This window comes from Solanum lycopersicum, chromosome 4 (genome assembly GCF_036512215.1).
Source record: "Solanum lycopersicum chromosome 4, SLM_r2.1".
NCBI lineage: Eukaryota > Viridiplantae > Streptophyta > Magnoliopsida > Solanales > Solanaceae > Solanum > Solanum lycopersicum.
This window is the reverse complement of record NC_090803.1, coordinates 37,100,254-37,172,342: the sequence shown is the minus strand read 5'-3', so window position 1 is coordinate 37,172,342 and position 72,089 is coordinate 37,100,254.

Sequence of the window (72,089 nt, the reverse complement as noted above, 5' to 3'; positions counted from 1 at the left end):
CTCTAGGTTTTAGGGAAATTAAATTTTATTAAATAATGTTTTAAAGGGTTTTATGGAAGGAAATTATCAATAAATTAAGAATGTCATCTGTTATGGATGATTTCCACATGAATTTGAAGATGAAATAATTCTCCTTGAACTCTAATCTTGATTTTATTCTTACTTTTCAATGTAGACCTAGAGAGACAAATACTTGAGATGGAAGTTGGTTTTTCGATTAAGTCGTGTAACTTAGGTGGTGTTAGAGAGGTTGTTAGTATTTTAAAAGATCATAAATATTCCTAATTTATCAATAAAAAAAGGCAATAATAGTAGTTAATTAATTAGGAAATTATAAATTTAGACCTCCAAATGGCCCAATATTGTAGAGGTTCAGGTCTGACGTGGATGGGGTCACACCCCATGCTTGTAACTCATAGATTATTTTAGAGAATGGTAGGAGTATGGGAAACAAATATTCTACCCACGTCTTCGTTCTGCAGGGCGTGGGCATACCCACGGTTCATGGGTGCGCATCTGTTGGTCCTTGAGGAATCGTCTCTTAACATTAATAGCCAAAAACATTTTTAATAAGTACCTAGAAAATTTTGTGATTCTTGTTATTACTAATTTTTACAATGTGTTACAGAATAATGGAACATAGAAACGAATAGCACAATATCCTTCTTCATCCTATTCTACAAATAAGGGTGTCGAACTAGTCGGCATGTTTTTTATAAAATTTAAAACTTGATGTTTCACTGACTTTTTTCTAATGAATCGGTTCAATATTTGTTATTTTGGAGATATTATCAGCACTAATGTTCCAAGAAGGAAACCACCAACCTGAAAGAGAGAATCAGGAGTTGTTTATTTAAGAGGCTACTGCGAAACTACCAAAACGGCAAAAACATCATTCCATAGGGGAAAAGGCATAATAATGGAAAAGTCTTATTAAGGAAGGTTTAGTTTAGTGTATCCCGACAAAATAGGCATCTACGACACCAACCTCAATCCATAAGAAAATTATCATGAGGATAAATTGGGTTATAGATCGCCAGCCTATGTGTCAAATGAAGAGAAACACAAAAATCTTCTTGAGAAGACGTGATAAGCTTTGATCTAAAGGAATGCATAATTTTGCTACACTTTGGTGACTACTCGATCTCCTTAACCCGTCAACTCATACTGTTGAGAAGACACAAAATGTTATCCCAATACAGACATATCTACCTCGCTCTATCAAAATATTTAATATTTATGGGTTGCGTAAAATATTGAATAGAAGTTGTTACGAAGTGATTGAGTGGTGTAAAGGTGTCCATAATTATGTGACACTATTAGTTTCCAAAAATTTAAGCTTTTCACACAGTGGTGAGGCTCATGCAAACCTTCTTATGCCTAAGATTTCAAGAAAAAGTATGCGACGCTAGTCCCAAAGGGGAATGAAAACAAGATCATTTTAATTGGTTGAGCATTTGTTATGGTAAGTTAGCAGGTTAGGTAAAATAGTTCTGATATTTTTGAAGCTTTGGAGTAAACTCTCAATAATACATTCATTACAAGAAAAACTTTTTATTAAGCCAAAGGTTTACGGATGAGTTTTTGATCATGTCTCTAAGGATATATATGCATTGGAACAAGATAATATTCCGGCCCTTCTTGTATTCTATTGTCAAGATAATTCATCCGGTCCCTAAATAACATATTAACTATCCCTAAATTCTTATTAAAATACTTAGGATTCCAATTCTAACAAAAATATTAAACTGAAGTATTTTAAAAAACTTTTAATTTTTCCACAAAATTTTGGCGCCAGTTTTTTTAGCAAAAAAAAAAACCTCCTTCGATTTCTACAAATTGAACGTAAAACGTAAAAGACAAAAAAAAAATCTTTGTCTTTTGGTCATAGCTTCCATATAGCTAGTTTATGTTTTAATCAACAATCAATCGTTGTTTTTCCCTCAACTACAACGTCCGACGCCCAATCTTAACATCAATATTTTTTCCTTCGCAACTCAATCTTCTTCGTTGAATAGTTTCTCTAATAAAGTGCTCGGTGAAACAAATTGTATGGGTTTGGTTCTTCTTCTAATCAAGTTTCTATTATTCTCAATTTCATAAAAAATGTACATAAATTTTTTATTGTTTTATTTAAGGTTTTTTGCTTCTTGTTCTGCTTCTTATCTAACATTAGATAGGTAAAAAGTTTATCTGATATGTTTTCTAATGTATAGTCAGTGAAAGAATATTGGGTTGAGTTTTATATAGAAGTGACTCAATTTTGTTAACCCTTTTATGTTCCTGAAGAGTGAATATTCTATTTTTAAAATCTAATTATTTTGATAAGAATATATACTATGTACATGTAACTTTTATTTACAAGTGATATTTTGATTGTCTCTTCTATTATGTTTTATTTCTATTTGATGTCTTAAGTATCTGCTCATATGCTTTCTTGTTCATGTTTGATTGTAATTTTACAAAGGCATAAACATTTATGTGGTTTCTCCTAGGTGTATTTATCATTAGTTTAGATTCACTTTTTTGCCAAGAAGTTCCACCAATCATGTTTCAAATTTCGTTTTCTTATTTCATTAAACTAGTTTAAATATATAGCCATTTGTTCAATTTTCTACTCAAGTTGATTGAGGTTCGTCTAGATTACATTACAATGGAGTTAAAAATTACTTTACATACAAGTTTTATTTTTACTCAGACGTCTACTTGTTAAACTACTATTGGAATCTCAATTTAGTACTTGCCTAAGTTTTGTTTTTCTTTTGTCTGTTATAACTTAGTATCTCATGATTTACCTTTAACACAATTTTCTGGCTCATAAGCACACTTTACGTTGTTAATGAAATAATTCATGGTTGTATTTTGCTTATCAAATCTAATAATTTTTAGCTAATTTACTGTTCTGTAGTTTTCAATTTGACATCATGATTTTCCTAGTATAGTGCTCTGTGACTGCACATGTTAGCTTTTTGTTGTCATTTCAAAGGTTATAGACCACATGTGATGGATTAATATGTTTGTTTCATGTTTCAACACTCTCGATTACATATTTCTCCCTTTTAAGTTTTTTTTATCTCACTTCTTTGGGGAAACACTGAATTTAGTTTCAAATAGTTTTTTGTGTGAGTGATAATGTTTGCATAAATATTTCAATGAATCTAAGTGTATGAATTTTGTATGACATGACTCTAGTTTCTAGCATGTGGTTACTAATTTGCATCATGTGTTACAGTAAATAGAAATTTGTGCATGATTCATGTTACATGTTGATATTTTGCGAGATAAATAAAAACTTGATGTGTTACATACATATTTTAAAGTAAGATATACTTAGAGAATTTTAATGCTTCTGTTAAGTAGAGGAAGTGGGACTCTCCTTGTTAAACTATTGTTGGAATCTCTCTTTAGTACTTCTCTATGTTTTGTTTCATTGGTATCTTTTACAGCTTAGTATCTAATTATTTATCTTTAACATGACTTTTTGGTACATATGTGGTTTTTACTTGGTTAATGACATAAATCATAATTCCATTTTATTGATCAAACCTAATGTTTTTAGTAATCAAATGTTTTGTAGTTTTTAATTTTACAACATCCTGATTTGCCATGTTTAGTTCTCTGTTGCTTCACATGTGAACTCCTAATAGTTATTCTGAAGGTTTTAAACAACATTGATGGGTTGAGTTGTATGTTTCATGTCGCAACACTCTACACCTTTTGTTTCTTTATGTTTTTTAGTCACTTTTCTTTGGGGAAACACTAAATTTATGTTCAAATAGTTATTTGGATGAGGGATAATGTTGCCGTGTATATTTCAATGAATCTAACAGTGTATTTGTTGTTTGACGGGACTATAGTTTCTAACTTGTGGGTACTAATATACGGCATGAGCTACTTTAAATAGAAATTTGTCCATGATTCATGTTACATATTTATATTTTTGCAAGAGATATAAAAACTAGGCATGTTACATGTAAATTTTAAAATAAGTCAATGTCCTTGTGTATAGAATCCAACATGTAATTCCTCCCTTCTTTCCCCTGTTTCACCTAGTAACTACTTCTAATAACTCACACGTCATATTAACTAAATAAACCTTAGTGGCCTCAGACTAGAAAATAATCCACTGTTGCAACTATTTGAAAGGTCTCATACACTCCACCTAGGTATGTAATTATTAAGGACAACATTGCTAGACAATGATCACTCACCCCCTTTGCTAACAAATTTTTCATATCCGGGTTTACCTCCTAGACGTAACAGGAGTCGTTGTCCTCTTTGAGGACTAAGACTAGCCTCATAGTCTCATGTCATTACATTTATAGGTTGAAAATGTTGAAAAATTTAAAACATTCATTACATCTACTTGGAGGTTTACATAGACCTCTACATACAAATAATATTTACGTATCAAGTATACGTAGATCCTTCGTATAAGAAGATTACATAGACTTCTACTTTTATTTCACATACATATATATAAGATAGAAAGATAGTCAAAAAGATTGTCTCATCTCATACCATGTCAATGGTCATCACAATTTTGGCATAGTCCAACACCAATGTAAAGAAGCCACATGTAGGCTTATTAATGTTGTGCAGGATGAAAATTGAATGGACATAAAATTCATAGAAAAATAAATAAACATCGTAGGAAAGATATTGTCATCGCCCTCTATTGAAGATCTACCCACATGGATGATAGAGAATATCCAAGCCTTCTTCAAGTCATCCCGAAGGAGCCCTCAATGACCGAAACCTAAAATTTTTGGTAAAAGGAAAGAAAATTGGGTTAGTACTCCACATGTACAATGTATGAGACCATATGCACATATAACATTAAAACATGCTATAAATGGAATTTTATTCAAAACAAGTAAATTTACAAGTTTAAAAGTCTCATGCATAACCAAGAAAGCCATATCAATCAACTAAACATGATTACTAACTCAAATAAGTAATATGTATCCGAACATACTTGAATAGTTTCACAAGCATGGTTAACAGTCAATTACATCATAATAAGCAAGACAACTACTCATGAATCCTTATCAAGTCAACAAGTGCAATGAACGAGCAAAACTCCATAATTTTACTCAATAAAGTAACTTCAACAAGAAACCATAACAAATGTCCAACTTCACAGAACATAACCTTAAAGGATACCTAACATCATACTTGAACATGACAATGCAATTACATGTTCAAGAGGATAATCATCATCATATAGTATCATTTATATTGTAGCATCTACATATTATAATCATACACATAGTAGTCATATACATATATATATATATACACACACACACACACACATAATATCAACTTCCTAAATTTTCCATCAAGGTCAGCTAGTGCATGACAAAGGTAGAGTCCCATACCCCTACCTAGTCTAAGTTAAACCACTCAAGTAACCTTATTTACTTTATAATTCATTACCTTATTTTAATTTGGGGAACACTTTCCTTAGCAGATATAGATGACAAAATTGAGAGTGATATCCTGTGTTGTAAAATGTTACACCGATGGAAGGTGGTGTACTAGCAAAAGTAAAACTAACATAAACGTAGCTTTCTAGGTAAATCCACTAGCTAGTCTTTATATGGGGGCAACATAGTTAATGAATAAAGTTATAGTGTATTCCCTCTTTATACTACTTGGTATTTGGGTCCTAATCTCATTTGAATCCATTGGATGAGTATTCCTCTTTGAAAAATTAACATCTCATATAGAACTATAGGGTGAATCTTCCTCTTTGGGAATTCATCACCTACCATTGTCATGTTCAATCGGTGCTAACTTAGGTCATAGGGTCTACCCCTCACATAATCATCATAATCAATATCTCAATGAGTATTGCATGAGTATAGTCCTTTTATCATAATTCATATAAGTGAGGTTAACACATTAACATTTCATAGCATAACACGACACATTGATAGTATCACCATCCTTATATCACATACACCTTAATCAACCTTACAACGTAATCAACACATTTCAATTCACCTCATACCACCTTATCATCTTAATATAAGGCATACTAAAGTATAACATCATGACTTAACCACAATTAATCACAATTAGAAGTAATGATAGATATTCCAAGGCTCACCAAGTCTCCTTCATGGTTCATCATGTAGGACTTACCATAAAACGTCAATTTAAGCCAATTTACATTTTTAACATCATAATTCAAAAATCAACATGATAACAATATAGTCACTACACCATAATTCAATACCAAATCAATGCTTAAAACAAGATTACATTAGGCCAATTTCCACAACCTAGATCACTTCTTAAGATTAGCATGAAAGACCAAAATTCATTCTAATTTGTTAATAATTAGTGTAATATCATCAACTTATAGTGATTTAACCCATAATAAAGACAACTGAATAAATCACTACTTAATTTACATCATGATAAAATGTTTTCAAAAATCACCCTCTTTATTTTAAAATGATGTGTAGTGTCATTAGTGGATGAATGTTCCTAAGGGCGGGATAATGTATCATTCTGGAAAATTACATTTCTAGTAAATAGCCCAATAGGTATTCAAGAATTGTTAGTTATAAAAAATGTCTAAGGGATATTAGCCAATTTCTATATATAACCCAAATAAACAAAATATTGGGCATATTAGAAAATATTGGCTTAAAGGTTGTTAGCCTAAGTATTAATGATCTTGTTTAAGAAATGTACCTAAAATGAATACCCAAATCTAATAAAAATGAAGTCAAAACAAAACATATGAAGTAACAGACATCCAAGTGTCAAGCCTAGCACCATTCCAGATGACAATTTAAAATTATCATGTACATTAAATAGTGCCCATTGGGACAATAAGTAAACATTACCAAATGATCCATCAAGAATAGTTAGTTAGGAAAGTACAACCAACCCATGTGCAAGCACATGGCCAACACATGTGGGAATCGGCAAAAGGAGGTGACCACCGTAACCGAATTCGGTTAGGATACTTAAGGGGCATCATGTGCTGACGGGTCCCTCTATGTGGGACCTAACTACCTATCCTACTATAGTCTATAACTAGTTGTCCTACCTATATAAAAACCCTAATACTTACCGAAATTTACTCACTAGTGAAACCAACAACCTAGGAGCAAACTTTGTTGACACTAACCTAGTTATATTTAAAGAGACAACCTAGTATCTAACCTAGGATGGTACAAATTGTTAGTTACGGTTCTAACAACATAGGGATACTTTATTAATTACCATAGGTTCGTTAATTAAATAATTTATAAGGTTATTTAATTAACTTAAAACGGAAAAACCTAAGTCAAAAAGTGTCACGACCCAAATCCGGGCCGCGACTGGCACCCACACTTACCCTCCTGTGTGAGCGTACCAACCCATCTAACCTTAACATTTCAATGTAATAACAACAAAAGTAATGCGGAAGACTTAAACTCATTAATAAAAATCAATAATAACCTTCTATAACTCAAAAACTTATCATTATCCCTAGAATTTGGAAGTCATCACCACAAAAACATCTACAATCAAATGACTAAACTAAGAGTATTCTAAAAGCTAAAAATACATAAGAAGCTAGTCCGTGCCGGATGTTCAAGGCATCAAGACTTGACGGAGGAGATCCAGTCCAAGCTAGAAGTGTTAGCTCACCCTGAAGATCCGGTGTGACGAAGACTGGCTTGAGTTACTGTTGAGTCGAAGATGACGGCACGTTTGCTGCACTCCACAAATAACAAGAAGAAAACATAAAAGTAGGGGTCAGTACAATCCACGGGTACTGAGTAGATATCATCGGTCAACTCAAAATAGGGAACAGTATATATCAAGTATTATCATAAATCAACTATAAAACTCAACATGTAACAACAACAAGTACTATAATCATCAATAAGTACCATCAAATTCAAACACGAGGACTCAAGCCCCAATACCATACTCATTTGGGAATCATGTTCGTTAGATTGAGTATATTAACATCTTTCAAGATTCATTATCTTTCCTCCTCTTGTGTCGGTTCGTAACACTCCGATCCCCTAATTCTATGTGTCGGAACGTGACACTCCGATCCCCTACATGTGTCGAAACGTGACACTCTGATCCCCTACATGTGTCGGAACGTGACACTCCGATCCCCTGCATGTGGCGGAACGTGACACTCCGATCCCCTACATGTGTCGGAACGTGACACTCCGATCCACTAGTATCATTCTGTAAATCATCAAGCCTTCTCTATACCAAGGCATCCTCAATCCCATTACTTTAATTCATCAAGCCTTCTTCTTTACCAAGGCATCATCATTAGTAATGTATATTAAAGTTTCTTTTCAAGATTTGGGATTCAATATTTTTGATCATGCTTATCTTATCACAATCACATAATCATATTCATGAAAACATACAATTAAGCATATAGTAGGGTTTACAATACTACCAATATATATCATTCTCTATTAAGAGTTTACTATGAAAGCATGAAAACCATAACCTACCTCCACCGAAGAATTGCGATCAACAAGCTATCTTCTCAAAATCCTTGTTATCCTCTTCGTTTCTCTCTCTCTCTACTCGTTCTCTTTCTTTTTCTGTCTCTCTTCATTCTTTCTATTTTTCTTATTCAAACCCTCTTTCTTTTACCCTAATTAGTATATAATTAAGAATAAAAGATGGAAATAATACCCCACTAATTAACTTAGGGTTACCTATTTTAACCCCCAAGAATTTGAGTTATTAATATAAACTCACGAAGTCTATACTTAAGGAAAGAATAGTCCAAAAACGTCCCTTAAAACTTCACCAGAAATCCGACTCTGCCTGGGATTTGCGCAACCTGTGACGGACCGTCGTGCCTGCGACGGTCCGTCCTGCAGGTCGTCGCAGAGTTTAGAGACCTTAATTTCCACCAAGGGTCTGTGACGGTCCGTCCTGCTATTCCGTCACAAAGTTCAGAGAGTTGATTTTTAGTACCCAATTTAAGATTTTCTAAGTGTTTTGGGACGAGACACCCTCGACGGTCCGTCGTGCCCATGACGTTCCGTCGTGGGGTCCGTCGCTTCTGCCAGTTTTTCCAGAATTGAAGTCTGTTGCTCAAAACGACTAAACGGGTCGTTACAAAAAGAAATTTCCAAATTTCGGTTAAGGCAAGAAAAAGAGAACCTAGTACCTATCTAGAGATGGTCCAAAGGGTTAGTTATGGTTATAATGACTTGAGGGTACTTTATTAATTATTGTAGTTCAGTTAATTAATTCAATAAGCCATTGAATTAATTTATTTAAAGGGGTAAAATCTAAATTCTTACACTAACCTAGTACAACTCAAGAAACACTAGTACTTAACCTAGAATGGTCCAAATAGTTTAGTTATTGTTCCAATGACATAGGTGTATTAGCATATTCCTATATACAACCCAAATAAATAAAATATTGGGCATATTAGAAAATATTGTCATAAAGGGTGTTAGCCAATTTTTCTAAGTATTAATGAGCTTGTTTAAGAAATGTACCTAAAATAAATACACTAAGCTCATAAAAATGATGTCTCAACAAAACATAGGAAGTACTAGTCATCCAAGTGTCAAGCCTAGCACCATTCCACATGACCATTTAAAATTATCATATAAACTAAAGAAATGCCCAAGGACTTAGTGAGGGTCCTTGGGACAATAAGAAAACATTACCAAATGAGCCATCAAGAATAATTAGAGAGGAATGTACAACCAACCCATGTTCAAGAACATGGGTACCACATGTGGGAATCGGCCAAAGGAGGGGACCATCATAAGCGAATTCGGTTAGGGTAGTTAAGGGGCAGCATGTGCGGACGGATACCTCCATGTTGTAAATACCTACCTATCCTACTATAGTCTATAAATAGTTGTAAAACCTATCTGAATACCCTAATAATAACCGAAATTACCCACTAGTGCAGCCGACAACCTAGGAGTAAACTGTGCTGACACTAACCTATTACTAATTAAAGAGACAACCTTGTACCTAACCTTGGATGGTCCAATGGGTTAATTATGGTCATAACAAATTAGGGATACTTTGGTAATTAACCTAGGTTACTTAATAAATTAATTTATAAGCTTATTTAATTAATTATAAAGGGCAAAACCCAAGTGACAAAGTAATTTCCAGATTTCGGTTAGGGCAAGAAAAAGAAAACCTAGTACCTAACCTAGGATGCTCCGAAGGATTATTTATGGTTATAATAACTTAAGGGTACTTTATTAATTACTCTAGGTCACTTAATTAATTAAATAATCCATTTAATTAATTTAATTAAAGGGTTAAAATTGATATTCTTACACTAACCAAGTATAACACAAGAAACGCTAGTACTTAACATAAGATGGTCCAAAAGAGTTAATTATGGTTCCAATGACTTAGGGGTACTTTAGTAATTAACGTACGTCCCTTAATTATTTACAATATTAATTTAGTTAATTAATTTAAAGGTTCAAAATAAAATTCGTAGGAATAATTTCAGATTTGACTAAAGTGTTGTGTTTTCCTAGTTCTAGTCAACCTTGATGCGGCTGTTTAGTAATTAATTTATTTAAATTATTAAGCCTGAGTTGAATCAGTATTTATCAGTTCATACACCTAAAATTCACGATAAACAATTAGAGAATAGGATGCTAAAGAGAACGAAAAAAAATTGCAAAAAGTTCATCGACTTCTATGGCGATTTTATGGTCTCTAAAAGTTTTTGTTCAAGGTGGTCTTTGTAGATTAATTTATACATAAGGTATGGCTTTCTCTCCTGGAATTATTTATCCAATAGTACTTTCCTTTGAACACACTCATGAAATCTCGAAAACTAGGGTTGTTTCCCAAAGTTCTGGTCGAACTTTCCTTCACCTAGTATCCTTGTTAGGATTTATATGTTGTTGGTATGAGGTGTTGGCTGATATTAAAGTGTAGGTTATTGATTGCTAAATGTTGAATGAACTATGAATTGAAATTGTATGACTAAGGGTGTCCTACATGAACGAAAGAACGGTATATTGTTAAGTTATGTCCAAAAATATTTAAGTGTTGATGTGTGACGTCTTGATGCATACCTACTTGCACTGTGACTTTATGAAGATGTTATATTCATCAAATATTTATATGATGTTGTCCAATATGTGTAAAAATTTGATTTTTAAATTCATGAATAAAGATTGTCTTAAATGATCTCCAAGAAATCACATTTGAATGAACTACCTATCTTATGCCAATAAAATGGCTAACAAAACAGTGTCTAACAATGATTAATAGAATTGGCTATAATGTTGTTTTCAAATAACTAAAAGATTGGATAATGTATAATGTATAAAACCTTAGCATGATGAACATGAAAATTGGCTTATGCCAACAAAGATGGTTATGTAATATTCTCGAAAATTGTTTAGGCCAATACTAATCATATGCAATGTTGTGTTGCAAAAATAATCAAATGACAACTCAAGAACTTCTAAACTAATTCATTGAATCCTTAACCAAGGGAATGTCATTCATTGGGACAACTCCCAACATGCTCTTAAAGATTGAACTATGAACATATGCAACTCATTGAATGAAATTCTCATCGTCCATAAACGATGATATGAAGCTACTCAAAAAATTAAAAGAGTTACGTGAGTAATATCATAACTAAAGATGTCTAAATTAAGAAACTTACAAAAAATGAGGTGTTAAATGAAGTGAGATAACTTCACTAACACCTAAGCTACTATGTTAAACATACTAATGAATGAAGGTTTTAGAACCTGAGAGAGCAGTCTCATTAACGTAAGATGTTATGTAAGGACAATACAAATTTCATCAATGTAATGAAAAGTATGACCAGTAATAAATAGAGTAAGTAAATATCAATCTAGATGCAATATTCCATAATGTTTGAGTAAACTCTAAAAGATAAGAATAGAATGAAAGTGAGCAAAGCACCGAGACTAGTTATGGGCATGTGCTTGCACGTTTAATTCTCATGAGACAAGTCTACCACCGAGGATGATAAGTAGTCTCCATGAGTCCCTAGTCTTCGAACTATGTCTAGACAACATCGGAACTAGCATGTGGTTTCTACCTAAGAGAGCTAGGTACGTTTCGATCTTACCTTGGCAAATGAGATCACCTATTTTCGGTGTGGGGAAGACACATGATTTATTGGTTAGCTGACATGATATATGTCGCTTAATGGTCAAAACATGTACTTGGTTCACTATAGCTGTGATCCACTCCTTTTCGGTGTGGAATTAACACTTGATTTGCATTTTCCTTAACGAGGAGCAACCCTTTTCGGTAGGGGGCAGACATTGTATTTCATGAGTAGCTCACACGATGTAGATTCATTTTAACCGGTGAATCACCTCTTTTTTGGGGTTAGGATTACACTGCATTTCATGTTAGCTCACATGATCTTACTTTTAAAGATGTGTCTAAGAAAGCAAGAAATAAAGATGCTGGAACGTATGTTCAAAGTGAGCTTTGAATGTAAGAGCTTATGAATGTCAATTGCCAATATGATTAACAATGAACTTTCAGCAAATAATGGGCAAAGGAAAAAAAATTGTCTTATAATGACTTCTTATACGATATCAATAAAAGGGAGTAAAAAGATAATAACAACTGAAGACATCATAACTTCATTAACACGAAATGGTGAAATAAGTGGCATAAAATAGAGACTGGCTTATGAAGCATTAATGAATACTTGATTTAATGAATGACTTGTTGTAAGGACATTAAAATCATGTCCAATGAAGTTTACAATAATAAAAGGGCATAGCCAATAATGAATCCTCATGTTATGAAAATGATAAACCCAAATAAATTGGCTTATAATGACTTTATATTATTGGCAAAGGATCTTAGCCAAATATGATTGGATTTTAATTTCTTATATTATGTCAATAATACCATAGTAGGAATAGTCACTTGTCAAGACCCAAATTCTAGAATCTGAATCGCAACCAACGGCGTTGACCTTTAAAGGTCGCAAATAAGGATCATCTTACAGTCATATTGTTATTTTTAGCGGAAAATTTAGAACAATTTAACTGATGAAGTATACATAGATATCATATAGTTCTTTCATGAATTAAATCATATACTAAGCTCAACAAAAATATATTAACCATCTATCACAAGAATCGATTTGAAATAGAATAAGACTATATCATAAATACATTTGTCAAACATGTCCTTATTACAAAAGCTTCGAAATTAAAGTACTAAAGAAATGCTAGGGACAACATCAATATATTTTTCTAAAAATAAGTCTAGACTAAAATTAAATCATCCTCAAAATTAAGAGGACCTACCAAATGGTCTGGAGAAACACTGATGTCCAAACTGTTGCAAGACTTGTTAATCTGTCCCATAACCTACATCTATAAAAAAGTAAATAGCAGGGTTTAGAGCACCACTTCCACTAATTATGGGTGTAGGCATACATACACATAATGCTATGCATGATCAAATAAAGCTCTTCCTAAACAACATGCTATTTCTGAAAAGCCTAGTCACTAGATTTTAAAAAAATGTTAGTTGTGAATTGTGGTATGAATATGATGTATTTTAATGCATTCAAAGAACACAACTCATTTTATATATGATTATATGAAATCAGTATCATCCACCTAATTTTACAACAAATCGGGTGAATATTTGAGATTTTTGATCCTCTTAGGCCGAGAGCTCCTCTTTGTACACTTACATAATTTTTCAGTCTTTTTCTTCTTCTTGTTTTGTAGTCAATAAATATTTTGGTCCTATGTTGTACTTAGAAATGCAATGATTCATTGTAGTGCCATAACCACAATGAATTGATGTAAGTAATCCAAGGACTAAGGAATGATTTCCCTACCTTATAATGAGTCATTCTTTGCACTATATATTCATTACCTTAAATATGATTTTCTCTATTGATCATGCCATTTATTTCATTACTTTGATGTTTTATATATTAGACATTTCATATACATGAGACTTTGGAATCTTTGATGTAGAATAATATATCTCAAGAAAGGGAACAACAAATGGGACCTCAACTCGAGGGCCTTCTTTAGCAAATATGGAGTCTTCTTAATTCGTTCACTCATACTTCACATTATTGATTTAGTTAATTCGTAGGCTGTTGTAAACGCCTACTTTAACTATGATGATGTTTATGACTCTCATCGGGATCATGAACAACAATGACCAAGAATGACCTAATGTCATTACTTGAATCTTATTTCACATCCCGATTGTCTTGGACAAACACTATCGGTATCGTTCATTTTATTATCTTTCATACTTTGTGTATGTCCTCATTCTTTATTTGTGAACTTTAAACTTAACCGACATAGATCATGTGAGCATCATGAAATCAAGTGTCTGCCCTACACCTTAAAGTTGTGAAATCACTAGCCGAAGTGAACCAAACATGCTAGCATATATAGGGAGTCAAACCCTGCAAGATACCTTGTAACGACCTGTTTAGTCGTTTTGAGCAACAAACTTCAATTCTGGAAAAACAGGCTGAGGCGACGGACCAAACGACAATCCGTCATGGGCACGACGGACCGTCACAGGGTCTCGTTTTAAAACACTTAGAAAATCTGAAATTGGGTACTGAAAATCGACTCTCTGAACTTCGTGACGAAATGGCAGGACGGACCGTCACAGGCGTGACGGACCGTCATAGATTGTTCAGTGGAAATTGACTCTCTGACTCTTGCGACGACCTGCAGGACAGACCGTCGCAGGCACGACGGCCCGTCACAGGTTGCGCAAATCCCAGGCAGAATCGGATTTCCTTACACGTTTTAAGTGACGTTTTTGGACTACTCCTTCCTCAATTATAGATTTTGTGGGTTTATATTAATAACTCAAATTCTTGGGGGTTAAAAGAGGTAACCCTAAGTTAATTAGTGGGGTATTATTGCCATCTTTTACACTTAATTATATGTTAACTAGGGTAAAAGAAAGAGGGTTTGAATAAAGAAAATAGAGAGAACAAGGAGAGAGAGAAATTGATCGATCAAGAGGCAGAGGGAATATCAAAGCTTGGGAAATTTCTTGTTGATTCCAATTCTTCGGTGGAAGTAGGTTATGGTTTTCATGCTTCATAAGTAAACTCTTATGTATTGGTAGTATTGTAAACCCTACTATATGCTTGATGGTATGTTTGCATGAATATGATTATGTGATTGCGATAAGATAAGCATGATGAAAATATTGAATCCCAAATCTTGAAAAGAAACTTTAATATACATTATTAATGATGATGCCTTGGTATAGAAGAAGGCTTGATGAATTAAAGTAATGCGATTGATGATGCCTTGGAATAGAGAAGGCTTGATGATTTACAGAATGATATTAGTGGATCGGAGTGTCACGTTTCGACACATAGTATAAGTGGATTGGAGTGTCACGTTCCGACACATAGTATTAGTGGATCGGAGTGTCACGTTCCGACACATAGAATTAGGGGGATCGGAGTGTCACGTACCGACACATGTAGGGGATCGGAGTGTCACGTTCCGACATATGTAGGGGATCAGAGTGTCACGTTCCGACACATGTAGGGGATCGGATTGTGACGTACCGACACATGTAGGGGATCGGAGTGTCACGTTCCGACACATGTAGGGGATCAAAGTGTCACGTTCCGACACATAGAATTAGCGGATCTGAGTGTCACGTTCCGACACATAGAATTAGGGGATCGGAGTGTCACGTACCGACACATAGTAGTAGGGGATCGGAGTGTCACGTACCGACACAAGAAGAGGAAAGATAATGAATCTTGAAAGATGATAATATACTCAACTTAATATACTTAATTCCAAAATGAGTATGGTGTTCAGGCTTGAGCCCTCATGGATGTAATTGATGGTACTTATTGATGATTATAATACTTGTTGTTGCTACATTTTGAGTTTTATAGTTGATTTACGATAATATTGATATATACTGTTCCCTATTTTGAGTTGGCCGATGATATCTACTCAGTACCCGTGTTTTGTACTGACCCCTACTTTTATGTTTTTCTTCTTGTTATTTGTGGAGTGCATCAAACGTGCCGTCATCTTCGACTCAACAGTAACTCAAGCCAGTCTTCGTCACACCGGATCTTCAGGGTGAGATAACGCTTCTTGCTTGGACTGGATCTTCTCCTTCATGTCTTGATGCCTTGAACTTCCGACATGGACTAGCTTCTTATGTATTTTTAGCTTTTTAGATACTCTTAGTTAGTAATTTAAAGGTAGATGTTATTGTGATGATGACTTCCAGATTCTGGGGATAATAATAAGTTTTTGAGTTATAGAAGTTGATTATTTATGAGTTTAAGTCTTCCGCATTACTTTCTGTTTATATTATATTGAAATGTTAAGGTTTAGATTGGTTGGTTCGCTCACATAGGAGGGTAAGTGTGGGTGCCAGACGCAACCCCGTTTGGGTCGTGACAAAACTTGGTATTAGAGCATTAGGTTCGTTGGTCTCATCACACAAGAACAGGTCTAGTAGAGTCTTAAGGAATGGTAGGGGGACGCCTTTACTTTTCCTTGAGAGGCTATAAGGCTTTAGGAAAATTTCACTCTTTCATTCATTCTTTCGTGCTACTACTTGAGTCCAATTGGTATCTAGGTGATAGGAATTGGTATCTTACCATCTTCACTCTCTTTCGCGGATGGTTAGAACTAGAGCAACGACTACGCCAACACCAACACCAGCACCGACGAGATAGGGTGCGTCTGAGCCAGCCACTGGGGCTGTAGCTCAAGGAAGAACAACGGCAAGGGGCCGTGGTAGAGGTCGTGGGAGGACGTCCTCTAGAGGAAGAGGACGAGCACCGAGCCCATCTGGTACTAGGGCGGTGACTCCTCCACCGACTGAGGAAGTGATAAGAGAGGGGGAGGATAGGGTGAATAAACAAGTGACAAATGAGGAAATGCCACCCCAACGTACCCCAGAGATGATCAATCACGTTCTGGCTTATCTTAGCGTGTTATCTGATCAGGGCCAGACACCCCCAGTGTTTTCTGCACCAGCACCTCAGGCTCCGGAGGTACAACATGCGGCTACTATGGCTCCCCGCATGGATGTTCCATTGGAAATAGGCACGTTTCCACGTCTGACTACTGGGCCTATAATGACAAGTGATTAGCATGAACTTTTCAGTAAGTTCTTGAAATTGAAACCTCCAGTCTTCAAGGGTGCTGAATCGGAGGATGCTTATGATTTTCTGGTTGACTATCACGAGCTACTACACAAGATGGGTATAGTAGAACGGTTTGGTGTGGAGTTTGTGACTTATCAGTTTCAAGGGAACACCAAAATGTGGTGGCGATCCCATGTTGAGTGTCAACCGACAGAGGCACCACCTATGACTTGGGCCTCATTCTCTAGCTTGTTTATGGAGAAGTATATCCCCCGGACTTTGAGGGATAGGAAAAGGGATGAGTTCTTGAGCCTAGAGCAAGGTAGGATGTCGGTTAATGCTTATGAGGCTAAGTTCCGTGCACTATCCAGATATGCCACTCAACTCTTTTTCAGTCCTTAAGAGCGGATTCACCGGTTTGTGAAGGGGTTGAGGTCAGAATTGCGGATTTCGGCCTTACAGATAGCGGCAACGGCAAAATCCTTCCAAGAAGTGGTAGACTTTGTGATAGAAGTGGAAGGAGTAAAGGCAGACGACTTCACCACAACATCGACATGAAAAAGGTATATAGGTCTTGTGTGGTAAAAATTGTGGGGAGCAACACTTATGTTGATTTGGTTATCTTGGCAATGGATGATTTTGATGTGATTCTGGGCATGACTTGGCTTTCTCCGCAATTAGCAATCTTGGATTGTAATGCTAAAATGATGACGTTAGCCAAGCCTGGGATAGACCCATTAGTGTGGGAGGGTGACTACACTTCCAATCCGGTCCGCATCGTCTCCTTTCTTCGTGCTAAGAAAATGATTAGTAAAGGTTGTTTAGCATTCTTGGCACATCTCAAGGATGACACTACCCAAGTACCTTCGATTGAGTCGGTTTCAGTAGTTCATGAGTTTCTGGATGTGTTCCCTGCAGATCTTCCTGGTATGCCACCGGATAGGGATATTGACTTCTGTATTGATCTTGAACCCGGTACTCGCCCCATTTCTATGCCCCCTTATAGAATGGCTCCCGCGGAGTTAAGAGAGTTAAGGGCACAACTTCAAGAGTTATTGAACAAAGGCTGCATTAGACAAAGTGCATCCCCTTGGGGTGCTCCGGTTTTGTTTATAAAGAAGAAGGATGGGAGTTTTCGAATGTGTATAGACTACAGACAACTAAACAAGGTAACCATAAAGAACAAGTATCCTCTTCCCCACATTGATGACTTGTTCGATCAGTTACAAGGTGTTTGTGTCTTCTCTAAGATTGACTTGAGATCCGGTTATCATCAATTGAAAATACGGGCAACGGATGTGCCAAAGACTGCTTTTCGAACGAGGTATGGGCATTACGAATTTGTAGTGATGTCCTTTGGTCTTACGAATGTCCCTGCTGCGTTCATGAGCTTGATGAACGGGATTTTTAAGCCCTATTTGGACCTCTTCGTGATCGTAGTTATTGATGATATATTGGTATACTCAAAGATTAAGAAGGAACATGAAGAGCATTTGAGAATGGTATTGGAAATGTTAAGGGAGAAAAAGCTTTATGCCAAGTTCTCTAAGTATGAGTTTTTCCTAGATGCAGTGTCCTTCTTGGGACACGTGGTTTCTAAGGATGGAGTGATGGTGGATCCTTCTAAGATTGAGACAGTGAAGAATTGGGTAAGACCTACTAATGTGTCAGAAATAAGGAGCTTTGTTGGGTTAGCTAGCTACTACCGCCGATTCGTCAAGGGATTCTCTTCTATCGCTTCCAAATTGACGAACTTGACTAAGCAAAATGTCCCATTTGTATGGTCGGATGAATGTGAGGAAAGCTTTCAGAAGCTCAAGACTTTGTTGACTACCGCACCTATCCTTACCTTGCCAGTAGAGGGTAAGAACTTCATTGTTTATTGTGATGCATCCTATTCTGGTTTGGGTGCAGTACTAATGCAAGAGAAGAGTGTGATTGCTTATGCTTCAAGACAATTAAAAGTGCATGAGCGTAACTATCCCACTCATGATTTGGAATTGGCCGCGGTAGTGTTTGCATTAAAATAATGGAGACACTATTTATATGGGGTTAAGTGTGAGGTCTAAACGGATCATCGTAGCCTTCAGTATGTCTTTACTCAGAAAGATTTGAACTTAAGACAGAGGAGATGGATGGAACTACTGAAGGACTACGACATCACTATTTTGGATCATCCGGGGAAGGCGAATGTTGTAGCGGATGCTTTAAGTAGAAAGGCGGGAAGCATGGGAAGTCTAGCTCACTTGCAAGCTTCTAGACGCCCTCTGGCTAGAGAGGTTCAAACTCTAGCTAATGACTTGATGAGATTAGAAGTAAATGAGAGGGGAGGATTGTTGGCTTCTATGGAGGCAAGATCTTCCTTTCTTGACAAGATTAAGGGAAGACAGTCTGATGATGAGAAACTGCGCAGAATTCAAGACAAAGTATTGCGAGGAGAGGCTAAGGAAGCACAAATCAATGAGGAAGGTATTTTGAGAATCAAGGGAAGGGTATGTGTACCCCGCGTCGATGATTTGATCAACACTATTCTGACAGAGGATCATAGTTCAAGGTATTCTATACATCCGGGTGCAACCAAGATGTATCGTGACCTAAAGCAACACTTTTGGTGGAGTAGAATGAAGCGTGATATTGTTGACTTTATTGCCAAGTGTCCAAACTGTCAACAAGTAAAGTGTGAACACCAAAGGCCCGGAGGAACACTTCAGAGAATTCCCATTCCGGAATGGAAGTGGGAAAGAATTGCAATGGATTTTGTGGTTGGTCTTCCGAAGACAATGGGTAAGTATGACTCCATTTGGGTGATTGTTTATAGGTTAACTAAATCTGCTCATTTCATTCCGGTCAAGGTGACTTACAATGCAGAAAAGTTAGCCAAACTTTACATCTCGGAAGTGGTGCGATTGCATGGGGTTCAACTATCCATCATATCAGATAGAGGTACGCAGTTTACTTCTAAGTTTTGGAAAACATTGCATGCAGAATTGGGTACTAGGTTGGACCTTAGTACTGCGTTCCATCCCCAGACCGATGGTTAGTCTGAGCGAACGATTCAAGTGTTGGAGGATATGCTTCGTGCGTGTGTGATAGAATTTGGTGGCCATTGGGATAGCTTCTTACCCTTAGCGGAGTTTTCATACAATAATAGCTATCACTCAAGCATTGATATGGATCCATTTGAAGCATTGTATGGTAGGAGATGTAGGTCTCCCATTGGTTGGTTTGATGCGTTCGAGGTCAGACCTTGGGGTACTGATCTCTTGAGGGATTCGATGGAAAAAGTGAAGTCTATTCAAGAAAAGCTTCTAGCGGCGCAAAGTAGACAAAAATAATGTGCAGATCGAAAGGTTAGAGACTTAGAGTTCATGGAGGGTGAACAAGTCTTGTTGAATGTTTCACCCATGAAAGGGGTGATGCGGTTTGGTAAAAGGGGTAAACTATGTTTAAGGTACATTGGACCATTTGAAGTACTTAAGCGAGTAGGGAAGGTGGCTAATGAGTTAGCCTTGCCTCCAGGGCTGTCCGGAGTACACCCGGTATTCCATGTGTCGATGTTGAAAAGATTCCATGGGGATGGGAACTACATTATCCGTTGGAATTCAGTTTTGCTTGACGAGAACTTGTCTTTTGAGGAGGAGCCTGTTGCTATTTTAGATAGAGAAGTTCGCAAGTTGAGGTCAAGAGAGATTGCGTCCATCAAGGTGCAATGGAAGAATCGACCCGTTGAAGAAGCCACTTGGGAGAAGGAGGCGGATATGCGAGAAAAATACCCACATCTGTTTACAGATTCAGGTACTCCTTTTCGCCCTTGTTTTCCTTCTTGTAATCGTTCGGGGACGAACGATGGGTAAATTGGTATCTATTGTAACGACCTGTTTAGTCGTTTTGAGCAACAAACTTTAATTCTGGAAAAACAGGCTGAGGCGACGGACCAAACGACGATCTGTCATGGGCACGACGAACCGTCACAGGGTTTCGTTTTAAAACACTTAGAAAATCTGAAATTCGGTACTGAAAATCGACTCTCTGAACTTCGTGACGGAATGGCAGGACGGACCGTCACAGGCGTGACGGACCGTCAAAGATTGTTCAGTGGAAATTGACTCTCTGACTCTTGCGTCGACCTGTAGGACGGAGCGTCGCAGGCACGACGGCCCATCACAGGTTGCGTAAATCCCAGGCAGAATCGGATTTCCTTACACGTTTTAAGGGACGTTTTTTGACTACTCCTTCCTTAATTATAGATTTTGTGGGTTTATATTAATAACTCAAATTCTTGGAGGTTAAAAAAGGTAACCCTAAGTTAATTAGTGGGGTATTATTGCCATCTTTTACACTTAATTATATGTTAACTAGGGTAAAAGAAAGAGGGTTTGAATAAAGAAAATAGAGAGAACAAGGAGAGAGAGAAATTGATCGATCAAGAGGCAGAGGGAATATCAAAGCTTGGGAAATTGATTGTTGATTCCAATTCTTTGGTGGAAGTAGGTTATGGTTTTCATGCTTCATAAGTAAACTCTTAATAGTGAATGATATGTATTGGTAGTATTGTAAACCCTACTATATGCTTAATGGTATGTTTGCATGAATATGATTATGTGATTGCGATAAGATAAGCATGATGAAAATATTGAATCCCAAATCTTGAAAAGAAACTTTAATATAAATTATTAATGATGATGCCTTGGTATAGAAGAAGGCTTGATGAATTAAAGTAATGGGATTGATGATGCCTTGGAATAGAGAAGGCTTGATGATTTACAGAATGATATTAGTGGATCGGAGTGTCACGTTTCGACACATAGTATTAGTGGATCGGAGTGTCACGTTCCGACACATAGTATTAGTGGATCGGAGTGTCACGTTCCGACACATAGAATTAGGGGATCGGAGTGTCACGTACCGACACATGTAGGGGATCGGAGTGTCACGTTCCGACACATGTAGGTGATCAGAGTGTCACGTTCCGACACATGTAGGGGATCGGAGTGTCACGTACCGACACATGTAGGGGATCGGAGTTTCACGTTCCGACACATGTAGGGGATCGGAGTATCACGTTCCGACACATAGAATTAGGGGATCGGAGTGTCACGTTCCGACACATAGAATTAGGGGATCGGAGTGTCACGTTCCGACACATAGTATTAGTGGATCGGAGTGTCACGTTCCGACACATAGAATTAGGGGATCGGAGTGTCACGTACCGACACATGTAGGGGATCGGAGTGTCACGTTCCGACACATGTAGGTGATTAGAGTGTCACGTTCCGATACATGTAGGGGATCGGAGTGTCACGTTCCGACACATGTAGGGGATCGGAGTGTCACGTACCGACACATGTAGGGGATCGAAGTTTCACGTTCCGACACATGTAGGGGATCGGAGTGTCACGTTCCGACACATAGAATTAGGGGATCGGAGTGTCACGTTCCGACACATAGAATTAGGGGATCGGAGTGTCACGTACCGACACATAGTAGTAAGGGATCGGAGTGTCACGTACCGACACAAGAAGAGGAAAGATAATGAATCTTGAAAGATGATAATATACTCAACTTAATATACTTAATTCCCAAATGAGTATGGTGTTGAGGCTTGAGCCCTCATGGATGAACTTGATGGTACTTATTGATGATTACAATACTTGTTGTTTCTACATGTTGAGTTTTATAGTTGATTTACGATAATATTGATATATACTATTCCCTATTTTGAGTTGGCCGATGATATCTACTCAGTACCCGTGTTTTTTTCTGACCCCTACTTTTATGTTTTTCTTCTTGTTATTTTTGGAGTGCAGCAAACGTGACGTCATCTTCGACTCAACAGTAACTCAAGCCAGTCTTCGTCACACCGGATCTTCAGGGTGAGCTAACGCTTCTAGCTTGGACTGGATCTTCTCCTTCATGTCTTGATGCCTTGAACTTCCGGCATGGACTAGCTTCTTATGTATTTTTAGCTTTTTAGATACTCTTAGTTAGTAATTTAAAGGTAGATGTTCTTGTGATGATGACTTCCAGATTCTGGGGATAATGATAAGTTTTTGAGTTATAGAAGTTGATTATTTATGAGTTTAAGTCTTCTGCAATACTTTCTGTTTATATTATATTGAAATGTTAAGGTTTAGATTGGTTGGTTCGCTCACATAGGAGGGTAAGTGTGGTGGCCAGTCGCAACCCGGTTTGGGTCGTGGCATACCTATATTGACAGAATAGGTTCAAAGGCTAGGAGATATACGGAGACATTTACCCCGCATGTCAGACAGTCTAATCTAATAAGAAATACGTGAACCTTTGACCTTGCCGAAAGAAGGCATCACCGCTCATAGCTAGCCTATCAGTGCTTAGTATAAAGTTCCATTACATTAAACTCATACAATATGGAAGATGGTTTGCAGCATGAGGGCATCATTTCTCATTAGATGATTTATCATCTCATCTCTAATATTAAGTTTGAATTGTCCTTAAACATACATATAGAGTGTGATTTAGACTTCTCTCTTTATATTCAAAACTCTCTTAGCTGAGTACTTTTAGTGACCCTTAATAAGTCTTGGTTGTGACTTGTCTCACCATTAAAAGTATCCTTTTATCATGTTGTCACCATTTTCATTAGCATCATTGCATTAATTACTCACCTAATTACGTAATGTTCATTTCTTCTTTATCTTTTAGGGTTTACTCAAGAATAATGATGGCTTGCTTCTACATTAAGATTTACTTACTCTATTGATGAATGTTCATCCATACTTTACATTAATTAAATGTGAATTTACTTACATTTCATCCTTTGGTGTTAATGAGACTGGCTCTTACATTCCACCACCTTCATACGTGAGTATTGTTCTAACATTGTAGCTTAGGGGTAAGTGAGATTTTTCTCACTTCCTTTAACACCCCATTCTTGTAACTTACTTACATTAGATCCCATTAATTATGTTATAACTCACCTTACCTACTTACTTTAGTGTAGTAGATTAATATTATTGTTTATGGACGATGAGCACTTCATTCAATGAGTTTCATGAGTTCGTATATAATTCTTTTAGAGCATATTGGGAGTCGTCCTAATGAGTGGCATTCCCTTCATTATGGGTATATTGAATTAGTTTAGAAGTTCTTATATTATCATTTGATACTCTAACTACACAATATTGGCATATGGTTAGTATTGGCCTCAAATTTTTAATATTAAACTACATAAACATTTTTGTTGGCATGTGCCAATTTTACATGTGGTCATATTTAAATATACTATGTATGAACCATTATACAATATTTTAATTATTTAACATAATATTATATCCATTTAAATGCATCACTTTTAGACAATGTATAGTTAGCCATTTTATTGGCATACGATTAATATTGGCATAAACAATTGGGCATATATTTCATAACCATATTTGTTGGCAGAAGCCAATTGTCATATTCAACATGCTTAAGTTTTTATACATTATAAATTAGATAATATTTTAGTTCTTTAACATAATATTATAGATAATTCCATAAAAAAATTTTGACAATGTAGTGTTTGCCAATTTAAAGGCATAAGATTAGTATTGGCTTAAGAAATTGGCTATAGATTTCATAACTGTTTTGTTGACATAAACAAAAGTTTCATTCAATCATGCTCCATTTGGGATTAAGTATTCATTAGACAATCATTTACTTATTAAGATGTAAAATTATAGAAAATTCCCATTTAAATTTTCAACAATGTGTATGTTAGACATTTTATTGACATAAGGGAAACATTCACACAAATTATTATTTTACGGAGATCTTTTTAGCTATCCTTATAACATAACTTTAGACATAACGATTTTTAAACATCTTGGACAGCATCATATTAGCATTTGATAAATATATCATATATAACGTCATCTTAACATCTAGTATAAAGAACAGACCGTATGATATTCATACATAAAAATTTTGGAAATATCATTAACATACTATCATTCTTTTAATTAACATAATAACACTTAACTTCAAAGTCCAATTAATAGGTTCATTCGATAATTATTCCATTAAAAACCATACATATTATGATCATCCAGCAGCACATACAACCAGTTTTTAAGATCTTTTAATCCTTCAAAAGAAAGTTCTCTTGGAGAAAGAAGTCCAGGATAGAAACTTATACCTTATATAGAACGTAATCTATGAAGAATTTCTTGAACAAAACCTTGAAGAAACCATGAAATAAACCTAGAGAAATCGACAATTTTTTGGCCTTTTTCTTTCATTCGTTATTTACTTTTTTGCATCATTTGGGTCTATGAGTTTGAACATGATTTATAGGTTTAAGAACTGAGATTTAGTTATTCAACTTATGTTTTAATAAGAAAATTAAATAAATTAGTAATCTAATTACGAAAAAGCCCCTCCTATATTCACTACAACTAGAAAAACACATTACATGGTCAAATCTATAAAAAATTCCTACGAATTTCATTTTTTCCCCTTAAATAAATATTTAATTTATTCATGTACCTTGATAACTATTAAAGTGACACTGAATCAGTGGAACAAAAATTAAACCTTTTGGACCATCCTAAGTTATGTACTAGGATTTTTCTTGAGTTTTACTAGATTAGTGTAAGAATTTTCATTTGACCCCTTTAATTTAATTAATTAAATAAATAATTTAATTAATTATGTTACCTAGAGTAATCACTAAATTACCCTTTAGTCGTTATAACCATAACAAATCCTTTGAAGCATCCTAGGATAGGTACTACGTTGTCTTTTTTCTTGTTTTAACCGAAATTTGGATATTGCTTACTGACTTCGGTTTTGTCCCATTAAATTAAATTAAGTTGTTAAATTTATTAATTGAGTAGACTAGGATAATTACTAAATTACCTATATGTCTTTAGGATCTTAACTAACTCTTTGGACCATCCTAGGTTAGGTACTACATTGTCCTTTTCTTGTTTTAACCGAAATACAAAAGTTCCTTTTTTATTTTTCGTTTTAGCCCTTTTAAATTAAATAATTAATTTGATAAAGTAATTAATTATATAACCTAGGGTAATTACTAAAGTACCCCTGTGTTGTTAGGACCATAACTAACCTTTTGGACAATACAAGGTTAGGTACTACGTTGTCTCTTAAACCAGTACTAGGTTCGTGTCAACGCGGTTTTTTTCCTTGGTTGTCGGGTGCACTAATGGGTCCAATTCTGTTATTCCTACGTTTTGGGAAAGTTATTTAGGACGTAGAGTTTGTTGGGAAGGTAGGACCCCTATGAAGTGGTCCCTTATGCACGTTTTCCCCTTAACTACCCTAACCAAATTTGATTAGGGTGGTCCCCTCTTTTTGCAGCTTCTTCACATGTCTTGCAAATGTGCCTATACATGGATTGGTTGTACATCACTAACTAACTATTTTTTATGTTTCATATGGAAATGTTTAATTGTTGTCCCAAGGACCCTCAGTATGTCGTTGGGCAATGTTTAATTGACATGATCATTTCAAATGATCATGTGGTTTAGTACTAGGCTTGTTACATTGATGCCTAGTACCTTGTTTGGTTTTATGGTTGATATGGTTGAATATTTAATTTTATCTTAGAATCTTCCTTGCAGTTACTCCTATTGAACATAAATCTTTGATTGGGGTGTGGCAACCAAAAAATTATATTCTTATTCGTATATAGAAAATTTGTTTATATCCCTTAACCAATTATTCTATACTATGTCCACTATTTCTCAATATTGGGAATTTGGGTTCCTATATATCTCTAATAGGCTATCCTAACGACATACTGGCTTTTCGTTAGACGTATGGGTTTTTGCAATGTTACATCACTAAAGATTTGTTTATGAAGATTTTATGCCCCAAATTGTAGTTAAATCATTTCCTTAATCTCTTAAATTACTTACTTGATTCATTGTTGGTATGGGACTAGAATGAATCATTGTACATGTAAGTAAAACATATGACCAAAGGAATTATTGAACTACACAAACAACAAGAAGAAAAAGGCTAAAAAATAAACTAAGCATTCAAAGAGGAGCTTTCGGGTTCAAGAGGATAAAAATCTCAAATATTCGCATGAGTTTTTTTTAAAATATGTTAATCATACTTATGTCTTCTAATCATATAGTAAATGAGTTGTGTTCTTTTATTGCATTAAAGTACATCATATTCATTCAACAATTCATAACTAACGATTTAGGAAAGTCTAGTGATTATACTTTCTAGTAATGGCATAATGTTTAAGAAGAGCTTTCCTTAATCATGCATAGTGTCATGTGTATATTTTCATAGACCCATACATAGTAAATGTGGTATACTAACCCTATACAATTTACTGTTTATATAGGTGAAGGTCAAAGAACACATTGAAAATTATTCACATCATTTTGGACATCAGCGTTCTCTAGACCATTTGGTAGGTCCTCTTTATTTAGAGGATGCTACAATTTTAGTCTAGGCTAGTAGTATACATCGATAGTGGAGGTTGTCCATAGCATTTCTTTCATACTTTCGTTTTGAAGCTTTGTAATAAGGTCGTGTTTGAGAAACTTAGTTATGATATATTCATCTTCTCTTTCGAATTTATTCTTTATTATATATGTATTTTCTTTACATTGAAATTTTTATATAATGTAACTATGTAATAACTATATGAATTCTATGTATTCTTGATAAATTTAAAAAGTTTTAAATTTTCCGCTAAAATTAACCCTATGAATGTGATGAATTCAAGAAGAGGCTTTACTGTGACCACTTTGAGGACAACGATGCCGGTTGCAATTCGGATTATATAATCTAGGTCATGACATTGTTATAGTTATAAGACTAATAATTCTTTACTTTTTATTTGAGTAATAAATATTGTATATCCTATATGTGGCTTTATTATTTGATGTATGGGATATGCCAAATTGTTATACTCTTTTTTAGATGGTTATGAGATGAGAATCATAGTTTAACACTTCCTTATATTATATATATATATATATATATATATATATCTATGTGCAATAAAAGTACAAGACTAAGTAATCTTCATATATGAAGAGTCAATGTATACTCGATATGTCTATATTATGTGTGTGAGAGAGGTCTCTGTAAACCTTAATATATATATAAAAAGTTTTAAAATCTCAAAATTTTTAACCTATGAATGTAATGATGTAATCTAACAGGCTATTCTGAGTCCTCAACGAGGACGACGACACCTTTTACGTATAGAGGGTGCTCCTCGAATGTGACAAACTTTGTATTAGATCTTGAGGTTGAATACCTTTAGAGTCGATTTCTCACGTAACGACGTCAATGTAGATTATTATTCATAATTTCGAAGCACGCCACACTTATGAGTAGGAAATTATAAAATGATTAGGAAACTATCCTTTTCTTGGAAATCCAATATCTTTCCTCTAGCGTCTTGACTCGTTCGGCCCTTAGAATCTAATACTTTTATAGTGATTATAGGAAATGAATACTCAAATAATGTCCACTCGAAGAATTGATAAAGATATTTATAATGAGGGAGTTCCTCCGCAGGGCAATCAAGTACCTCCTCTTGAAGATGTTACTAATGCTTACCAAGCTCCAGTAATCCTCTTCCTTAGACAGACGGTTACATAATGGATTCCTTTTGCAAAACGGCACAAGCTATTACACCTCCATCACAATTCATCACTACTCAATCTCAATCCATGACGCCTCAAGGTAATTGGGAGATTGTCTCCTGAGGAAACCAACATGTTGTAACCATGGCCCCTCACTTGAGGAATTTCCCAAGGATGAATCCTTACTTTATCTGGTTCCATAGTGGAGGAAGTCATCAAAGAGCTCATTGATGAAACCTATAATATCCTCTATGTCATGGGGTTGACTATGAGTGATAATGCCTAGATATACACTTATCAACTCAATGATGTGGCCCAAACTTAATACGTTCAATTGATAGACAATAGGCTCTTAAGAGGTGGACGAGTGACATGTGAGATTTCAAGAAGGCTTTTCTTGATATGTTATTTCCTAGGGATAAGAGGGAACCAAATTTGATGAATTCAACAACCTTCATCAAGGAGGTATAAGTATACATAAATACTCTGTGAAATTCAGTAAATTATCAAAGTATGCTCCTTCTTTGGTATTTGATCCTAGAGATGAAATGAGCAGATTTGTGATGGGACTGTCGGATGACATGAAGGAAGAATGTCATTCGGCTATGATACATGAAAATATTAACATTTTTCATCTCATGGATCATGCTCAACAAGTGTAAGAGACAAGATCTAAGAGGAAGAGTAGAGATGCCAAGAGGGAAAGGTCGTTTGACGGTGGTTCACCTAAGGGTAGGCTTCACATTTATGACAATCCTACATTTAAAAAATGGTCTTCTAATAATGTTCCAATCAAATTTCCCAAGGCTCGCAAATATAGTGTGTCTAAGGGGCAAGTAAAAGGTAGAAGGAAAGCTCAAGCTAGTGTTTCTAATGTGGTCCAAAGAAGAATCACTTTTACACACTTCACTCAAGGGGTGAAAATGAGAGTTCTCCAAATGTGATGATCGGTATGTTACAAGTCTTCTCTACAGATGTATATGCTCTACTTGATCTGGGGTCTGCACTATCTTCTATTACTCCATTGATACCTAGAAATTTTGATATTTTTCTCGATATTAGAGCTGAAAATTTCAATGTAACTACACTAGTAGTTGCGTCGGTGGTTGCAAAGAGGGCATATAGAAATTGTCCTATAATGTAGTCCAATAGAGTTACTCATTTTGAATGAGTATAACTTGGTATTATCGATTTTGATGTTATTTTGGAGATAAATTGGTTGCATGGTTGTTTTGTTTCCATTGATTGTAGAACTAAAATTGTCAAGTTCAATTTTCAAAATAAATCCATTTTACATAGGAAGATGGGATATTCTATTCCTTGAGGTCGTATCATATCTTATCTTAAGTCTTGTAAAATGATCTCAAAAGGGTGTTGTATCACATTGTAAGGGTCAAGGATTGAGACTATAAAGTTCCTCCCATTGAGTTGGTCCCCGTGTAAGGGAATTTCTGGAGTTCTTTCCTAATAATCTTCCCAGAATCCCTCCAGAATGATAAACTGATTTTGGTATTGACTTTCTATAGGATACCAACCCTATTCATATCCTCCTTACCAGATGGCTTTGGCTGAATAGAAAGAGTTGAAGTCTAAACTCTACGAATTAGTAGACAATGGATTCATTTTACCTATTATTTTTCAATGGGGGGATCCGGTTTTTGATTTTTGAAGAAGAAAGATAGGTCCCTTAGATTGTGCATTGATTATCGACAACTCAATAAAGTAACTATTAAGAAAACGTGTACTCTCACTTTGATTGAAGACTTGTTTTATCAATTCCAAGGGAAAAACTACTTATCTAAGATTGAATTGAGGTTAGGGTATCACCAATTTAGGGTGAGAGACGAGGATATACAAAAAATTACATTACAGACAAAATATGGTAAAAATGAGTTCTTAGAAATTTCCTATAGTCTCAAAAACACTTGATGAACAATTATGGATATCATGAATAGGATGTTGCAATGTTTCCTAGATCAATTTGTCATTGTTTTCATTGACAACATATTGATATATTCGAAAAATTAGGGTAAACACATGGACCATTTGAGGGTAGTGTTTGAAGTGCTTAAGCAAAACCAATAAGATGGCAAGTATAGCAAATGTGAGTTTTGTTTGAGTTCACTGGCGTTGTTTATTTGTCATATCATATCTAGTGAGGGAGTTGAGGTTGGTCTAAGGAAAACTGAGGTGGTAAAGAATTGGCCTATACCATTGAATCGACCAACATTAGGAGTTTTTTTTTCTAGCGGGTTATTATATGAAGTTTGTGGAAGGTTTTGCATATATATTTTATCTCCCTTGACTGCTTTGATACAAAAGAGTAGGAAAATTTATTGGTAGGAGGCATGTGAGAGAAGTTTTCTAATGTTGAAAGATTAGGTTTACTTCCGTGTTGGTGTTGACTTTACCGGAGGGTACCAAGGGCTTTGTTGTGTATTGTGATGCATCCCAAATTTTATTGGGGTGTGTGCTTAAGAAACATAGGAAAGTAGTGTTTTATGATTCTAGACTACATAATATGTATGAGAAGAATTATCCAACTAATTATCTTGAGTTACAGGCCGTGGTATTTGCCTTGATAATATGAAGACATTACTTGTATGGTGTTCATGTTGATGTGTACACTGACCACAAGAGTCTTCAACAAGTAAATACTCAAAAAGAGTTGATTCTTTGACAAAGAAGGTGGTTGGAACTATTGAAGGATTATAGCATGAGTGTTCTCTACCACTACGGCAAGGCCAATGGAGTTGGAGATGCTCTAAGTCGTATGACCTAGGTAGTGTGTCTCAAATATAAGAATCCAAGAAATACCATGATAAATATGTTCATAGGTTTTCTAGATTAGATGTTAGGTTATAAAACTATTCTATTGGTGGTTTATGATCTATCATAACTCCAAGTCATCTTTAGTGGTTGATCTGAAGTCTATGCAACTCTTTATAAGCTATTGATGGAGTTTAAGGAATCGGTTCTTGGTAACCATAATGATTCAATCTCCTTAGGGGACTTAGTGTCTGGAGGTATCAATGAATTTAATATGTTCCCAATCTAGATGGTTTGACGAACCAGATGTTTGGGGAAGCTCATTGGTCCTGTTACTCCATTCATCCAGGATCTACAAACATGTACCATATCCCTAGGGAAGTGTTTTGGGAGGAAGGATTGAAGAGAGAAACAAAAAATTTTGTTGCAAAGTGTTCAAATTCCAACAAGTGAAATCCGAACACCAATGTCGGGTGGTTTACTTCAACATATCCAAGTTACTACTTGGAATTAGGAAGATATCAATATGGATTATGTTATAGGTTTGCCTCAGACGCAAAAAATATTTGACTCCATATGGGTGGGTGGGTGTGGAAAGGTTTACAAAATCAACTCACTTATTCCTGTCATGTCTACTTACTCGGTTGAAAATTAAGGAAGGATCTACATAGACGAGATTGTGTGTCACCATGGTATTCTATTATCTATCATATATGATTAGTTTGAACAATTCCCATCTAGGTTTTTGAGGTCATTCAAAAATGGGTTGGGTACCAAGGTGAAGCTAAGCACCGCTTCAATCATCAAACAGATGGTCAAGCCGAGTGTTCTATTCAAACACTTGAATACATTGTTAGAGCTTGTTGATTTCTAGAGAAATTGGGATAAGGACTTGACTTTGGTGGAGTTCCCTTACAACAATAGATACCATTCATCTATATCAATTGCTTCTTATTAAGCCTTGTCTTGTAGGGGATGTAGATCTTCAATTGGATTGTTTGAAGATGGTGAGTCCTCATTTTTGCATCCTGATTTGATTTATAAGACTTTTGAGAAGGTTAGTACCATAAGTAATCATTTGAAAATAGCTAATAGCCGGTAAAAGTACTATGCATACATTAGGAGAAAGTAATAAGAGTTTTAAGAAGGTGATAAAGTGTATCGAAAAAAATATCCTATGAAAGGGGTGATGACATTTGGCAAGAAAGGGAAGTTGGGTCATCCTTATGTGAGTCCTTATGAAATCATGCAAAAGATTTGTAAGGTTGCATACAAGTAGAGGTGTCCTAGTGAATTAACTTTGATTCATACGGTGTTCCGTGTTTCAATTCTTAAGAAGTGTATCGTTGATTCCGAGTCCATTCTTCCTGCTGAGGGTCTTAGTGTACGAGGGAACCTCTTTTATGAGAAGGTTTCGGTTCAAATTTTGATAGGCAAGTAAATAAGTTAAGGAACAATGAGGTGTCTTATGTAAAGGGTATTATGGAAGAATAACCTTGATGAGGGTGCAACATCGGAGGCCAAGGCTGGTATCAAGTCTCGTTACCCTCATCTATTTGATAACTAACTGTAGTTAATCTTATTAATAATGAAAATAATGACTAAATTTGAAGTTTCTTAGGTTGTTTGTAAAATTTTGCAAAAATTAATATGTTACAATGAAATTACAGTGAAATGTGCCTAATAAACATGAAAATTGTAAAATTTGCTCTTTGTATTTTTTTGGGCTTATATGGTGTATTTCTTCTATGTGGTTCCTTCATGAATGGTATTAAATATTTTCAAAAATGTTGTATCAACTTTTGTAATAAGGAATGTCTCATATGATGCATGTAGTTAAGCTTTTAGGTTGAATATTTTTTCAAAATGTTGATTGTTGAAAGGTAATGTAGTTGGTTTTAAATGTAACTTATGTTTTGATATGTTGTTGGTTGGGCTACTATTCTTGAGTCCATTCCTTCCTTTCAAAAGTTTTTAGTGTTATTCAGGTACGAATGTTCCAAAAGGGTGGGGGAAAAATATGTAATACTCCGAAATTATAAAGCCCAGTCTAGAGACTAAAATAAGTGTTAAAAGATTTAAACATAGTTTTAAGGTTAAATTTAATGTTTATGTGTCATTTAGGAAATTTAGAAATAAAACATCAAGGAATGCCCACAATGTCCGGAAAATAGTTCAATGAGGTGCTACTGTGGCTTAACCCATTTGACTACGTTTTCGGAGTCGGAAAATTAAGAATTTAGTTGAAGAGGTTATAACATGTATTTAAGTTTATTCATATTAAAAAAAATCAGGTAAGACTCCCCAAGGACAATCGAAGGGCCCTTGATTAGGACCTTTGCATTTGTGTCGAAGGCTGCCTAAGCCACTGTCCACCAGTGACTTGCCACAAATGGATCGTGGTCCAATCGATGGGGATTCGATTTCATTCTTCGATGGACACTTACAATATTTGGCAAATATTTGATTTGAACTAGTCTCTGACCAAAACGAAGTACCAACATGACGGAGGGTCCTCTGGTCGTTGATTGACAAACGGGGTGTCGACGGGGAGTCGTTTGTGAGGCAGTGTTTTTGCTACATGATTTTTAAGTGAATAAATTAATTAATTATCTAGTTAGTAAACTATTTAGGTGTTAAGGGATATCTAATTAAGTTAATTAACAAACTATATAAAGACCTTAACCTAATTAAAGTAACCTAAGCCATCATAATTCCCAAACCCTAATTAGATCTTCCTTCTCCCTTCGTTCACTCTCCCAAGAACAAAAACACCATAGAAGGTAAAGTTCAAGGATATTTATATCTTAAAAATTCAAAGTTTTTCATTCATTATTCATTAATTATCAAGGTATAGGATTTCTTTTACCTTTGGGAATTCTTTCCCAAAAGGTTTCCGTCAAAATTGATTTCGAAAGTATGTGAATTCTAGTGGATTTTCATCCAACACACAATTGATCTTTTAAATTGATTTGATTATAAAAAAAGTTTTACATTCTAAATATATTAACATTTATTATAACTTAATTATGTTATTTCTTTATCGATTTATCTAGTTTGTAGAAGATGACTCATTCCCTTTAACCCTAGGTTGTGATCGTGAGTTGAATTGTATATTATTGACTCAATTGGCTTGGTAAGTGTATGGAATATCCTATGTTGTTATTATGCTAATTCTTATTGAATTTTAATGCATTGTAATAAAATTATGTTGGTTCATGAGTGATTGACTTAGGTGATGAAGTAGACTATGAACTTTATCTAAGTCTCTAATTGCAGGCTATGAACTAGTGAGGGATTGTTGTATAATGATTCAATTTGTCTAGATATTATGTTGGTCAATATTATATGATGCTATTATACCGTTGTTGGGTTATGTTGGAGGTTGATGGTAAGAACTTGTTGATTGCATTGTGAGGGAGACTAAGTAATTGTTCTGATCTCTATTCTTTACTTCTATCATGGTTACTTGTGATTACATGATGATGTTTTATTGGTGTATACCATATATTAAGATTGATAGGGTTAGTATGATGTTAAATTGAAATGTCTTGAACTATGATAATAGTGCGTGGTTGGTTAAGATGTAAAGGTTATAAGGATGGTGATAACTTACCAATATATCTTATTATGATGTGACTATGTAAATGTGGTAACCTTACTGATATTAATTTTAAAGAAAGAAAATATATATGAAATTATTACTGAGCTATGACGACGATAATTACACAAGGAACAGACCCTGTAACCTATATTAAGCTATGATGATTAATAAATTCATTAATGATATTTAAAAAAAGGACACTAGCTTAGCACCGGGTGAACTATTGTGAGGAGTGTCCCTTCCCGAATAGGGAAGGTAGGATCACTAATGTATTCATGAGATTGTATACTACTATGCCTGATGCATAAAGAGATTCCGAACTATATCTTTTACTTCTTGAACTATGTTTCCCCAATCGGAATATTAGATAGTAAATCCACGTAGTTTCTCTGTCCATGTATTAGTACTATGTTTTCAAGTTGTCCTCATTCATTTTGTGTTAGGTTACATAATACCGCATTTTACATTAGCTTATGTGGTCTATGATGGTAAAGGAAAGATTTTCCCAAAAGTTAAAATGATCTAAATGAATGAACTCAAACTAGAATGACCTAAGGGGTTTAGGTTAGTCTTGGTAGGGGTATGGGACACTACCTATATTCTTAACTAGTAAGCCGTGACGGAAGTCTTAGGAGGAAGTTCGTATATATTTATATGTTTATAATGGTTCATGATATGTATATGAGGATTTTGAACATTGATGATACTATATGATGATCAATTTAACTTCTTAATATATGTTTCGTCTCTATATCAAAAGTATTATGATATGTACTATTAATGATATGCTAACTGAAGTTGGACATTTCTAAATGTTCTTGTAGAGTTCAACGGATTGAGTAAGGTTATGGGGCTTTGCTTAGTCATTGCACTAGTTGACTTAATCAGGGTTCACGGGTAATGGTCTTGCTTTGGTTATGTTGTAATGAACTCGTATTCATGTTTTTGATGTTAGAGCTTGATAAAAGGGTTCTCTTTAGTATGTGTTTAAATTATGTGGCTATGCATGTTGGCTTGACTAGACTTATTAGTTTTTTGTCTAATGATGTAGATTCTCTTGACATAATGAATATATCTTGTTGATTTGTATGGTCTTCTTCAACATGCATAAGAATTTTTAAATTAAATTGTATAGTTTAATTAAATGTCTCCTTTTTGTATAATTCTTTGATATGTGTGCATATGGTCTCATACATAGTACATGTGGTATACTATCCCATTTTTCCATTTTTTCCCAACATTTTAGGTTTTGATTGTTGAAGAGATTTATGAGAAGACTTTGAAGGAAAAGTTTGAATTTTCACTCATCCAAGTTGGGTAGGTCCTTACTTTACGAGGGCAATGCCATTATAAAGCATTTGATGTTGTTCTACTTATATGACTAGTAGTTCCTTCCTTTTCTTTTAAGTACGAAACTTTATATAGCATATATATCTTGCTTTATTACTTGATGTATTGGATATAACCAATTCATATATTGTTCTTTTAAATTGTTATGAGATGAGACATGCAGTTTTAAGACTTTATTATATCTTATATTTATCTATGTGCAAAAAAAGTACAAGACTAAGTAATATTCCTATACGAAGGGTCTATGTATACTCGATATTGACTATATTATGTGTATACGAGAGGTCTATGTAAACCTCAAGATAGATATACAAAAGATTTAATATTTATGCATTTTAACCTATGAATGTAATGATGTAAGCTTACAGGCAAGTCTTAGTCGTGACAGAAGATGACGACGCCAGTTATATCTAGGTGGTGCTCCCCAGATGTTACATCTAATGTTATTCGTGACCAGGTTATAATCGTCTCTATTTCTCTATTACGAATAGGTTGTGGAATGTCGCAAAAGAGATATAACGACTTGAATACCAAGATATGAATGACATATTTGATACTAAATATGTAGTGTCTAAAAGAAGTTCACGACGAATTTTCTAGTCCCAAAAACCATTCATTGACTAGTTTTTGAACTTGTCCTTATTGACCAATGGTGTCTACAATTTCAAGGATGAGTGACGGCCATATTTTTCTTGTCTCGGTCTCACATTTGGGACCACATTTTCATTTTCAAGGACTAGATTTCCCTTCCTTTGAGACTTCATTTCTTGTAGCAATTTCTTAGCAGATAAAATTTAGAATTAGGCATCAAATGACCTTAACATGTTTCTGCACCCTTGGATTTATTAAATTACATCTCCATGAATCAATTAATAGGTCATGATTGAGAAGAACGCCTTGAATGTAGTTGTGCGGTACTGGTTTGGTTATATTAGAAGCACAATGATGCTATTTCAGATTGACTGCATACTCCTTCATCTTAATGGAGGTTTGTTCGTTTATATTATCTACATAGATAAACTAAATCTCAGGTTGAGCATTCAGCATGAGATGACAATAAGGGCCAACTAGAGCCATACATTGCTCCATTTTCTTGTTCTAATAAAAGTATGCTATGTCATGAAGACGGATGTGAAATTTCCTCCAACTTTCTCTTACAACTTTAATAGGATGAAGGCCAAGTACACAATGGACGAGGCTGAGAAGAGGCATCAAGCGTCAATGGATAGATACCCCTAGTGAATATTTACATGCTCGAGGGAGACATCACTTAACCATATCTTTCCGATGAGCCTTATGGTAATATTTGTACTAAAACTACTATCCCTTTTGCGTATGCTAATAATAATTTATTGATGTCGTCTTCTACCCAATGTACACACATGTAATATTCTACAAGATGGGACATGTATCCCTATCTACTCTTGTTTGTGCTTCTTAGTTTGTGGCAATTATTCCAATCCAATTCAATGATTTATTGTTGTTGCTATAGCCCCTATCCGGTATTAGTATATAAATAACCAAGATTTTATCATGCACATGGACTATTTTTTTACACATGCACGATATAAGTTGATGCTTGTGAGCATAGAGTCCTTCAGGCCCCTAATGGTGCAACCTTCAGAGCTAATTTTTTGATTGATCGAGTAGCAATGTTGACGAGATAAAATCTACGAATATGTCCTTATTGTTTGGCATAATGGATCTTCCTGAGGTTTTGTGTAAAAGTATTCAAGTTATTTCCCTCTGGCTGCATCGATCGGAGAAGCTATTGTAGCTTATGATGATGTTGAGTCGGACGCTCCTAAGACTGATGAGGAGAAACTTTGGATCTTGATGCAGTTGTGTATGATGTTCTTGGCGATGTTGACTGTGCCATGGTCACTCAACCATAGAGGCTTCTCTTTAAACACCTTCATGGTTGGCTCCAACTAAGTTCAAGTTATGGATGGAGATTAGTCGGGCAATAATTTCGATATTGACAAATCCCATGTGCAATGTTCACCTCAATCTTCGCTAGATATGGGTATCCCAACTTTATAAACAATTATTATTTTTATTTGTGAAAATTACTTCATTTTTTATTTAGGGCATTGTTAGGTTTTGTTTTATGGGGTGATCTATCTTCATACCGATCACCTTAGGTTGTATGTAACTTGTTTTGGTTGCTTATGTTTATGACTTTTTGTTTTTTGTTATTAATGTGATTGTTCGTTTTTTATCAGAATAAAAATTCACCTTTTTATTATTATGTTCATTAATATGGTTGATCTATTGATTCTTTGAGAATCTTTTGCGATCCATACCGATGACTTGAATAGTGATCTTGGTTGAATTGTCTATTTGTGCGATATTAATGAGTCAAACCATGAGTGGATAAGTCAAAGAAAAACTCTTACCATCTGATAGTGAATACCTAATTGTTGAAATTATTCTTTTGATGATCATTGAACGTGAGTTCAATTTGTAGAGTACTCGTTAATCATTGTGTTGAATATATTGTGTTGCGGTATTTTCTTAATATAAACTCTTGTTTATACCTTAACAATTTTCTATTAGTCAAATTGAGTAATATAGGTTAACTAAATGGATTATCCTAGCAAAGAACATTAGAGAAAACAAAATTGCTATTATACCTCTTTGTTATAAAATAATGATAGTGTTAACCTAACTTGGAACCATTGGAGCCTAAGCTTATCATTGGATGAATCATGTGCACATTTTATCTCTTTCCTACCAACCTAAAACCTTGATGAAGTATTGACCTGATAAAAATATTAAACTTTATCTAAAAGCCTATATTTGGGGTGTGGTTAAATATAAGGAAAGCCAGAAAGTTTGTGATATTAAACATTGAAAAAACATAAGGTGGATACTGAAAATTTAAAAAGAGAGAAATGAAAAGAGAAAAAGTGTAATGAAAGACATGCTTGGTGAAGGTAGAATACACTAAGAAAAATACATCATACCTTCTCCCTCACACGATTTCAAGCCTTGGATGACCTTGGTGATCTTGATTGAGCTGAATTTCATGTTAATTTTAAAATATAGGCAAGCAATTAGTAGAATTTGAAGGTTTTTCTTTTAGAATTTCATAATTTATTTTGATGCCTTAACTATTATATTTAAATGAGCTTTGTATTGGAATGTTATTAGTTTTATGTGAGAGCATTGGAATACTTCTGTTGAACTTGAATTTTCATTTGAAGAAAGCATTTTTAGCTGAAATTTATTAAATGATGTCTAATCACAGTTTGAAACATGTATTCCACAATGGAACATTGCATAGGAAGGTTGAACATCACGAGCATTCATGTTTATTTTTATGCAGGACTATTTGTATGCATCTCTGTTTAACTCTTTGAACTTATAATTTACTTGAGGATAAATAAATGTTTAAGTTGGGGGACTGTGGATGAGTGGGGGTTTAAACACGTTTAGGTCTAAATATTAAAGGAATTAGTTTCCTCAATGTCTTTGTTAGTACTTAAATTGATGATAAAATGCTAAATTTTCAGCAATGAAGGCAAAAGAGTACGGAAACTACATAACTAGGTAAAAAAGAAACGGCATAACACGGTTCTATACATAGTCATACTTCCTTAATTTTCCTTCGATGCGTGAGCTACCCATCTATGACCACCACCTGCAGGCATCCATTGCATCCATAGGTATATTTTTGCACGTTTTTCAATTGTCGTCTCTCTTTTCTTCCATAACATCTTTCCTGCAAAATAAGACACAAAAGCTAGTAAAAAATCTTAAGTTAAATGCATTAAAAATACCGTGAAATCACGGTATTACACCCTCAAGTTAAATTTGTTAATTATACTCATGTGACGCACTATGACCATAAATGACACTTGCACAAAAGCGGTAGTTTAAGTTATAGCAACAACACGACTATCTTTCTTGACTCTTTCTTAATTGAATACAGGCCTATACTTTAAGGCTCGACAGGATAATTTTTACGGATCACACAATGATAGAAATTCAACATGGAACAGATACTTCTACTAATTTTCTTTTAATCAAGGTACTAACTTTCTCATAATGAAACTAGTGCCCTCACTTAAAAAGAAATACTCAATTTTCACACAATAACTATGCATTAGGGTACAAAGATCTATCTTTCAACACTCGCACTTAGGAATAAGTTAAAATGCAATTAGATCTCCATGCCATAGTCTTGCCATTTTCGGTTCTTAGGTTAACCACACTAGACTCAAGTATCACGGTAAGACTTTCTTGGCTTGTAACCTAGGCTCAAAGTTAAGAGAGGTAAATTTTGGTAGATTTAGTAACTTTCTTCGCTCCTTGAAATTACCTCTAAGAATAATACATCATTTTATTGCTTTTGACCCATTATTTATTTTCGCTTCTTTTCTTTGCCTTATTTCCCTTTTTAGATTTGACTTTCACTTGTTTTGCATCTTTTATTCAGAAAACTCTTTTCTCTTTCTTATTATAGGTTTTTTTTATTGTTATTTCATTTTTCAAAAAATCACATATTTTTCTTGATTAAGCTTTTCTTGTAACCATCAAAAAAATTTCATAATCATTCTTCGATCTTAATAGCCATGTGCAACTCATGGCTTTTCCACGAATTGAGGTACAAAATACACGAGGAGGGGATAGGTCCTTGACCGAGATGATGTCTCTTTAGGAATTAAACACTCTAAACTTATGAAATGAACTATAGTAAATGTTCTTGTACAAGACCCCGAAGGGTTAACTATGCCTGCTCACGACATGAGGGTTCTCCCTAATTTCTAGGTGGTACTTTAGGGTCCTGACATTTATGTTATAAGATGAGTTTGTATGGTCTTATCTATCATATTGTCAGGCCTTCACGTGAAAATGGCTTGAAAGATGAGTTATTGAATTTTAAGCATTTTTAACTACTAAGGTTTTGGTATTCACTACAAGGAAGTTATAAATTTAACAAAAAATAATTTTTATAAATAATGGTTTCATTGTGTGTACGAATGATATATATGAGAAATTTTAATGTTTGAGAAGGTATTTTACCCATAAATAAATTGAAAATGATGAAGTATGTGTTCACTTTAAATTGTGGAAATCGTTCCAAATTTTTTATGTTGTTTAGAGTACCTAAGGAGATGTCCCTTGTAAGTTTTGTGAATGGAATATGAATGGTATGACCTTGATTATATGTGTGATATTTTTTTATTTTAGTCCTTGATGTACTTTAAAGTGTTTAGTGTCATTAAAGGACGAATGTTGTTCCATGTGGGGGAGAATGTAATGTTACTAAAATAAACTAAGTAAAGCTAGATACAAGCATGATTGTGATGAGTTTTTCCATTCCACAAATGTTTATTTAGAATTTTATTAGTCAGTGAGTAAGGTTTTGTTATGTTTGAAAGTCAAATTTCAACGGACGTCCATGACGTTCGACGACTTGATGTCTATCTGCTTATGTGATTTCTTGAGTGTGCTGACATGTTAGGTGTATTGTGAAGGGTCAAAATTGATTGTGGAAGTTCCTACGATATATATGACCTTGTATAGTGGTTAAAAATATGTGTACGACCCCACATAGGACCCATGAGGGTCCCTAGAAGAGGAACCCATCTCTTTGATAGGATGTTGTCAAGCAGTGACAATCGACTACCACAGCGGACAGACTGTTGGTCAAACAATGTACCATCGATCTAGGATGTCGATTGGACCATCAAGGTCTACAAGGCCTGCACAAAGTAGAGGCACAGAACAAAAGGACGGACCCCATCTATGGGGAATCGGCTGGACGATGAGTCCGTCGTTTAAGGGTCTTAGATGCTGCCTGCAAAAGCTACTGCAAAGTCTGCCAAGGCTTGGGGTGTTTTGTAAATTCAGAAAAATACCTTTAATGATAAATTTAGGGTTTTAAATTATTTTAAGTTGTTTTAAGTCCTAGACATTAAAAACCCCTCCATTCTGAATCGTGGGTTTATTCATAATGAGGTATGGTAGTTCATCCTTGTACTTTATTTCATTTAAGGGGTCACTTCAAAGAGATTTCAAAAGGGTTTTGAAGCTCTAATATCTTCTATGTTTGACTCTAATCATGCATCTTAGAATTAAAATGTTTTAATGAATGAAAGATGGTTGTTCAAGTATTATTTGATGATTTTAATGTAAAAACCTCAATGAACGCATGCTTATGAATATCTCCAACTTTTTGCTTATTAAATTGGATTAATGAACACGATTAGATAAGGTTTTTACTATGGTCTTCTTTATGGTTATATTGTGATTAGCTACTGCCCTAAGGGATATTTTATGATAAATTATTGAAGAAGTTTAGAATAGCAGGTGAAGTCTTGGATGAATTGTATGTTGGTTATATTTTTAAGCTCTTTTAATGAAATGCTCTTGAGTGGTATGGCCGACCTTTGGTCGATGTGTTTACTTGATGTATATTGATATATGTATGAATGTGTGTATTGTGATTATGTCCTTGATGACATAGCATGTAATGTGAAATGATGATTTAAATGATATGCACGTGGTACACTTTTGAAATTGTTCAGATGTAACTTGAAGATATCATGTATGAATAAGGTATATGTAGATGTGAATCATGATAATATGTGAAGTGTGATAGTGTGTGAATTATGTGAATTTCTAAGCATGTTTATATGTCAAGTGATGAATATGGTGATTATGTGAATGATGTGCTCACAGGTTCTCACATGCACACTATGAATGAACGAGTGAAGTTAACGAATATGAATGGAGAATTGTAGAGTGGACACTCATCATGAGTAAAGATGAAGTGTCCAGACCACCCCTACTATTTCTATAGTATAAAAAATTTGAGTTTTGGGGTGAACAACTCTTCGTGAGTAGATATGAATTGTTTAGTAGCAACCTCACCATTTTCAAAAGATTTCTATGATAGGTTGGAGATTGAATACCGTATGTGAGTTGATATGTGGTGTTGAAAAGTAACCTCTACGGATAAGTACACTTTGTGAGTTGAGATGTGGTGTTAATTAGATACCTCTTAACCAAGAGTCAATTAATGTTTAAGACTCCATGGGGGGGGAGGGGTTATGCTTAGCATCGAGACGATTTTAAGAAAGGGTGGGTAAATTTTGTGAGTAGACATGTTGTAGCCAGCCAATGTACTTATTTGAGATAAGTACTCCTCGGTAGTAGAGAATGAGTTACTTTTAAGCAATATTCTTATACGTTAACTATGCGCCCACATAGGAGTATCTAATGGAGAATCCATATACACGCTCAAGAATATCACCACCCTAGGCATGTGGGGATCCTTTGTGAGGTAAGGGTTAATATCAGAAACCCATGTCTAGCTATCATGGTCTATGTAATACCCAGGGAGTACCCCCTAGAAGTAACATGGCGTACTTGACCTTTTGGAGATCATATATAAACTCATAGATATAATTCATCACATATTCATAGGTTAGTTTAGCAGAAAGTTTAATACATTTCATAGCACGTCATATGTTAGAACATCACTTCCATTAAATACAAAATATCATAATACGTAGTTAAAGAATCTAAGCCTCTTTGCAATCTTAGACTCAACATCATTAGAGTATAATAGTATACGACCCTTATAAGATAATTCATAACTAAATTATTACATGATTTACAGTAAGACAAGACACAGTAAATCCTTGAACTTCAGGATCCTTTCCTTGTGTTAGGGAATCACATATCGAGCCCTTCACCTTAGAGAGATCCTTTAAGCATCCATAACATACAATTTTGGTTAAAAAGAAATTAAGAATGGGTTAGTACAAGAATGCATTAAGTATGGCAAACATGCAAAAACATACATTTAAAATGAACAATTTCCTTTGAAAACCATGCATCATACCTTTTTGTAAAAACTTCATAAATCTTGATACAATAAGCATTATACTATTTACATACTTTATTTAGACATATTCAATGGTCAGAATATTTCATAAAACCTTAAACAAAATTTAATGAATTGTCAGCACCACTTTACAGTAATCTTATTTCAATTACAATAAGCACCTTAATTTTAAAGTAAGCGTCTATACATTAACTCATTAACTTCCCAAGTAACCTTCTCGTGATAATTGGTGTTATGTGTAACCTTAGGCCAAAAGGTACTAATGCATACACCTTCCTAACTCAACACTTACATTTTGGTGTTATGTGTAACATTAGGCCAAAATGTACTAATTCATACACCTTCCTAACTGAACACTTACATTTATAGAAGTATAGTACATCATAAGACTCATTAATGTCAGGACTACCAAAACCATTACAGTAAACCATAGTCAATTTGCACATATACTTACTTCACTTTACATACACTCTTATAAGACCTTACTCATAACCACAATCTAAGTCTACTAGTTCAATGTGCATGTGAATCCCCATAACCTCACACATACTAAGTAAATATATCAAGAGACCACAAGCATATATCCTTCAGTTCATACATCAACAAGGCAAGTAAAGAAAAGTTCATACATTCAAAGTAATATCATCTTCATATGGTCACTTAGACCCACATTATGCATATAAGGTAACACCCAATCACATATACTCATACCATGCATATTATCATACAAAGTAGATTAAACTACAATGCCATGCAAAAAGAACATAAATATATTAATATACAGTATAACACCTTCCTAGAACTCTCATATAGAGATACTTATGCAATGCCTAGGTTAAGTCCCAAACCCTCACGTAGAGTGAGCAATTTCCCCTAGGTAATCTTAGATAGGGTCCTTACTTTACTTTTCATTGTCCATTTTACTTTTGGGACACTATAGTCTTAACCTACACTAACACTATGGGTGCTAAACATGGAATTAGGTGTTGTAGTGACTTAAACGAAGGGAAGGTGTTGTACCTTGATGATGTAGAAACAAACAATATGCTAGCATATTAGTTAAGATACCTTTCTAGATCCTATAGGTCATTGTAGGTATCAATCTCGTGATAATTATAGTGAGCCTACCTCGTCAAATTGCGAAGGGACACCCCTCTACTTCAAGTTCAATCGGGCTAAGCTAAGTTTCTTTATTTAAAATTCCTTATTATTACTATTTTATAAAATTAAGCTTTAGGAGATTTTCTCCCCGTATGCTTAAATTGTAGGTCATAGATGAGAGTTCATTAACCTAATTCATGTGGGAAGACATTAACCATGAATATAGCATATTAAAGCATCATCTAGTTTAGGATACCCTTGTGGACACCTTTCAAGTGCCCATCTATTCAGTAGATCATCATACATGAATAATGGATATGTTTCATGTGTGTGTATATATATATTTAAGCAAAACATTCACATAAACACCTTTAAACCACATATGCTCATACATCCCTTCGTTTCATACATAAGTGTATATGTGTTACTATATGAGCAACCCTTTCATGTAAACACATTCAGACACAATGCATATTCATACTTCATCATAGCATAAACTTGACATCATAGAATACAAGTAATATTTATAACATGCTCATGCTTTCATATTCATTCACAAAGATCAAAAACCTAGGAACTATCCTATAAGGCACACACGCGTAATGCATAGACAAGGACCCTTACCCTTGTCGATACTAGTAAACATATCAAGTCATCCTATTGAAGACTTACCTAACATACTTTATGGAAAAATATTGTACATGCATAATTGTAAGAATTAGTGCATATGTTAATACCCTTTCATTACACATTATGAACCTATACTACTTGCAATCCTGCATTAGGTGTGGGTGTGTGTACATTGGTCAACATGATCGTACATTGTCTATCAACAACACATTGAGGCAGCCACCTTCTTAAGACCATAATGCACATTCATGAATAGACTAATAAACACATACACATTGACAAGAAAAAAACACCGCCACCATAAGTGGACCATACTACAGAACGAGAATTCTATTGGCAATACTATAGAAAAGTAGAGGAATAAGGCAATCTTACCAAATCGCACTTGCTTTTATAATAAATGATAAATACTTACAATCCATAAATATTAAAGATATTGGGGTAGTATAGAAATGAATCTTAACATAAACAAAATCATTTTTCATCTACCCTAGAATTAAGATCACATTATGTACATTGCATTATTTATATATAGAGGATACGAGAACATAGGTCAATCAACAAACCTTGATCAACATAGATAAATATTTATCCATCAATTTACATCATAGTCAGTAACAAAAGTACAATAGCCAGATAAAAAATCATGAATCAATCATCAAAGAATTAAGTCCATATCATGTATACTACTTACTCAAACTGTATAAGATATACGAGTATAGGTAAACGTAACCTAAACTCCAAGACTATATCATAATTGATCACTCATCAATAACTCACAATTAATTTTAGTAAAAAACAGTGGCAATCGACAATTCAACATGCTAGAAACATAATCCACTTATAATATAATCAAGATAATAATAATTCCCACAAATAGGCTAAATCATATTTTGTGATGGGACATGGATTTATCATGAAATTTGATTGAAATTAACTTTATAACAAGTAAATAAAAATAAATTCATCATAAGCATGCTTTTGAAATCAATTTAATAAAGAATCGTCGCTAGATTGAAAGATAACCAAGTTTATCATGAACATTCATTCAAAACATTGGAAAGAGCTCTTTAGTTGCATGATTATATAAAGACTAATGATAAACATATTTTATTGTAGTATATAACCACAACAACATGTTGAATAATCGATGAGATTCGAAGTTCGAAGATGTTTTTGAGCTTTATCTCCAATTGAGGTTTTAAGAGAGGTTTCTTTAGGAGAGGAAAGTCTAATTTTTACATATTAATTGGTTTTGGGGTTTTGATCCTTTTAACTAGCATAGTGTGACAAAAAATATCTAATATAATGTCCTAGGATCAGGTTAGTAAGTGGGGTGAATTTCTCATTCACCTATTAATAAAACAGTGCGCCTTGTTGTTGGACTGCAGGCTGCATCGACGGAGTTACCAACAACCCATAAGACCATTGATGGACTATTCTTCTGGACATTGTTTCGATTTGAGGATTGTCATTTGTTGATTTGGATCCTAAACTATGCATATTATGACACTTATCTATCGATGGGGTGTCACAATAACTACTGGCTATTATTTCCTAGATATATTTAGACACTTCCAAGGAAATGTCTAGGCAGATTGTGGGTCATCCTTGAGGACATATTGCGGGGAACTTGGGGATTTGTTCCCATACATTTAAAACATAAATAAACTCATTAACATGTTACATAACATCCATATTAGTTTAACGAAAACACACACATAAAAAATGTCATGACATATGCATGTCTCAAGGCTAACTTTAAAACATCCTCGGACGTTTGACCTCCAACTGGCTTCTAATTAGACATGCATATTGTAAAATACTTAATTAAAATATTTTAAAATTTTTTAGATGCATGTGATTCTTTAAGAACCTTAATTAATTTTTATGGTCCTTATAGTCTATGTCTGATAAAGCTATCCCCCACAAAAGAATTCAATGAACTAAGTCTCCTAAAGAGAGTACTACTTAGGGATGGTGGTGGTATAGTAATATATATATACATTTGACGAATAGGAATTTGAAAGGGGTGTCTTGGTTTATGAGAAATGTATGAATGGGTTATCATGTGATCTAAATGAAGATATGTGACTTAATATCTAATTTTAAGAAAGCATGTTGAAATTATGTCTTGTAAAATAAAGTTTAAGAATGATTAATGTGGCGTGCCTAATATAATGGAATCCTAAAGGATAACATTATGGGAGACCCGGCTGACGAAGTGCAGGACGGAGGAGCAGGGGTTGTCCGTCCACTCACAGGCAGCCCATCGATTGGGGTTTCGTCAGTGAGAGTTGAGTTTTCTGCCTAATTTTATTTGGTCTTATTCAACTAATTAAGTAGTTTAGGGGTTTGTTATGGATTAAAATGAGATTAATTAAGTTCATTAGGTCCTACAATAAATACCCTCAACTAACTTTTAAGACAATGAAACTCTAACTTGGATAACCGAAGAGGTCTAGCTTCGTCTAGGTAAGTGTATGGGACTCTACCATAACATTGTACTTGTTAGACTTGAGGGTAGTATTAGGAAGAGGTTCTTATATATGTTTATATTGTGATAAAATATGATGTATATATGATTACCATGGCACATTTTTGATAATATATGTTGATTAGTTCATTTATGAATATGCCTTGAGTTGAAATATTAATTTATGATGAAATGTAAATCTAAATGCCATGATATGTAATGTTGTACAGTGTTCATGTTTTGCTTGTTTAGGATAATTGATTGTGTAAGATTATGGAGATTTGCTTGGTCATTGCACTTGTTGACATGATAAGGATTTGTGACTAGTTGTCTTGCTTAGTATGATATGCTTAACTCTTATTCAATCTTGTTATATGGTTCCTTGATCTTACGGTTGTATTAAATAATGGTTACAATGTATGTTGTCATAAGTATTACTTGTTGAGATAATAAGCATGTTTGGTTGGTTGATATGACTTACTTTACATTGCATTAAGTCCCTAAAGGGGTAATTTGGCATGTTTTGATAAAAAATCATTTTAGCATGTTTTGATTGTGTATGTGTAAAAGATCCCATACATAGTACATGTGGAGTACTAACACTATTTTCTTCCCCTTTTCCCAAGCATTTTAGGTTCCGGTCATTGAAGAGTTTGGAAGGAAATTTTGTTGAAGGTTTGGATTCTTCCATCCATCCAAGTAGGGTAGGTCCTCAACATTCGAAGGCAATGCTCCCTCCAGCTTACGGATTTTGTTATGAGATTATTTACTCTTTCATTACTTTCCTTTTTAATTGAAGTATTGTAATTTCGTATAACCTATACATGGTCTTGTTGTATTGATATAAGGGTTATGTCCATATTGTGATATTTATTCAGATGGTATGAGATTACACAATCGTTGAGACTATTTCTATATTTTACATATATGTATGTGAAATAAAACTTGAAGGTTATGTAACATTCCTATACGAAGGGTCTATGTATACTAGATAGTAATATATATTATGTGTATGTATAGGTCTATGTAAACCTACAAGTAGTGATGATGAAAATTTTAATTTTATCCACATTTTTTTAACCTGTGAATATAATGACATGAGACAAAGAGGATAGTCTTAGTCCTTCAAAAGGATGAGGACACTTGTTACGTATGGGAGTGGGGGTGGGGGTTAAACCCGGATGTGACAGAATAATATACGTAATTATCTAGCGTACTTAAGAGTTTTATATTAGAGGTTTGAAGGGGACATGGGAATTGTCACATTGCATCTTACATAGATGTGTCTTATGAATGACTAAAGTTAGGGAAAATGTTGATTATGTGGGCATGATCTAAACTTAGGTAGTGTTAAGGATTATTTTGGTAGTCGTCAAAAGGTCAATCATTTACTTTATCTTTTTGATTTACATAAGTAAGTATCGTGAGAGACTTTGATAACAAATATTCATATTATCTATATATTGATATATTTGATGTCCTGTAAAGTATGTATCTGTCTTATTATCAATATTCTTCTTAGGGAGATTGTATGCACGGTCTCTACTTGTGTTGTTTAAGTATGTCTTAGAATAACTTTAAGTGGGATGATTACAATATATTAAGATTGTAAGGAAGAACTAAACAATTTTAGTGTAATAGTGAATTCCTTGATTGTACGGCGAGTTTAGAGCACTCGAAAGTTGTTTACAATATATTAAATTTTTTATATGTTATCTTATGTGTTTCTATGTTTTTAATGTTTCTGTTATGATTATAATATTATTTTTGAATTAAAAGATGCATATTTCTAGTAAATGCTCATTTTCATTATTCTTATGCATTATGTCATACTTAGTACATGTCGTTGTACTAATCCATGATTGTATCTATATCTATAATAGTTGGTAGGTGAGGAGAATTTTTGATGGAAGACTTGGACCGTATAATAATTCAAGAGAAGTTGAATTATGTCCTCACTTTACTCGAGGGCATAGATGTCTTTTATATTTCTTATTGATGTATTATAATAGACTAAGTATTTCTATAGTAGTACTGTGTATGGTCCGTACCCAGAAGTATTCTCGTGTCTTAAGTTTTATGAGAATTATATTTAGTATTTCCTATGACTTTAGATGTAAGAGCTTTTAAAGACTATGAAATGTTTTGTAAAAAGTTTTAATTCCGAACTACTTTTCATTATGTATTTGTGATCAATGATATTAAGGGATTGTACAAGACCTCCGAGAGGTCAAGTACGCAGGTTACAAGCCGATATTGACCCTAACTTCTAGGGTGTGATTTTTGGATGCGACACTCTCATATTCACCCAACTCTCTATGTATGACCGTACCATGGTAGCCAACCCTATGTCTAGGATTAACATATTTGTGACGGGAGTCTCTACCTTGGTTGAAAAGGAGTGTTGTACGACAATTCTTGTTAATAAAAAAAATCTCTAGGCTCATTGTGTATGCACAAAAAATTTAGGAGTCAAAAATTAAGGAGGTAACGAAAGAGGGAAAGAGACTTAGGTTTGATAAACTTAGTCACCTGAAACCTAAGAAAAAGTTCTATCTTCAAGAGTCTTCCATTAGGAAGAAGGGTAGAGTTTCCAAAAAAACCTCCCAATGAGGTGGCTATACTTTTGAGAGACATAGGTATGCTACCTGTGGGCAAGTGTCTCGAAACAATAGATTGTTCTTTATCATATATTTGTAAGTATCACAATATGAGGGACTTCCCTATAATCAAGGCTAAAGGGAAAGAGGTCAATAAATCTCCTCTACACCCTAATACTCCAAAGAAGAACACTCTATATGGCGTTGGGGTCTAGGAGGAAGAAATTATCCGAATTTGATTGTATCGGTAAGCCTTAACCCTTTATGATTGTTCTGTTTATGTGGAAAGATGATTTTAGATGGTTTTGTATTTATTATGATCTTTCTCTCTTCAAAGAATGCTTAGAGAAGAGAATGTGGAAATTCATGCATGTTTCACTGTGAGAATTGATAATTATTCTAAGATTTCAATGTTTGAGGAAAATTTTCATTGTCATGAATAATTGTTCCAATATGTTTAAAAATTATTTTTATGATAATGACTAATATTTGGGAAGGTAGTTCCCCCATAAAATGAAGAATTAAGTGTGTTCTTTAATTTTGAAGTTTCCTATTTACAACTTTCATGTGTTGCTTAGAGAAAATGTTGTGAATGTGTAATTTATGATACTTGTAAGTTTGGTGCATTTATTATGAATTTTTGAGCCATGAATTAATGTGTTATATACTGCTAGTGAGTCCTAAATGTTCTTAAAAGAGTTTAGTGTCATACGAGGACGAATGTTGTCCCATGTGGGGGAGAATGTAATATCCTAAAACGAACTAATGTGGATTAGAGATTTCTTAATGTTTCATGAGATAATTTTGTGTTTCGAAGAGTTATAATGATGTTCTTAGGATGCGTGTTATGTTTGAAGGTCAAAAGTTCAAGAACGTCGATGACGTTTGGAAGTTGTTCTTTAGAAAGTGCTTGTATATCTTTATTTTTTTAGTGAGTTTTACGTGTTGGTTTTAGTTGATATTAATGTGCGATTTTCCACAAAACTATATGAATATTTATTGGGATTTCACGTCTGGTTATGAACCCATTTACGAACAACAAGGGTCCCTAGAAGAGGACCAAAGACATGGCAACCAAGCTGCAAAAACTTGGAAATCGACCTCCTAGTAGTCTACAGGTTTAGTCAAGACGGTGCCCCTTCATCTAGAGGTGTAGGTCAAGAATTCACTTGAAAGATCAACCCTCCACTTTCCAGCTTCAGATTAAAATAACTCCCATGCAGCGCAGGCTTCCTTTTAGTTGACTCCCCGTTGATTTGATCCGTTAATAGGTCCCTGCAAAAGCTACTGGACGCGGCTGCCTTTGGTTTGGGTGTTTTGTAAACTTACCCCAAGTGTTTTATGACCCTAGGACGATACAGACAAGACCCCTCACTTCAAATATTCAAACTCTCTCTCTCTCTCTCCAAAGAAAAAACTCTCTCAAGTTACTTTTGGAGCTAAGACTCAAGGATTATCTTGGAAGGCTTGTTGAGAAACTTTCTTCATAAAATATCAGTGGGTTTCCTTCACATTAGGTATGTTAATCATCCTTCAACACTTTTCCAATCAAGGAGTAATTTCTAAAAGATTTCAAAAAGGGTTTTCAAACTCTATCTTCTCCTAGTTTGCATTTCAAGAATGGTACTTCATGTAAAAGTGATTTAATGATTCAATAATATTGTTTATAGTATAAATTGACGATTTTGATAAAAAAAACCCTAAAGAACTGAAGCTTATGCATATTTCATACTTTTACCTTAAGAAATGGGTTAAATGAACATGTTTGTGTAGGGTATGATCATTAGTTTCCTTATGTTGTTATTTTGGTTTAGCCACTGCCCTAAGAAACATATTATGATAAAATATTTAAGAGTTGTAAATAGGATCTGAAATCTTTGTTAAATGGTAAGATGGTTATATTGTATACTTCTTATTATGAAATGCTCTTGAGTGGTAGGTCCCACCTTCTTCGTGGAGGTTTTTAATTGATATATTTGGATATATATTTTTATGTGTTTGAAGTATTGTCTGAAGGCCTAACCTATGAAATGACGTGAAAATGAAAAGGTTGATGTTGATATGCATTATGAGGTTTTAATTGCATGTGTTTTTTTATATTATCCCTAAAAGAAGTATGACTATATTTTGAGCATGCTAGTGTGTGAGAAATGATTATTGAAGGTGTAAGCATGTCTAGATTCAAGGTTAATGAGAATGATGAGTATATGCAAGGTGTGCTCACATGTAAACACTCAAACATTAAATGAATGAATGCATAAAGTTTAAGAATGTGAATGAAAAGGATAGTTTTGGAGTGAAGTTTCACCTTTAGATGAGATGAAGTGTTTACTAGCAACCTCACTATTCCCAAGAAATTTATATGTTAAGATGGAAGTGGAATGCCCTTCGTGAATTGATATGTGGTATTCCAATGTAACCTCTATGGTTAAGTACCCTTCGTGAGTTCATATGTAGCATTAATTAGCTATCCCTTAGTCTATAGTAAAGAATGTGTAAGACTCCAAGGGGGAGTGATACCTAGATCCGAGAGGATATGAAGAAGGGGTGGTCACACTTCGTATGTTGAGATGTTATATTACAATGTAACTCTTAAGATGAGTCCTCCTCATTAGTAGAGAATGAGTAACTTATTAGCAATCTCATTATCCCTTAATTATGAACCCAAATATGTGTAGCTATTGGAAAATCTATGTAAAAGCTATGAGAATGACCCCACCCTACGCAAGTGGGGAACCCTCATTCAATAAGGTTAGTATCAGGATTCCATCTCTAGATCTCATGGTCTATGTCAGTTCAGATATTCCCGTACAAACTAATGAATGAACTAAGTCTTCTAAAAAACATACTACATAGGATAGGTGTTGGTATGAGACAATATATACGCATTGCACTAAGTAGACCTTACGAAATAGGAGTCTTGGTGTGTTCTATATGTAGTATAAGAATGCGTTATCATGAGTTGAAAATTAAGTTAGATTACTTAATGTCTAATATTAAAGAAGAATTTTAAAGTTATGTTTAACTTAATGAAATTATGAATGTCTAATGTCAGGTGCTTAATCCAAGGGAACCCTAAATGAGAAGTAAGTGGGAGTAGTAGTATGTTTTGGTTCTAAAATTATGAGAGTCTCATTTTATGTTGTTAATGATGATTCTTATACTACTTTAACTCTAAAACCATGTATGTTTTTGTTATTTCGCATGAAAGATTAGTTTACTAAATGTAACGACCTGTTTAGTCGTTTTGAGTAGCAGACTTCAATTCTGGAAAAACTGGCAGAAGCGACGGACCCCACGACGGACCGTCGCAGGGTCTCGTTTCAAAACACTTAGAAAATCTGAAATTGGGTACTAAAAATCGACTCTCTGAACTTTGTGACGGAATGGCAGGACGTACCGTCACAGACCCTTGGTGGAAATTTGGGTCTCTGAAATCTGCGACGACCTGCAGGATGGACCGTCGCAAGCACGACGGCCCGTCACAGTTTGTATAATCCCAGTTTGAGTCGGATTTCTGGTTAAGTTTTAAGGGACGTTTTTGACTATTCTTGCCTTGATTATAAAGTTCGTGGGTTTATATTAATAACTCAAATTCTTGGGGGTTAAAAGAGGTAACCCTAAGTTAATTAGTGGGGTATTATTGCCATCTTTTATTCTTAATTATATACTAATTAGGGTAAAAGAAAGAGGGTTTGAATAAGAAAATAGAAAGAACAAGAAGGGAGAGAGAGAAACGATCTAGAAGAGGAGGAAAACACCAAGCTTTGAGGATTAACTTGCTTGATTTCAATTCTTCGGTGGAGGTAGGTTATGGTTTTCATGCTTTCCTAAGTAAACTCTTAATAGTGAATGATATGTATTGGTAGTATTGTAAACCCTACTATATGCTTAATGGTGTGTTTGCATGAATATGATTATGTGATTGTGATAAGATAAGCATGATGAAAATATTGAATCCCAAATCTTGAAAAGAAACTTTAATATACATTATTAATGATGAGGCCTTGGTATAGAAGAAGTCTTGATGAATTAAAGTAATGGGATTGATGATGCCTTGGTATGGAGAAGGCTTGATGATTTACAGAATGATATTAGTGGATCGGAGTGTCACGTTCCGACACATAGTATTAGTGGATAAGAGTGTCACGTACCGACACATAGTATTAGTGGATCGGAGTGTCACGTTCCGACACATAATATTAGTGGATCGGAGTGTCACGTTCCGACACATAGTATTAGTGGATCGGAGTGTCACATTCCGACACATGTAGGGGATCGGAGTGTCACGTTCTGACACATGTAGGGGATCGGATTGTCATGTACCGACACATGTAGGGGATCGGAGTGTCACGTTCCGACACATGTAGGGGATCAGAGTGTCACGTTCCGACACATAGAATTAGGGGATCGGAGTGTCACGTTCCGACACATAGAATTAGGGGATCGGAGTGTCACGTACCGACACATAGTAGTAGGGGATCGGAGTGTCACGTACCGACACAAGAGGAGGAAAGATAATGAATCTTGAAAGATGATAATATACTCAACTTAATATACTAAATTCCAAAATGAGTATGGTGTTGAGGCTTGAGCCCTCATGGATGAACTTGATGGTACTTATTGATGATTATAATAGTTGTTGCTACTACATGTTGAGTTTTATAGTTAATTTACGATAATATTGATATATACTGTTCCCTATTTTGAGTTGGCCGATGATATCTACTCAGTACCCGTGTTTTGTACTGACCCCTACTTTTATGTTTTCTTCTTGTTATTTGTGGAGTGCAGCAAACGTGCCGTCATCTTCGACTCAACAGTAACTCAAGCCAGTCTTCGTCACACCGGATCTTCAGGGTGAGCTAACGCTTCTAGCTTGGACTGGATCTTCTCCTTCATGTCTTGATGCCTTGAACTTCCGGCATGGACTAGCTTCTTATGTATTTTTAGCTTCGTAGAAACTCATAGAATTAGTAGTTTAAAGTAGATGTTCTTGTGATGATGACTTCCAGGTTTTGGGAATAATAGATGTTGAATATTGATAGTTATTGAATTGGTTTTTATTAATGAGTTTAAGTCTTCCGCATTACTTTCTGTTGTTATTACATTGAAATGTTAAGGATTAGATTGGTTGGTTCGCTCACATAGGAGGGTAAGTGTGGGTGCCAGTCGCGATCCGATTTGGGTCGTGACAAACTTGGTATCAGAGCATTAGGTTCGTTGGTCTCATCACACAAGAACAGGTCTAGTAGAGTCTTAAGGAACGGTAGGGGGACGCCTTTACTTTTCCTTGAGAGGCTATAAGACTTTAGGAAAACTTCACTCTTTCATTCTTTCTTTCGTGCTACTACTTGAGTCCAATTGGTATCTAGGCGATACGAATTGGTATCTGACCACCTTCACTCTCTTTCGCGGATGGTTAGAACTAGAGCAACGACTGCGCCAACACCAACATCGGCATGACAAGAAGCGTCTGAGCCAGCCACTGGGGCTATAGCTCGAGGAAGAGTAGCGGCAAGAGGTCGTGGTAGAGGTCGTGGGAGGACGTCCTCTAGAGGAAGAGGACGAACACCTAGTCCATCTGATACTATGGCAGTGACTCCTCCACCGACTGAGGAGGTAATAAGAGAAGGGGAGGATGGGGAAACTGAACAAGTGCAGAATGAGGGATTACCACCCCCACCTACCCAGAGATGATCAATCAGGTTCTGGCTTATCTTAGTGGGTTGTCTGATCAAGTCGAATTTCTAATAGACTTGTTAGTTCCGCAGCTCGGGGAGAAAGTTCCATAATGAAATGGTTGATAGATAGAAGGGAGAATGCTGCTGACAAAGAGGAGCTCTACCAGTCTCTCCTTTTTTTCATTCCTTCAAAGACCAGATCTAAGTCTTGTCGAGCAATCGCTTGCAAAACCCTTTTATAAGGCAGGCCGCGATGGGTCCCATAGTTCTCTATCTGAGATAGGTGGTCCAAGTAGGTTTCCAAGGATAAGGGCTTCCCTTTGGGATAGATGACCTCCCCCCGAATCAGGTGCCTTTTCTCAAAAAGAGACGTGTCTTGCACTCTGTCCGAATGAAGGGCTTCCTCGATTTTCAATTCTGTTTGGAATTGGGCCTTAAGAACCGCCTCGGAAATAGCCTTGGGCAAGGGACACCCGATAGTATTTATCGTAAGGCGCCCCGCGAGCTCCCTTAGCCTCTCTCCATCCTCCTGTAAGGGATGATGAGGCTCCGCAATAGGAGGGGCTGCGGGTTCACCAGGGTTGGGAGAGTCCGGGGCCGGTTGGTTGAGACCGGCTTCGGAATTAGCAGGGGAAGTAGGCACCTCCAGTGTTTTCTACGCCAACACCTCCGGTTTCAGAAGTACAGCATACAGCCACTAGGGCTCCTCGTATGGATGCCTCATTGGACATAGGCACATTTCCACGTCTGACTACTGGGCCTATAATGACAAATGATCAGCATGGACTTTTCAGTAAGTTCTTGAAATTGAAACCTCCGGTCTTCAAGGGTGCTGAATCGGAGGATGCTTATGATTTTCTGGTTGACTATCACGAGCTACTACACGAGATGGGTATAGTAGAACGGTTTGGTGTGGAGTTTGTGACTTATCAGTTTCAAGGGAACGCCAAAATGTGGTGGCGGTCACATATTGAGTGTCAGCCAACAGAGGTACCACCTATGACTTGGGCCTCATTCTCTAGCTTTTTTATGGAGAAGTATATCCCCCGAACTTTGAGGGATAGGAAAAGGGATGAGTTCTTGATATGCCTATTCGTGTTTCTACTCCTGTGGGTGAGTCTGTGGTAGTTGAAAAGGTATATAGGTCTTGGTTGGTGAACATTGTGGGGAGCAACACTTATGTAGATTTGGTTATCTTAGAAATGGATGATTTTGATGTAATTCTGGGTAGGACTTGGCTTTCTCCGCAATTTGCAATCTTGGATTGTAATGCTAAAATAGTGACGTTAGCCAAGCCTGGGACAGATCCGTTAGTGTGGGAGGGTGACTACACTTCCTATCCGGTGCGTATCATCTCCTTTCTTCGTGCTAAGAAAATGGTTAGTAAAGGGTGTTTTGCTTTCTTGGCACATCTCAGGGATGACACTACCCAAGTACCTTTGATTGAGTCGGTTTCGGTAGTCCGCGAGTTTCTGGAGGTGTTCCCTGCAGATCTTCCTGCTATGCCACCGGATAGGGGTATTGACTTCTGTATTGATCTTGAACCCGGTACTCTCCCCATTTCTATACCCCCTTATCGAATGGCTCCCGCGGAGTTAAGAGAGTTAAAGACACAACTTCAAGTGTTATTGAACAAAGGCTTCATTAGACCAAGTGCGTCTCCTTGGGGTGCTCCGGTTTTGTTTGTAAAGAAGAAGGATGGGAGTTTTCGGATGTGCATAGACTACAGACAACTGAATAAAGTAACTATTAAGAACAAGTACCCTCTTCCTCGCATTGATGACTTGTTCAATCAGTTACAAGGTGCTTGTGTCTTCTCTAAGATTGACTTGAGATCCAGTTATCATCAATTGAAAATACGGGCAACGGATGTGCCAAAGACTGCTTTTCAAACGAGGTATGGGCATTACGAATTTGTAGTGATGTCTTTTGGTCTTACGAATGCCCCTGCTGCGTTCATGAGCTTGATGAACGGGATTTTTAAGCCATATTTGGACCTCATCATGATCGTATTTATTGATGATATATTGGTATACTCAAAGAGCAAGAAGGAACATGAAGAGAATTTGAGAATGGTATTGGAAATGTTAAGGGAGAAAAAGCTTTATGCCAAGTTCTCTAAGTGTGAGTTTTGGCTAGATGCAGTGTCCTTCTTGGGGAACGTGGTTTCTAAGGAAGGAGTGATGGTGGATCCTTCTAAGATTGAAACAGTGAAGAATTGGGTAAGACCCACTAATGTGTCAGAAATAAGGAGCTTTGTTGGGTTTGCTAGCTACTACCGCCGATTTGTCAAGGGATTCTCTTCTATTGCTTCCCAATTGACGAACTTGACTAAGTAGAATGTTCCATTTGTATGGTCGGACGAATGTGAGGAAAGATTTCAGAAGCTCAAGACCTTGTTGACTACCGCACCTATCCTTACCTTGCCAGTAGAGGGTAAGAACTTCATTGTTTATTGTGATGCATCCTATTCTGGTTTGGGTGCAGTACTAATGCAAGAGAAGAGTGTGATTGCTTATGCTTCAAGGCAATTAAAGGTGCATGAACGTAAGTATCCGACCCACGATTTGGAATTGGCTGCGGTAGTGTTTGCATTAAAACAATGGAGACACTATTTATATGGGGTTAAGTGTGAGGTCTACACGGATCACCGTAGCCTTCAGTATGTCTTTACTCAGAAGGATTTGAACTTGAGACAGAGGAGATGGAGGGAACTACTAAAGGACTACGACATCACTATTTTGTATCATCCGGGGAAGGCGAATGTTGTGGCGGATGCTTTAAGTAGAAAAGCGGGAAGCATGGGAAGTCTAGCTCACTTGCAAGTTTCTAGACGTCCATTGGCTAGAGAGGTTCAGACTCTGGCTAACGGCTTGATGAGGCTAGAAGTAAATGAGAAGGGAGGATTGTTGGCTAGTGTGGAGTCAAGATCTTCTTTTGTTGACAAAATTAAGGGAAAACAGTTTGATGATGAGAAACTAAGGCGAATCCAAGATAAGGTATTGCGAGGAGAGGCTAAGGAAGCACAAATTGATGAGGAAGGTGTTTTGAGGATCAAAGGAAGGGTATGTGTACCCCGCGTCGATGGTTTGATCAGCACTATTCTGAAAGAGGCTCATAGTTCAAGGTATTCTATACATCCGGGTGCAACCAAAATGTATCGTGACCTAAAGCAACACTTTTGGTGGAGTAGAATGAAGTGTGATATTGTTGACTTTATTGCCAAGTGTCCAAACTATCATCAAGTAAAGTGTGAACACCAAAGGCTCGGAGGAACACTTCAGAGAATGCCCATTCCGTAATGGAAGTGGGAAAGAATTGCAATGGATTTTATGGTTGGTCTTCCGAAGACAATGGGTAAGTAGGATTCTATTTGGGTAATTGTTCATAGTTTAACTAAGTCTACTCACTTCATTCCGGTCAAGGTGACTTACAATGCAGAGAAGTTAGCCAAACATTACATCTCGGACGTGGTGCGATTGCATGGGGTTCCACTATCCATCATATCAGATAGAGGTACGCAGTTTACTTCTATGTTTTGGAAAACATTGCATGCAGAATTGTGGAGTAGGTTGGACGTTAGTACTGCGTTCTATCCCCAGACCGATGGTCAGTCTGAGAGAACGATTCAAGTGTTGGAAGATATGCTTCGTGCATGTGTGATAGAGTTTGGTGGCCATTGTGATAGCTTCTTACCCTTAGCGGAGTGTTCATACAATAATAGCTATCACTCAAGCATTGATATGGCTCCATTTGAAGCATTGTATGGTAGGAGATGTAGGTCTCCCATTGGTTGGTTTGATGCGTTCGAGGTTAGACCTTGGGGTACTGATATCTTGAGGGATTCGATGGAAAAAGTGAAGTCTATTCAAGAAAAGCTTCTAGCGGCGCAAAGTAGACAAAAAGAATATGCAGATCGAAAGGTTAGAGATTTAGAGTTCATGGAGGGTGAATAAGTCTTGTTGAAAGTTTCACCAATGAAAGGGGTGATGCGGTTTGGTAATAGGGGTAAACTAAGTCCAAGGTACATTGGACCATTTGAAGAACTTAAGCGAGTACGAGAGGTGGCTTATGAGTTAGCCTTGCCTCCAGGGCTGTCCGGAGTATCCGGTATTCCATGTGTCGATGTTGAAAAGATACCATGGGGATGGAAACTACATTATCCGTTGGGATTCCGTTTTGCTTGATGAGAACATGTCTTATGAGGAGGAGCCTGTTGCTATTTTAGATAGAGAAGTTCGCAAGTTGAGGACAAGAGAGATTGCATCCATCAAGGTGCAATGGAAGAATCGACCGGTTGAAGAAGCCACTTGGAAGAAGGAGGCGGATATGCGAGAAAAATACCCACATCTGTTTACAGATTCAGGTACTCCTTTTCGCCTTTGTTTTCCTTCTTTTGATCGTTCGGGGACGAACGATGGGTAAATTGGTATCTATTGTAACGACCTGTTTAGTCGTTTTGAGTAGCATACTGCAATTCTGGAAAAACTGGCAGAAGCGACGGACCCCACGACGGACCGTCGCAGGGTCTCGTTTCAAAACACTTAGAAAATCTGAAATTGGGTACTAAAAATCGACTCTCTGAACTTTGTGATGGAATGGCAGGACGGACCGTCACAGGTGTGACGGACCGTCACAGACCCTTGGTGGAAATTTGGGTCTCTGAACTCGGATTTCTGGTTAAGTTTTAAGGGACGTTTTTGACTATTCTTGCCTTGATTATAAAGTTCGTGGGTTTATATTAATAACTCAAATTCTTGGTGGTTAAAAGAGGTAACCCTAAGTTAATTAGTGGGGTATTATTGCCATCTTTTATTCTTAATTATATACTAATTAGGGTAAAAGAAAGAGGGTTTGAATAAGAAAATAGAAAGAACAAGAAGGGAGAGAGAGAAACGATCGAGAAGAGGAGGAAAACACCAAGCTTTGAGGATTAACTTGCTTGATTTCAATTCTTCGGTGGAGGTAGGTTATGGTTTTCATGCTTTTATAAGTAAACTCTTAATAGTGAATGATATGTATTGTTAGTATTGTAAACCCTACTATATGCTTAATGGTGTGTTTGCATGAATATGATTATGTGATTGTGATAAGATAAGCATGATGAAAATATTCAATCCCAAATCTTGAAAAGAAACTTTAATATACATTATTAATTCTTAGGCCTTTGTATAGAAGAAGGCTTGATGAATTAAAGTAATGGGATTGGTGATGCCTTGGTATGGAGAAGGCTTGATGATTTACAGAATGATATTAGTGGATCGGAGTGTCACGTTCCGACACATAGTATTAGTGGATCGGAGTGTCACGTACCGACACATAGTATTAGTGGATCAGAGTGTCACGTTCCGACACATAGTATTAGTGGATCGGAGTGTCACATTCCGACACATATTATTGGTGGATCGGAGTGTCACGTTCCAACACATGTAGGGGATCGGAGTGTCACGTTCCAACACATGTAGGGGATCGGAGTGTCACGTTCTGACACATGTAGGGGATCGGAGTGTCACGTTCCGACACATGTAGGGGATCGGAGTGTCACATTCTGACACATAGAATTAGGGGATCGGAGTGTCACGTACCGACACATAGTAGTAGGGGATCGGAGTGTCACGTACCGATACTAGAGGAGGAAAGATAATGAATCTTGAAAGATGATAATATACTCAACTTAATATACTTAATTCCCAAATGAGTATGGTTTTGAGGCTTAAGCCCTCATGGATGAACTTGATGGTACTTATTGATGATTATAATACTTGTTGTTGCTACATGTTGAGTTTTATAGTTGATTTACGATAATATTGATATATACTGTTCCCTATTTTGAGTTGGTCGATGATATCTACTCAGTACCCGTGTTTTGTACTGACCCCTACTTTTATGTTTTCTTCTTGTTATTTGTGGAGTGCAGCAAACGTGCCGTCATCTTCGACTCAACAGTAACTCAAGCCAGTCTTTGTCACACCGGATCTTCAGGGTGAGCTAACGCTTCTAGCTTGGACTGGACCTTCTCCTTCATGTCTTGATGCCTTGAACTTCCGGCATGGACTAGCTTCTTATGTATTTTTAGCTTCTTAGAAACTCTTAGAATTAGTAGTTTAAAGTAGATGTTCTTGTGATGATGACTTCCAGGTTTTGGGAATAATAAATGTTGAATATTGATAGTTATTGAATTGGTTTTTATTAATGAGTTTAAGTCTTCCGCATTACTTTCTGTTGTTATTACATTGAAATGTTAAGGTTTAGATTGGTTGGTTCGCTCACATAGGAGAGTAAGTGTGGGTGCCAGTCGAGATCCGATTTGGGTCGTGACACTAAATGTCCCTTTTCGCATCTTTTTGCATATGACATACTTAGTACATTATTTTGTACTAACCCCATGCTTTTCTATAATCTATAAGTATAAGTTAGAGGCAAGGAAGAAGTTCACAAAGCAAGACTTGGGAATCTACCTTCTTAAGGCTAATTATATCCTCCTATATTTGAGGGAATAATTTTACTTCTGAGATTCTATCATTAATACTTATAATGTATTTTTATTTAATGTAAAGGTTCGTGTCCCTATGATATTTGTGTAGTGTCTTTATGTTGTCTTGTGAAGACGAGAGCACTCCTTAGCTTCTATGAAAGATGTTTCATTTGATAAATTTATTGGTGAAAAGAATTATTACAAACAATTTTTCATGTCTTATGTAATGAATGATAGATAAGGCTTGTACAAGACCCCTGAAGGGTCAACTACCTAATTGTTCAGACCTAAAGGTACTCCATTCGTCTAGGGGGTACCTTCGGGTCTTTACAAACATGGTCTCAGAACCTTAATTTATGGGAAATAGTTTAGGTTTTAAAGTCTCACAACCCACGTCCAGAAGAGTGTTGTCCATTGGTATGAGTCGCGACACATCCTCCGATGAGAGGTTATAAGATGATAGAAGTTTATCTTTTTTTTCATTATTCTAATGTCGTGCGCTTGAGTTGCGTTATATAAGATGTCTTTCTCAACCTCTTGTCTTTGTGATTATCGAATATGACTAAAAGGAGAACAAATAGTAGCAGAAAGGAGGAATGTATAGCTAATCAGAGGAACCCTCCCCGTGTTGACCAAGTCCCTATAGTTTGCCTACAGAATGTTAATGAGACGGTTCCCCCTCCAGAACCTCAAGGGCCCCAAGGACATCAAATGCCCCCTATGCCTCAAGCTTTCCTTATTTAAGGGAATATGACTAAAGTGGAGTTGAGGGCTGCCCTAATGAATTTGACACAACTCATGACGGCTCAAGCTCAAGTCGTCACTAATTATTTGGTTGCCCTAGTTAACCAAGGGGATAGACCTCAACATTATGTGAGTACCGCCTATTCAAATATTCGAGATTTCAGGAGGATGAACCCTCCTACTTTTCATGTCACTAAGGTGGATAAGTATCTACAAAGCTTCATAGATGAGGTATTCTAAGTGGTTGATGCTATGGGTGTTACCCATAGTGAGAGAGCAGAGATAGAAGCTTACAAACTCATAGATGTGTCTCAACTATGGCTTGGACAATGGAGGGATGAGATACCCTTAAGGGATTATCTGGTACACTGGAAGTGTTCAAACATGCTTTTCTATATTTGTTCTTTACCTTAGAGTGGAGGAGGAATAAGAAGGTTGAATTCATGAATCTTCGTCAAGGGGGGATAAGCGTGAAAGAGTACACTCTCAAATTCACCCAACTATCTAAGCATGGCGTGACCATGGTAGTAAACCCTAGGGCTAGGATGAAAAATTTGTGATGCGAGTGTCTATTTTCGTTGAAAATGAGTGTCGTACGACAATGCTTCTTAATGACATGGTATATCTCTAGGCTCATGGTTGATGCACAAAAAAATTGAGTCTAAAATTAGGGAGGTAAGAAAAGAAGGGAAGAGGACTAGGTTTGACGAAACTAGTAACCAAAAACCTAATAAGAGATTTTATCACTAAGATTCTTCCATGGGGAACAAGGATAGAGTTTCCAACAAAAATTCCCAAGAAGGTGGCTATAGTTTCGGGACACCTACATTTGGATAAGTGTCTATGAGGAACGGATGGTTATTTTGCATGTGCTACAAAAAATAACAAGATGAAGAACCTTTGTATAATCAAGGCAAAAGGGAAAAAGGTCAATCAATATCCTCTAAATCCTAATGCTCCAAAGAAGAATTTCCCTTTTGGTTGAGGGCTAGGAATGAAACTTAACCGCAATTGATAGTCCCTATAATCCATTACTCTTTATGATTGTTGTGTTTATGTGGTAAGATGATTTTATACGGTTTTGTCCTTTTTTTGATCATGCTTTCTTTATAAAATTAATAAATAAGACATTGGGAAATTCATGCATGTTTCACTATGTGAGAATTGATTCTCACTGTAATATTTCAATGTTAGAGGAAAAATTCCATTTTCATGAATAATGGTTTCAATGTGTTTAAACTGTTGTTTATTATCATGACTAATATTCCATAAGGTATTTCCTACATAAAACTAAGAATAAAGAGTGTGCTTGAATTTTGAACTTTCCTTTTTACAAGATGCCTTTGTGGCTGTCACGACCCAAATCGGGCCGCGAATGGCACCCACACTTACCCTCCTATGTGAGCGAACCAACCAATCTAAACCTTAACATTTCAATGTAATATCAACATAAAGTAATGCGGAAGACTTAAACTCATAAATAAACCAATTTGATACTATTATTTCCCAAAATCTGGAAGTCATCATCACAAGAACATCTATAATCAAATTACTAAACTAAGATTATTCTAAGAAGCTAAAAATACATAAGAAGCTAGTCCATTCCGGAAGTTCAAGGCATCAAGACTTGAAGAAGAAGATCCAGTCCAAGGTAGAAGCATTAGCTCACCCTGAATTTCCGATGTAGTAAGACTGGGTTGAGTTACTATTGAGTCGAAGATGACGACACGTTTGCTGCACTCCACAAATAAACAAGAAGAAAATAATAAAAGTACGGGTCAGTACAAAACACGGGTACTGAGTAGATATTATCGGCCAACTCAAAATAGAAAACAGTATGTATTAAGCAATATCATAAAATCAACTAATATCCTTAGCATGCAGCATTTACAGTTACCATAACCCTTGGTTACAACACCAAGCACATCAATGAGGACTCAAACCTCCTCATCATACTCATTAGGGAATTTAGTTCATTAGATTGGATATATTAACATATTTCAAGATTCATTATCTTTATTCCCCTCGTGTCGGTACGTGACACTCCGCTCCTTAATATACTATCCTGGTGTCGGAACGTGACACTCCGATCCTAATTCTATCCTTGTACCGGAACGTGGCACCCGATCCATATTCCATCCTGGTGTCGGAACGTGACACTCCGATCCTCATATACTATCCTGGTACCGGAACGTGGCACCCGATCCATGTTCTATCCTGGTGTCGGAACGTGACACCCGATCCTCATATACTATCCTGGTACCGGAACGTGGCACCCGATCCATATTCTATCCTGCTTTTGGAACGTGACACCTGATCCATATTCTATCCGGGTACCGGAACGTGGCACCGGATCCTCATATACTATCCTTGTACCGGAACGTGGCACCCGATCCCCTAATCTCACTACTTTCATTCATCAAGCCTTCTTTTATACCAAGGCATCATCATTAACAAAGTAGATTAGGGTTTCTTTTAAAGATTTGGGATTCAGTAGCTTCATCATGCTTATTTATTCATAATTACATAATCACATCATTTATGAAAGCATACAATTAAGCATATAGAAGGGTTTACAATACTACTAACACATATCATTCACTATTAAGAGTTTACTACGAATAGCATAAAAACCATAACCTACCTCCACAGAAGAATTGAAATCAAGCAAGTTAATCCTCAAAGCTTGTTGCTTTCCTCTTCTCTCGATCGTTTCTCTCTCTCCCTTCTTGTTCTTTCTATTTTCTTATTCAAACCCTCTTTCTTTTACCCTAATTAGTATATAATTAAGAATAAAAGATGGAAATAATACCCCACTAATTAACTTAAGGTTACCTGTTCTAACCCCCAAGAATTTGAGTTATTAATATAAACCCACGAACTTTATAATTAAGGCAAGAATAGACAAAAACGTCCCTTAAAACATAACCAGAAATCCGACTCCAACTGGGATTACGCAAGCTGTGACGGGCCGTCGCGCCTGCGACGGTCCCTCCTGCTGTCCATCGCATAGTTCAGAAACTTGATTATGGGTGAATGGCCCGTGACGGTCCGTCATGCCACTCCGTTACGAAGTTCAAAGAGTTGATTTTCGGTACCCAATTTCAGATTTTCTAAGTGTTTTGAAACGAGACCCCGCGACGATCCGTCGTGCCCATGACGTTCCGTCGTGGGTTCTGTCGTTTTCAGCCTGTTTTTCTAGAAATAAAATCTGCTGCTCAAAACGACTAAACAGGTTGTTACATTAGATACCAATTTACCCATCGTTCGTCCCAGAACGATCACCAGAAGGAGAATAAGAGCGAAAAGGAGTACCTGAATCTGTGAACAGGTGTGGAAATCTTTCTCGCATATCAACCTCCTTCTGCCAAGTGGCTTCTTCAATAGGTCGATTCTTCCATTGAACTTTTATGGATGCAATCTCCCTTGATCTCAACTTGCAAATTTGTCTATCTAGAATAGCAACAGGCTCCTCCTCATAGGACAAATTCCCATCAAGCAAAACTGAATCCCAACGGATAATATAGATTCCATCCCCATGGTATCTTTTCAACATCGACACATGGCATACCGGACGTACTCCGGACAGCCCTGGAGGCAAGGCTTACTCATAAGCCACCTCCCCTACTCGCTTAAATACTTCAAATGGACCAATATACCTTGGGCTAAGTTTACCTCGCTTACCAAATCGCATCACCCCTTTCATTGGCGAAACCTTCAACAAGACTTGTTCACCCTCCATGAACTCCAAGTCTCTAACCTTTCGATCTGCATACTCTTTCTGTCTATGTTGAGCCGCTAACAACTTTTCTTGAATAGATTTCACTTTATCTAACGATTCTCTCAGAAGGTCAGTACCCCAAGGTTTAACCTCAAATGCATCAAACCACCGAATGGGAGACCTACACCTCCTCCCATATAGTGCCTCAAATGGAGCCATATCAATGCTCGGGTGACAGCTATCATTGTATGAAAATTCTGCTAAGGGTAAGAAGCTATCCCAATGGCCACCAAATTCTATCACGCACGCACGAAGCATATCCTCCAACACTTGAATCGTTCGCTCAGACTGACCATCGGTCTGAGGATGGAATGCAGTACTAAGGTCCAACCTAGTACCAAATTCCGCATGCAATGTTTTCCAAAACTTAGAAGTAAACTGCGTACCTCTATCTGATATGATGGATAGTGGAACCCCATGCAATCAAACGATTTCTGAGATATAGATCTTGGCTAACTTCTCGGCATTGTAAGTCACCTTAACCGGAATGAAGTGAGCACACTTAGTTAACCTATCAACAATTACCCAAATAGAATCAAACTTTTCCAATGTCTTGGGAAGACCAACCACAAAGTCCATTGCAATTCTCTCCCACTTCCATTCAGGAATGGGCATTCTCTGAAGTGTTCCTCCGGGCCTCTGGTGTTCATACTTTACTTGTTGACAGTTTGGACATTTGGCAATAAAGTAAACAATATCACGCTTCATTCTACTCCACCAAAAGTGTTGCTTTAGGTCACGATACATCTTGGTTTCACCCGGATATATAGAATACCTTGAACTATGAGCCTCTGTCAGAATAGTGTTGATCAAATCATCGATGCGGGGTACGCATACCCTTTCCTTGATCCTCAAAACACCTTCCTCATCGATTTGTGCTTCCTTAGCCTCTCCTTTCAACACTTTATCTCGGATCCGGATCAATTTTTCATCATTAAACTATTTTCCCTTAATCTTGTCAAAAAAAGAAGATCTTGACTCCACACTAGCCAACAATCCTCCCTTCTCATTTACTTCTAGCCTCATCAAGCCGTAAGCCAGAGTCTGAACCTCTGTAGCCAATGGACGTCTAGAAACTTGCAAGTGAGCTAGACTTCCCATGCTTCCCACCTTTCTACTTAAAGCATCTGCTACAACATTCGCCTTCCCCGGATGATACAAAATAGTGATGTCGTAGTCCTTCAGTAGTTCCATCCATCTCCTCTGTCTCAAGTTCAAATCCTTCTGAGTAAAGACATACTGAAGGCTACGATGATCCGTGTAGATCTCACACTTAACCCCATATAAATAGTGTCTCCATTGCTTTAATGCAAACACTACCGCAGCCAATTCCAAATCATGAGTTGGATAGTTACGTTCATGCACTTTTAATTGCCTCGAAGCATAAACAATCACATTCTTCTCTTGCATTAACACTGCACCCAAACCCGAATAAGATGCATCACAATAGACAATGAAATTCTTACCTTCCACTGGCAAGGTGAGAATGGGTGCGGTAGTCAACAAAGTCTTGAGCTTCTGAAAGCTTTCCTCGCACTCATCCGACTATACAAATGGAAAATTTTGCTTAGTCAAGTTCATCAGTTGGGAAGCAATAGAAGAGAATCCCTTGACGAATCGGCGGTAGTAGCTAGCTAACCCAACAAAGCTCCTTATTTCCGACACATTAGTAGGTCTTACCCAATTCTTCACTGTCTCAATCTTAGAAGGATCCACCATCACTCCATCCTTAGAAACCACGTGTCACATGAAGGACACTGAATCTAGCCAAAACTCACACTTGGAGAATTTGGCACAAAGCTTCTTCTTCCTCAATAACTCTAACACCATTCTCAAATGCTCCTCATGTTCCTTCTTGCTCTTTGAGTATATTAGTATATCATCAATAAATACGATCACGAAGAGGTCAAAATATGGCTTAAAAATCCCGTTCATCAAGCTGATGAACGCAGCAGGGGCATTAGTAAGACCAAAAGAAATCACTACAAATTCGTAATGCCCATACCTCGTTTGAAAAGCAGTCTTAGGCACATCCGTTGTTCGTATTTTCAATTGATGATAACCGGATCTCAAGACAATCTTAGAGAAGACACAAGCACCTTGTAACTGATCGAACAAGTCATCAATGCGAGGAAGAGGGTACTTGTTCTTTATGGTTACCTTGTTCAACTGTCGGTAGTCTATGCATATCCGAAAACTCCCATCCTTCTTCTTCACAAACAAAACCGGAGTACCCCAAGGAGATGCACTTGGTCTAATAAAGCCTTTGTTTAACAACTCTTGAAGTTGGGATTTTAACACTTTTAACTCCGCAGGAGCCATTCTATAAGGGGGTATCGAAATGGGGCGAGTACCTGGTTCAAGGTCAATATAGAAATCAATATCCCTATCTGGTGGCATACCAGGAAGATCTGCAGGGAACACATCCAGAAACTCACGGACCACCGAAACTGACTCAATCGAAGGTACTTGCGTAGTGTCATCCTTGAGATGTGCCAAGAAAGCCAAACACCCTTTACTAACCATTTTCTTTGCACGAATAAAGGAGATGATACGCACCGGATTGGAAGTGTAGTCACCCTTCCATACTAACGGTTCTGTCTCAGGCTTGGCTAACGTCACCGTTTTAGCATTATAATCCAAGATAGCAAATTGCGGAGAAAACCAAGTCATACCCAGAATTACATCAAAATCATCCATTTCTAAGATAACCAAATCTACATAAGTGTTGCTCCCCACAAAGTTCACCAAACAAGACCTATATACCTTTTCAACTACCACAGACTCACCCACCAGAGTAGAAACACGAATAGGCATATCAAGTAATTCACAATGTAAGTTTAGACCATTAGCAAATGAGGAAGATACATAAGAAAATGTGGATCCAGGATCAAACAATATAGAAGCCATGCAATCACAAACCAGAAGATTACCTGTGATGACAGCATCAGATGCCTCCGCTTCAGACCGCCCAGGGAAAGCGTAACAATGGGCCCTATCGTTTGTTTGTCCATTGCCCCTACCATGTTGTGATGTAGTGGCTCCAGTTTGCCATCACCTCGACCATTTTGGTGACCACCATTACCTCGACCACCACGTCCTCCAGAATAACGGCCTCTACCATGACCACCTCTACCTCTAGCCATTGGGGGTCTATAACTCTGTTTGGGAAAATTCCTCCTAATATGTCCAGTCTCCCCACATCCATAACACTCTGTAGAGTCAAGCATAGGACTGAATTGGTCGAACTGAGTAACCTTCGGAACCCTGTCCTCTATAGTAAGAACCATTAAACTCACCTCCCTTTCGAAGCCTCTTTGATGTCGATGCCATGGTAAATTCATCTGTCTTCACTCCTTCCACCTCTACCACGAAATCTACCACTTCTTGGAAGGATTTTGCCGTAGCCGCTACCTGTAAGGCTGAAATCCGCAACTCTAACGTCAACCCCTTCACAAAACGACGAATCCGCTCTTGTGGACTGAAACAAAGTTGGGTGGCATATCTGGATAGTGCACGAAACTTAGCCTCATATGCATTGACCGACATCCTACCTTGCTCTAGGCTCAAGAACTCATCCCTTTTCCTATCCCTCAATTTCCGAGCGATATACTTCTCCATAAACAAGCTAGAGAATGACGCCCAAGTCATAGGTGGTGCTTCTGTTGGTTGACACTCAACATGTGACCGCCACCACATTTTGGCGTTCCCTTGAAACTGATAACTCACGAACTCAACACAAAACCATTCTACAATACCCATCTTGTGTAGAAGCTGATGAAAGTCAACCAGAAAATCGTAAGCATCTTCAGATTCAGTACCCTTGAAGACTGGAGGTTTCAATTTCAAGAACTTACTGAAAAGTTCATGATGATCATTTGTCATTATAGCCCAGTAGCCAGACGTGGAAACGTGCCTATATCTAATGAGGCATCCATACGAGGAGCCATAGTGGCTGCATGTTGTACCTCTGAAACCGGAGGTGTTGGTGCAGAAAACACTAGAGGTGCCTGACCCTGATCGGACAACCCACTAAGATAAGCGAGCACCTGATTTATCATCTCTGGGGTAGCCTGGGGTAGCAATCCCTCATTCTGCACTTGTTCATTTTCCCCATCCTCCCCTTCTCTTATTACCTCCTCAGTCGGTAGAGGAGTCACTGCCCTAGTATCAGATGGACTAGGTGCTCGTCCTCTTCCCCTAGACGAAGTCCTCCAACGACCTCTACCACGGCCTCTTGCCGCTGCTCTTCCTCGAGCTACAGC